Source organism: Armigeres subalbatus, chromosome 3, assembly GCF_024139115.2.
Source record: "Armigeres subalbatus isolate Guangzhou_Male chromosome 3, GZ_Asu_2, whole genome shotgun sequence".
Lineage (NCBI taxonomy): Eukaryota > Metazoa > Arthropoda > Insecta > Diptera > Culicidae > Armigeres > Armigeres subalbatus.
In genome coordinates, this window is record NC_085141.1 from 268,163,351 (window position 1) to 268,235,439 (window position 72,089).

The window sequence follows — 72,089 nt, forward strand, 5'->3', positions numbered from 1 at the left end:
CGGCTATTTTATACCGGACAGGAGACTCAAATATATTACTCCATCGCACCTACCTTTTGGTCCTGCCGAACCGGCCATAAAGTTCGATACCTGTGTAACCCCAGCGGCCAGCAGACACTTTAATCAAATTTTGACCAGCATCGGTGTCATATAACAGTATCCTATTGAAAATAACCCCTCAGGATCTTGTACAGATAGTAATGGTGGGGCACCAGCATTTTTGGCGTAATTGGTTCATTTATAATTTGGCTCCTATTGTTAACATCTCGTGGATAAAGGGCGGGCTCTTCTCCCCATCTATTGGGTCAATCTGGGAAACGAGGGCTGGGTTATATTATTGTCTGTACTAACATTCTTCTGGAAGGAGATTCTCTATTCATCCCGTGGATTCGCATAAGTGTATCTGCTTATGGATATGGAACCACCCCACCCATTTTTGGCCCTTCATACAGGAGTTTGATGAAATACAAACAATAATATAATCATGATCAAATCGTTTGTCAGATATGGCCAGTGCTATCGGCAGGTGCCTTGCTACAATAGATGGTAGTATCATCATCATCATCATCATCATCATCATCATCATCAATTGGTTCATTTATAATTTGGCATTCGTAATAAAAACTATAATTGGAGGCGTATTTTTTTTTCACTTTCCTGTGATAAATCAATTTAAAAAAATATCAGACACCTTCGACTTTTTTCGTAAATATATTAATTTTTTTAGGAAATACCTCCAGGATTTTTCCAAAAAAATACGAATACTACCAGAATTCTTTCGAAAATTATTTCAATAATTCCTTCGGATACCATCGGAAATTCCATTCCCTCGATTTTTTTTCCAATAACTCCTCCTGAATTTCCATTTCCAAAGAAATTTCTTAAGGCATTTCCGATAATCTTAAAAAAATCAAGAATTTCTTTGTGCATTAATCCAAGTACTCTTTCGGAATTTCATCTATGGATTTCCCCAGAAAATCCTCCGAAAATAACTTCGGAGATATATCCAGAAATTCCTTTGGAAATTCAAAGAAGGAATTCCAAGAAAATTTCGAATTTTTTAGACTTTTTTATTTTTTAAAATTTCTTAATGAATTCTTTAAAAATTTCTTCAAATACCTAAGGTAAATCCTTCAGATATTCCTTCAGGAATATCTACAGAAATTGTTTTAGGAATACTTTCGGTTAGTTCCTTTAGGAGAAATCCTTCGGAAATTTCTTAAGAAATTTCTTTGGAAATTCCTTTGGAAATTTGTTCGGAAATTGAGTTTGGAATTTCCTCGGGATACGTTTTAGGAAACCCTTCAGAAATTCTTTTGAGAACTCCTCCAGGAATAATTAAGAAAAATACCTCTTGACATTCGTCCAGGAATTCCTTTTAAAAATTCTCTGGGAAGGCTTTTGAAAATTTATTCGGAATTTCCTTAGAAACTACCTCCAGGAAAACCTTCCGAAATTCCTTGCAGTAATTATTCCGGAAATTTTGTTTGTTTTTCAGGAAATTTTGTAATAAAAATGAAATAGGGAATACTAAAGGAATTTTCGGAATTCAATTTCCAGATTAAATGTCCATACGAACTCTTTTAGAAATTTACGAATGATTCTTGAAAGAATATCTGAATCAGTATTGGGAAAAACTCAATCGTGAGTTGAAATGCACCCAACTCAGCACCTAAAAAAATCATGGCTGAGTTGAATCATCCGTTTGAATCATCGTAGGTTTTCGTTTGTTCTCCTACGTAAATTAACAGTGAGTTAACTTTCTGAATGATGAAATTTCCGATTTTTTCAAAGGAATATCCGATGGTTTGAGACTAATTAAATTTCCGGAGAAATTTTCGAAAGAATTCCTAAAAAAATCATAAGAATTCCTGGATGATGTTCTAAAGAAATGTAGAAGGGATTTCGTAAGGTATTACTGGAAGAAATTCCTGAAATAATTGCTGAGGGCATTTCTTTAAAAAGTCTGAAGAAAGTCCTAAACCAATTTCCGCAGAAATTTCTAGCGTAATTTTTAATAGAAATTTCTGAAGGAATTCTCCTAAGGGAATTTCGGATAGTTTCACTGATACAATTCCCGAAGGTATTGCCGAAGAATTTCCCTAAGGAATTCGGACCAAGAAATTCTTTTAATAATTCTTTAAGGATATTTCGAGGAAGTTTTTAAGACGCAAGCATTCCTTAAAGATTTTTTGAGGTTATCCTAAAGGAATTTTTGAAGGAAAATCTCGATGCGTTTCCAAAAGAATTTCTTGATCTATCATCTGAGAATTTGTCGGACGAATCTCTGGAGGAAACTCCGAAGGAATACTTAGTGGAATGTACAAAGACATTATAGAATTTCGGAAATTCCTTCAGGAGTTCCTTCGGAAATTTCTTAAGAAATTCGTTCGAAAATTCCTTGGCGTATATAATTAAATCAGTGTTGAGAAATGAGTGAGCATCGCTTGGAACCTGCTCACTCACTCGCGAGTATGAGTATTCCAATTCAAACTCACTGTGAGTATACTCACACGTGAGTTTGAACTGTAATACTCATACTCGCGAGTGAGTATGAAGAAATTATTTACTCACTCACGAGTAACTTTTACTCACAAAATATTTCAACTCAAAATAATTGTACCAATTTTCTTTTGAATTTGTACTGTAATAAATATTGCGCATGATGTAGATCGTTTACCTAGTTGCTATATCCCGACTGGATACACAGGATCAATTTTGAGGCAAATGGGACATGGGACAAAATTGATTAACAAAATATTCTGCTTCTTTATGTTATAGAGCGAGTACAAATAATAAAACTTCAAGATAGCTGTATTTCTTAGATTATTAATAAGTTTTTATGTGGTACTTGAGGTGCCTAACTACTTGACGCACATGTGTGTTATTTGACGCTGACTTACTTATTTGACACGGTCATTCCTAATTTGACGCACTTTAAAATTATGTTTAAACTCAATCAGTTAAAAGTGTTTATAATTTTTTTTCATCCAATAACACTAGTTGCGCAATGATGCGCCATAAGTTGAACGCGAATAAAATCGGTTTTTGCGAGTTCGATATTCGACTTTCAACTGGAACCATAATAGGGGCTGTCCATATACTACGTGGACAGTTTAGGGAAGATGGGTGTATAGCGAATGTCCACGACTCACACACATTTTTGAAAATTTATATGAGCAGTTGTTAACGCTGGGTAAGAGGGGTATATTAAACTAATTAAAACCTGCCCTCGTGGTATATGAACAGCCCCATAGAAGAATACTGCAAAAACAGGTATTCATGTTAGAATTATCTGTTGGCATGTTGTATATGGTCTGGTCATGGTCTATTGTATTTGCATGCTAAACGAAACACACAATTTTCTCTGGTTTACTTTATAAACTATATAGGATGCATACAAAGCAACCTGTAGATGAAAATGTATAGTATAACGTTGAAGCTACTGATTGGCAAAAGTGACAAGACTGATTGATAGCTTAAAAAATAAGAGCTACGCGATCACATTGTATTAATAAAGATGACTCAAAACTATTAATACACACTGAACCACACTGTAGCTTAAATAATAAATCCATGCCCGACGCATGATGCTTACTCAAAATACTGAATGTAGGTGAAAAACTTATCACAAAAGTAGGTAATTTGGCGCGAAAAATTGACGCATAATGTGTATGACGTCCATATACTCAATCAATGGTGGACTCGAACTTGGATTTTTCTCGCGATCCGTATGTTAAAGTTTACATCGCTAGTGATGAGCTAGTCTAATTAGCGTACTAGCGTAGTTAGGTTTACAAAAGATATTTTAGTTACTAGATAAAGATTGTCGCTCCGGTTCCCTTTGTTTTGCTGTCCGGAACTTGTTGGGTACCAAGCTGTCAAATCGTATGGATTTTCCTTCTTTGACATTTAGCTCCCCTATCCTCGCCAGCAAAAGATGTTACGGACAGCGACGACAGCGACAATCTTTATCTAGTAACTAAAATATCTTTTGGTTTAACATACGGATTGCGAGAAAAATCCAACTTCGCTAGTCCTCTATTTCGGTTTTCAACTATTGAGTATATTTTATTCGGCAAGAGGGTAAATTTAGACCAACATTTAAAAAAGGCGTAAATGTAAAACATATTCTTCCCGTTCTTTGTCTACGTATACATCTATGTAAATATGTGGACGAGGAATATAAAGCAGCAAATTTTGGCTGTTACGCCCTTTTCAATGTTGGTCTAGAAATAAAGCAATCTATAGCTTGATTTTTTTTATATATTTTTGGAGAAAATACTATTAATCAATAGATATGAAAGTGCGTTAAGTTTGGGCCTGCGTCAAATATTTGCTTTCACAGAAGATAATATTTTGTCAGTTTACGTTTATTTCGATGCACATATTTGGAGCATGAAAATAAACGCAAAAATAAACGAACACGCTGCAATTTTAAATCTAAATCTAATTAATTTTACACGAACGTTTGAAATTATACAATGGATATACAATGGAAATTTAAATAAATCTCGGATACTTATTCAACAGGACGTATGTGATTTTGTAAATAATGAATCAAAAGTTGATTTCTCCAATCTGATAACATTTCCACGTAAGGAGGCTTCGGCTACCTGTTGGTGGTGTTGGTTTGCGTGGGCGTACCGTCCGACAAATCGACGTAAGAATCTTTGTTTACAAAATCACATAGACCCTTTTGAATAAGTACCCGAGAAATATAAATTTATTTTACATAACGTTTACCGCAAGTCCCTCCTGGCGCAACAGCAGAATCTCCCTCCACCGGTGGGTTTGGTGGCAATGGTTTCGAGAGGGTACTGCTACAAATCCTTGATTTACGTTTCGGATCAGAAAGGCGGCAATCGAATGTGATCGAATTTGGGCGAGCCCAAACATCCATTCTCACAACGGATGCTTTCTTTGTCGAATTCAGTGAAACCGTCTTCATCACAATCACTCGATACTTGCGTTTTTCACTACCGTGACCTATTCATCCTGCGATTCTGCTGTTAGTACTAGTTGTTCGTTCAAACGATTTCGGCTGGCACTGGTCCCAATCCCATAAGTGCAGATTGTTGTGCTTTTGTCGAAACGGTTGTAACCCTTCGTAGCTTTAGCTCGAGGTTTATTTATAACCGGTGGCTTAAGCGCCACTTCCGGAATCCGGAAGACCACCGGTCGAGTCGTTTTGCCCGACTGCTTCTCGACTTATTTCCTCAGGGGTCACCCGAACGGTCGCTGGCTGAAACCTAAAATTACGCTTTGCGCCAAGTGTTTTCCCAACTTGGCCACCTCCCAGGTACGCTACTCAAACTCTCAAACTGTTCCAACCCGCTAACAAATCCCGGCAGAAATTGTGCAAGGTGAATAATCGAAGTATGTGACGGAACGGAACGGAAAACAAACGGAGTGAGCTTACAGCGATTGCTTCAACTAAAAGGAACTAAAACGGAACTACTCGATCTTCTTTCTTAAAAATTCATGGGATTTATTTGTTTCGGGTTGAACACATTTGGGGTTGGTACGGAAATGGAAACGTTTATCTAGATCATGGCCATGTCTACACACTAGTCACATACCTGCGCAGGTTTTCTTCTTCGTCGACTTGCTGGGTTTCGCCGGCGCGATGGCGGCGAACCGGTTCGGAACGATGGCGTCGAACCTGTTCGTGGCGATGGCGGCGACAGAAGAATCGCCTAGCTGCAGGATGGCGCGCAGCTGATGAGCCCGTGCAAGTATGGCCGAATTAAAGTTGCGAAGTGGGTGGCGGCTGGACGGAAGGCCTCCGATTTTCTCGAGAGAGCTGCGTCGACGGATGTCGCGCTTCCCGGGTTGATCTTCCCTCCGGACAAGGGCCAACGTACCTCCGCACGGCTTCGCTTTTAACGGCTATGACCGCCCGTGATGAAATGAACTCTTGCCTTCGGTTCCAATCCGGCACTGTGGTACGCAATTGGCGACGTATTCCACGCGCCGAGCTGTCTGAACGGTCCGTAGGGTATAAGAACGGTTTGGACCACCGTCGATTAATTGGCGATCGGCGGTTCACTTTTCGCTTCACTATTCTTACGAAACTTCACCACACGTCGTTTCGCTACCCCGAAGGGCGGGCCTTGATGAGTGCACGGACTCCACAAAAACTCCTTCAACGATCAAACGGCGGAAATGCCGTAAACCCTTTTCGCCGACTCCGGGTCGACCTCGAAAATTCCAGCCCGTACCAAAAAAGCGCCACGCGCTTTTTTTAGTACACTACACTTTTAAAATAGAAATTTGCGAAAGTCGGCTACACCGACAACAGAATTAAATCTCGACAAACTGAACTTTACTCAAACTCTGTAATACAAATTCTTAAAACTCGCAAAACTTCTAAATGCCAGCCGTTATGGAAGCGAAAAATGACCGAGTTTGAGTTTGTTCTTGAACAAGAAACCTTCTGCAACAATTAACCCATTATTTAGCAATTGCACCAATTTAAATTTCAAATGGCGACATAGAGTTCGTGCCTTCGGAGACATCGAGCTAATTTTACTACATAGAACATTACAAAGTTTTGTTGCCATATTGAGTATGGCTGTCGTCAAAGTACTCAATCATCACAACATTTAGCCGAGATACAAATCATGTCGACGAATTGCTTTCTCGATGACACGTTCCGAATTTGATTTGAACTTGAACATTATTTTACTTAAACAGAAAAAAAAAGGTCAAAAGCAACAAATATTAAATTAAACTAAAACAGACGACACGTAAAAACCATTAAACTCAATAACAATGATAAAAATTAACTTCAAAAATTTATTTACACTTGATTTTGCTTAAAAAAATAAAAACGTCTGAAGCTTCGAATATTTACGTAATTCAAAACGGTAAAAAACGTAAAACGTTACACGGTTCTGTTTTTGTCTGCTGTATGGTGATGTCTCAATCCGCCCACAAGGGGCTAAATCAAAATCACTGTAAGCGCTGGTGAGTACTAGCAGGATTGCACTATTATGAATAAAATTGTGGAACTGATCAGGGATCCTTGAATATATTCGAAATTATTCTTCTATAGATTGATCACCAGATCGGAAACCGCTTTCACGACTTTTGGATTATTATTTTGCTGAGATTATTTTGGTTTCTCGCTTCACTTTTTATTTTTCGCCCCTTTGCTTTGAATAGCCCTTTTTATATGACACTGCCGACGAGACAGGCTGAACAGGCCGCGTAAACCCGAAGCTGTCGTTTTCATATGCCTTTTCATGTGACACTGCCGAGAATGCACTTGTTTACAACCGCTGAACAGGCTCACAACCCCGAAGCTGTCACTTTCATAGTAGAACTGTCTTTCATAGTACAACTGTCAGTAAAATCAGCTGTTTATAAACGTCTCGTGAAAAGGCCTATTTATAACTTTTCCTGATTTTTCGGCAAAACACTGTCTTGAAAATGACAGAAGTTATAAAAAGTTAAGAATCTCTCCGACTTATTTATTTTTAAATCGCAACTACGGGTAAGTAATTTGTCCTATTTTCTAATCTCCAAAATACTATTCCGGAAATTATGCCTCACTTTCCAGCTCAAAAAATCTGGCGATCTGTCGAGTTCAAGTCGGGTTCTCATTTGCGACATACTTGATATATGCTGCCCTGTACAACATGAGGGATAGATTCCGAGATAATAGGTACGACTGCTTCTAGGTGGATTTATGGAAGTTGTTTGAGGATCTGACGCCGTTGGATCACGTTTCCCTTTTTTTTTTAAGGAAAAAATGCAATGAACAAATTTATATTCAGTTGAATAAGAAAATAGCAGAAGAAAGAATATTAAGAGGTACATGCTAGTAATGGAGCATAGGATATGATATTAGAAAGCGAGATATGAATATTGAAGAGATGTGGTTTGTGAAACAATGATTAATATTCTTTCCGTAAGTAAGCAGTATTTTCCCCCATGTACAAGATTCAAAATATAAATATATTTTCACCGGATGGTGCTGCGGATAGAGCCGCTTTTCTGCACTCAAGAGAGTAGAGGAATATTTTGAAATCACTCCCATAAACAAAATTATTTTGCAGTTACTTGGCTGTCAAACATGTCTCGCAGAAGCTCGTAAAACTTCGTAACGAGCGCTTTTTAGTAGCATTCACACTAATTTTCCATTCGAAATATAATGTGAAAATTTTTGTTACAAAGAATCCAAAAGTCAAACAAAGTTTATTTTTATTTCTGCCCCAAATATAATAACAATACTTCTCAATATTCATCATATATATAATAGCCCTGTTGACAGACAGACGTTGACTAGCCAAACAGACGCAGCACGCAGGGAAATTCTCACAAAAAATAAAATATTTGACACTTCAATTCTTTTTTACTATGAGATGCAGAAAACAAAACAGTGACAACCTTTGACAACCAGACACAGCATTTGATGAAACAAATCACAGGCAACAGACGTTGAAAATTTTGATTGAAAAAAAAACACTTGCCTACTGCGTCCACAAATATAAACTAGTTATATCAGAAACGAACATAACCACAATCTTCAATATTTGGCTCCGGCACAATCAGTGTTGGGAAAAACTCAAAATCTCAAAACTCATGAACGACTCAAATCAATCATGAGTTGAAACGCACCCAACTCAGCACCTAAAAATCATGGTTGAGTTAAATCATCCATTTGAATCATCGTAGGTTTTCTTTTGTTCTCCTTCGTAAACTAACAGTAAATTAACCTTCAATACATAGAACAATGAATACTCTTGCGTGTGTAAACAATGAATTGCCCCCAAATTGATTTTAAACACTTTTTGGAGCGAAATGATTTTTTGGGAAATGAGTGAAATGATCCGTTTTAGCATGAAAAACTCAGACGCGATGCATTCCTTTAAACTCGCAAACGAGTTAATTCACGCGGGAGCGCTCAGTGATTGAGATTTATGAATGATTTTACCAACACTGGGCACAATAGAAGTTTTTGGCTTCAGTATGACAACCAAATCGATTCTATTCGCACCACCCAGCTCAAAACTACCGTACAACTATCTTGACGGTAATCGCACTAACCCTTTGTACCTACTTCAGAATTTACTATGCAGCTAGTTAAGACCCCCGCACATAGGATACGTTTGCGTTGCGTTTGACACATTTCCCATTGGAAAACTGTCAAACGCAACGCATGCTATGTGCGGGGCTCTTTACAATTTGATTTCACTTCCATCATTGGGTAACACATAGTTCATTTTTGTGTAAGATTGTTAAAAAAATCCAAAATGCGTTTTACCAACTTTACTCACAATTCTTTGACGAGAAATTATGCTCACTCACATGTGAGTATTGGTATCCAAACTCACCTGCGAGTTACTCACTGCGTGAGTAATACTCGCTGTGAGTTTGGTATCCTACTCACTACGTGAGTATGAGTATTCAGTGAGTAGCTCACGGCCTGAGTACTACTCACAAAGTGAGTAAAGAGTGAGTATTTTTTTACTCACGAGTAAGAGTTTCGCAACACTGAATTAAATTGCCCCAGCGTAACTCCGCCAGTGCAGATAGTCCGAAACATTTAAATAGTGATGAGAGTCAGCTATAGATACGCAGCTGACATTGTTGATAACATTTTTTATTTCTAGTTTAATAAATGCACAGCACCGGATGCCACACCTAATAAATTTAATCTAAATAATATAACTTTTAGCCTATTGAGGATTACCCTCTCCAGCAACTTACCAGTTGTACCGAGTAAGCACGTTGGTCTGTACGCTGAAGGGTCAAGGGTCATTCGAGCGCAAGGTAATCCATTCTGTATCTACAGAGCTAGTATGCCTTGTAGTTCCACGAGTAGTATAATCGATACAGATGCGGGCCTCTTGATGCTCGCTAGACGTGTACCCCTCCTCAACCGGATCCAGAGTCGGACGTCCAACCTGTATTGCAGAATGTTACGTCGATATACGACTCGCCTCATGATCCTCTGTACGTCGGTGATTGGCCATCGTTCAGGGTATATTTATTTATTTGAACACCGTCTTCAATTTATAGATTGCACTAACACAGATAGACTGATTGTTTAACTTAATTCTATTTTTAAAAACTAATTTACTGACATTAAGGTCGAAAAAACAACATACTTCATCAAATAGTCTACAGAATAAATATAATGGATTATTTTGGCCGTAATGGGTGCGATGGCCACGGATCCATAGCAGTTGGCGATTTCTGTGTTGACGAGAGGGTGCATGAAATATAGGATATCACCCCTGTTTGTGAGACGACAGCCTCTGTCAACCGCCCAGGCTACAACATCCGGTTAAAGGCCGGTTACCTTTGCCGCGATAGTATCTGAGATACTCATATACTGTTTTATCGTTCATCTTGGATGAACATAACAGCTACAGAAATATACACAATTGGATGACAATTGACACAATCGCTATAACGAAGATAACGTCATTAGGAGATGATATTATCTCCTGGATAGGATAGCTCCCGCACGTCCAGATGGACATTATGCTGGACTAATCCGCAATTCAGGGGCCGTTGCTAGCAGAGATGTGGTATGGATCGGACAGTAAGACAACATCAGTTCAATTCTCAGTTACCGACTGTTGTAGCAGCATTTGAACTACCTCCCAGAGGTTTCAGTTCTATTGTGTGAGTTGCATACTGGGTTTATTTGTTGTATTTGTCATTGGTGCAAATCAGTCAGGCGCTGCAGGAGATTTGCTGGATAGGACAGAAAGTGTGGAAAAGCGGGCATCAAGCGGCTACCTTCTACCAAAGCTGTGACACCGCCAACGAGCTGGGAACCGGCTTCATAGTGCTGAGTAAGATGCACCGACGTGTGATTGGGTGGCAGCAAATCAACGCAAGGATGTGCAAGCTGAGGATAAAAGGCCGATTCTTCAACTATAGCATCATCAACGTGCACTGCCCACACGAAGCCAAATCGACCACGTTCTAATCGACAGTAAATTCTTCTCCGATATCACGAACGTCCGCACTTACCGCAGTTCGAATATTGAATCTGACCACTACCTCGTTGCAGTATGCCTGCGTTCAAAACTCTCGACGGTGTACAACACGCGTCGAAGTCGGACGCCGCGGCTACAAGACGGTAGACTAGCCCAAGGATACGCGCAGCAGCTGGAAGTGGCACTCCCAACGGATGAGTAGCTAGGCGCAGCGTCTCTTGAAGATGGCTGGAGAGATATTCGATCCGCCATTGGTAGCACCGCAACAGCTGCACTTGGCACGGTGCCCCCGGATCAGAGAAACGACTGGTATGACGGCGAATGTGAGGTTACAGAGGGTAACGGCAAGGTGATGGTATTTCGTGTCTGCTATTCAACATCGCTTTGGAAGGGGTAATACGAAGAGCAGGGATTAAAACGGGTGGTTCAATTTTCAATAAGTCAGTCCAGCTATTTGGCTTCGCCGACGACATAGATATTATGGCACGTAACTTTTAGAAGATGGAGGAAGCCTACATCAGATTGAGACAGACAGACAGACTGATCAGCTAAGCGGATCGGACTAGTCATCAACACGTCGAAGACGAAGTACATGGTAGGAAGATGTTCAAGAGAAGACAATGTGAGCCACCCACCGCGAGTTTGCATCGGTGGTGACGAAATCGAGGTGGTAGAAGAATGTGTATACTTGGGCTCACTGGTGACTGCCGAAAATGATACCAGCAGAGGAATTCGGAGACGCATAGTGACTGGAAATCGTACGTACTTTGGACTCCGCAAGACTCTCCAATCGAATAGAGTTCGCCGCCGTACCAAACTGCCAATCTACAAAACGCTCATTAGACCGGTAGTCTTCTACGAACACGAGATCTGGACGATGCTCGTGGAGGACCAACGCGCACTTGGAGTTTTCGAAAGGAAAGTGCTGCATACCATCTACGGCGGGGTGCAGATGGCGCACGGTACGTGGAGGAGGCGAATGAACCACGAGTTGCATGAGCTGCTGGGACAACCATCCATCATTCACATCGCAAAAATAGGACGACAGCGGTGGGCCGGACACGTAGCCAGAATGTCGGACAGTAACCCGATGAAAATGGACCTCGCTAACGATCCGACGGGCACAAGAAGGCAAGATGCGCCGCAGGTGGATCGATCAGGTGAAAGATGACTTGCGGACCCTCCGTAGACTGCGTGGTTGGCGACGTGTAGCTATGGACCGAGTCGAATAGAGTAGACTCTTATATACCACACAGGCCACTTCGGTCTTAGTCTGAATAAATAATAATAGCAGATCAGTCACCTCACTGCGGTCTGGCATGTGCGGGCTTTATGTCCCACAGCTCCACTTCTCTGACATAGCTCGCTGCGGCCCGGTCGCTGACAGGGAAAAAACTTATGCCTGTGGCCGTAGCCCTTCTAATAAGCTTGTAGCGACTAATCTACGCTTACTGGGCATACTGACCACCTTATTCAACACCTTCTTGGCATCCACCAGCAGGGGAAATTGGATTGAGGCAATCTGCGCTCCAACGAAATTCCTTTGTACTCGAATCGCATTTTTCTGGCAATCTGCTCCGCATAGATATCCCAGACGATTTGCGGAAGAAAATTTGCGGAACCTCTACAGACTGCGTGGTTGACGACGTGAATCTATGGACCAAGCATAATGGAGAAGACTTTTATGCACTGTACAGGCCAGGTTTTATGAGACTGTCAATGGCGCATGGAGAATGACAACGCCACCTCCCGCCATGTGCAATAACCAAGAAGGGAATTTCCTGACAGATAAGACCGATGTAGCTGCCATGTGGAAGCAACACTTCGAGACTTTGTTAAACGGTGGAAGTGATGGTGCATCGGTGAACAGAACGAACATTAGCGACGATGGACAAGCTGTGGAGTCGCCTGCACTAGATGAGGTTAGAAAAGCCATTAGTGGGGAAGGCATTGAGCAGCTTTATGAAGTACTACACCATACTATGTCGAGAATATGGGAGACGGCCTCATTTACCCACTCTTTAAGAAAGGGCGCAGACTGGATACCAAGAAATAACCCTCCTTAACTCGGCGTACAAAATTATGTCCCCTATTTTGTTCAACAGATTGAGAGTCCTTCGTCGGCGAATAACAGGCATATTTTTATGAGGACCGACCAACGACGGGTCAAATGTTTACTCTGAGACAAATCGTTGATAAATTTCGGGAGTACAACTTGCAGACACATCATCTTATTGATTTGATTGATATCATCTGTTAAATGAATTATAGAAAATTATGCTAGAACATGGTTTTCCGGCAAAACTGACACGGCTGACGTTACATAAGACTAATCGAAAGGCTTTTGGAGGATTGGAGCGTAAGGTGCTGCGGACAATACTCGGTGGTTAACAGAAGAATGGCATCTGGCGGTGTCGCATGAATTACGAGTTATACCAGGCTTCGTGGAAGGCCGCGCACACGATGGCTTTTTGCAGTTGAAGAGGACCTGAAGGCGCTCAATGTTCAGGGCGAGGCGACTGGAAGCGATTGGCCCAGGATCGAGTCCAGTGGAGGAGGATACTCGATTCGGCGTAGGTTCATCGAGGAGCTGTAGCCCATCAAGTATTAAGTTTTATCTGGTATGTAATTGAGCCCCCGCTTTTTATAATCTCATTAGTAAGTGTCCACTACCAGTGGGCTCTCTGTGTGAGCTCTTTTTGGTATTAGGGTCAGTGTAGGATAAAAAAAATCATGTGTTAGAATCAGAGCCGCAGCGTGGGCGTTCTGTGCCCTTGGCAAAATTTCTATTTGGCGCCCCGTAGATCTAAGTAAATTTAGACATGGAGTAATTTACATACAAAATAATTAAAATCGAGGACTTTTGCTGAAAAATGCTTCAATATTCAGCGGAGGATTGCCAAATATTCATAAAATTCATAGAAAACTATTGAAATTTCAAGGAATTTCTGGAAAAAATATTAAACTTGCAAAAATCGAAAAATCAAGAGGAAATCCACAGCTGGAGGAAGGAGAATCCAGCTCTAAAGTGGGTTTGTTAGTGCCGAAATCGCCATTAGACCTATTTGGGTCAAGAAAAATTCAACTCTGTAATGGACCTGTCTGTAGCTTGGAGACGCTTTATGAGACATGAGAGTTGGGTAATTGAAATTCACCTCTGACGTAGGGGCAAGGAGAATCATCTAATACCAATCATGATTTGATTATTATTTAGAGAAATTAGAAAAAAATCCGCTTTGAACACTGATTATTCTTACGTAATGAGCTTATAACCTATAAAAAATCACAAAAATAGCGTCAAAAAAATAGACTATTCTCCCTACATTACCTTCTCATTAAGGACATCAATTATTGCCCAGTTACAAATTTTAACAATACAAATATTTAGTTGCAGATAATTTGCAAAACCGGCATATGGGTACCATTTTTTCAAATAGGCGTACTTGTTTTAGAAGTTTCCGAGAATCCGGAATAGTTGTCGAAATTCAGACCAATTTATATGACAGTTTAATGTGGAAATGTAGAAATATTTTCGTTTGCTTCAGATTACTCAAAAATATCTCTACCATAGATCTTTACACTTGTCGGTTTGTTGATAATTGGCCCCTAATCTGATACAAAACATTGTTACGTTTCTCATCACGTAATTCTTGATTTCGGCGCCCCTCCAAAGACTGGCACCTGTGCTAACCGTATAACTAGAATCTAAAATGATGATAATTTTATGTTTATTTATCCAAATATTTTTTTATTTCACAGTTTTTGTTAGTTTTTGGCCTTACCGCTGTTAAAATTTGTTTTTATCAAATTTTCTAGTTTTAAACTGAGTTAAGCTTAATTAAAGCGTTCATCTCTAGAGAGTTTCGGTTTGTTTAAAAAATCTATCGTATTAAATCGTGGACTAGTCTATAGTGAACTATTAAATCGTGCGCTGGTCGTACCACACACGCCTAACCCGGTTTTAGAAACGATCCGCATCAAAAAGGCGTAATCGTATAATTTTATAGTCATGAACGAGGCTGCTAATATATAACAGGCACTGCATAGAAAGCGGAGAATTTGCGATTGAATCAGAGTAAATCTATGTCACTAGCAAATCCAACAGGAAAGCGCAAAACAGCCAGCCGTACAATGCACATGGTCGATATCTTTGTTTACACCTTTTCAAGTCGTGTTTCATATTGCCCAAAAATGAATTAAAGCGATCAAGAGTGCCAAACATTGTTAGTTTTCGAAAATTCTACCCTATAAGTGAGTAAATTGTCAGCTTTACATGTATATGCCTAAAAGGTTACTAGAAACGTTACTTTTAGAAATAGCGCTTAATCAAACGATAGTAATGCAATTCAAGACGATTCAAATTCATAGTGACACATACAATTATATTTTTGAGGCCATCTGTCTTGTCACCAAAAAAAATCTTTCCAAGTTATTGTTCAATTTTGCCACAAAGCAGTCGAAAGCAATTCCCATTACAGAAGCCCCACCATCCGATTCGCGCTGTTGTGCGTGAGTTGATGCAATTTTCATCATCGTCTTTCTTCAGAAAACGGGTCCGATCGTAACCAGCTGATTCAGCTGTAACTGGCTGATTGTAACATCGTGAGAATTTGAATAGAAGCTATGAAGACCTCCAGAAATAAATTGTTTGAAGTGTGGCATAGCGTGTTTCAAACAGTATACGTTTGATGAATGTAGTTGGATTAAATTCTCAGCAAGAATTAGCATTGCCTAATGAGCAGCCATGTGCGGCTAGGAAGAAAATGGTAATTTTTAAGTTGGATAAATTGGAAGCTTTTAGCGTCCAAGGACTATTCAGAATTCGGCAGTAGCAGTCATCAATAACAAAAATGCCAATTGCATATATTTACAATATCGTTCATAGATTATGCATGGATGAACACATCTAATAATTTGAAATTTATTTTTAGTATTAGCATTAGCATTAGCATTGAGCAATTCGCACAAATTTGTAGGTGGTACAAGCCAACACTATTGTACGAGAGTAGCATCACTTTCATCCGTTACCACAGATCATAATTTGGGACTAATTACTACCTCTTGGATGGAAGCAATGCACTCTCCAATAGTCGAGATCCGTCCTGGTCACGTCCTTGCGAATGCTGAGGAAGGGAAAGGATGGTTAGCTGGGCAGCTACTTAGGAAAGATGCAGAGAACTCTACGACCTCTTATATGTACCACGGGAGGTTTTGGGATTGCGTTGAAGGTTATAACAGTAGGAATCGTTTTGGTAAAACATAGAAAGAGCTAAGATAGAAATACAAAGTAGGAGATGGACAAGCCTGGAATTGAACCCAAGACTTCCTGCTTATAAGGCTCATTCTGATAATTTGAAGTTTATTTTTAACGCATATTTGGAGCATCTTAATAAATTCAAAAGGTCTCGTCAAATCGAACTTAAGTGTGTTTTCTGTAGTGTAAATATAAGTATTGGGACTTGAAATTTGGTTACTCATTCGCTGGTTGGGTTGGAGGTGTAGTTCTGCATTTGCATTCAACTATTTTAGTTTAAAACAACATTTTAGTAACAAGAGTTTATTCTACATTTTTACTTCGTTTGGTTTATCAGCATTAAATATCTCGTGCATGTCAATAATGTTATTATGATTGAATAGAAGATAAAAAACAATATTACTCGTAAGTTCTATAAATTCCAAAGCAAATTGAAGTAGAGGTATCATGCAAAAACAGTCTATCTCCACACAACCACTTGATAAGTTGCCGGTTTGTGCGCGTTAATGTTCTCGACGACCGACCGGTTTTGCATACGACGAATAACAACTCTTGTGCACTCTAAACCATACGATAACACCCATTCCAAAAAAGGAACGAACCACTGCTAATTTATCATACTCTGCGGTCACTTCCCTCTCGTGTACAACTAAGTTATTGGTGTGTATAACTTCGATGATGGTGATTATGCTACTTTCCATATAAGGCAGCAGCTAGAGGCGTGAAATTAAAACGTTTGATTCTTGAGATCTTCAGATACAGGAAGTAATCAGTGTCTAAAGCGTGTATCAATGGCCAAGAGGATGAAGTGTGCAGAAATCGTGATTGGTATACTCACTGACACTGGGTCAATTGGCCAGATTAACGCCAATTGAAATTCCCTTCAGAAGTGCGCCGCGCGTTACTTACAGCAGTGACAACGTGGTAAATTGTAATCAAGTGCATGTCGCGTGCTTTGATTCATTGTATTAGCAAATTAGATCCACCGAGGCGTGAATCTATTTGATAAGTCGGATGCATTTAGAATCCTCATTCTAGTTGCATCTTTGCCATCGAACGGACACACAGTCTCCAGGATGGTCAGTCTTAGTAATTTTCTATGGTGAGTAGATATGTGATGTGTGTTTTTAGTGGTTTCGAGAAAAAATGTGTTACATTACAGGATATGCACTGTTTTCACCGTTTCGACTGCATCACAAATGCATTTCAACTGCACAACTGCTCGTCAGAAAGTCTGTGAAATAACGAACATAATTATAACTGAGTATACCGATGTTTCGGAATGGGATTTCCCAGATAATCCTGATATTGCGTTTGGGAGTCACCCTCTGCCAGACGAATCAACTATCATAACAATGATTACGAGAGAAGTGTCGGAAAAACTAACTAATGCTCAGAACATCGAGATGCAAAACGTTTCACTGATGTCATTCTTCCTCTGGGAACACCTTATCAGTCTCGATGTATCTTACAATTATCTCTCGGAACTAATTGTTGATCCAACAGCGATGTACAACTTGAAATCTCTCAACATGAAGCATAATCGTCTTCAGAGCATCGACTTTCTGAAAGGCCTCTACAAATTACGAGATCTGGACCTCAGCAACAACTATCTGGAGAAAATCGACTTATCGATACTGGACCCAGCGAAAGACTTGGCCACCCTGAAGCTCTCCAATAACCGTATCCGAACGATTACAACGTCCTTTGGAGATATGCTGCATTTGCCACGACTGACGGTGCTAATGTTAGACCATAACCAACTTACCATCCTGGACGCCAGTCGGTGGCAGTTTAACGTACTTCAGGACTTCTTCCTTTCGAGTAACCGCCTATCCTATATAAGCATGTGTGAAATCCAGAATTCGTTCCCACGATTGCAGTCGCTCTACTTGGATGGTAACAACTGGGAGTGCTCTCATCTGAACAGCACCGTAGCCCAGCTTCACGAGTTGGGTGTGAAGTTGGTTAATCACAATTCTCACACCTGCATGGAGGCCATCGATGGAATTTGTTGCTCTTAATCATGATCAATCCTCACGTATCAAAACTATAGTAAGCTTAAAAGTAAGTTCCAACAGCTTATTTCTCGTTCAAACAAAACCTGTCTAATATAATTTGTCAAAGCCAACGGAATCCCAAATAAAGAAGTTAATATACGGCGCCGTGCTTCAGTCTTTATTCGACTAATTATGAACTTCCTTGCTGCTTGGATTGTCTGCTCCGTCTTATCTCACCTGCTTAATCGCATTACTTAGCGTCACATACCGTGCCAATTTGGTGCAATAAAAGGAATGGAATGCTGTTTTGTGCGACAAAAAAAGGGATTGTGCGAAGTTATTTTTGAAGTGCGGTTGCAAAAGAAGAAAATTTGCTAGTGGTTTACAGTGTTCAATGGAAAATAGCCAATAGGCCCGTAAAAGCTTCGACAAAAATTAATTTGAGAAACTTTAACAACATTCTATTTTTCACACGGGAGAAGCCATGAAAAAAGTTTATCAATTCAAATTTCTAAAATTCATTAAAAAAATAATGTTTTTAAATAAAGTAAATTTTTACTGAACAACCTAGTTAAAAATAAGAATATTTGTAAAAAATGGCGGTGTAAAAAAATCCATGTACCATTTTCGACTGTGATCCACCTTCTTTATTCTTTCTTTGTTGGCATTTACGAATGCAAAAATGGTAACTTGGTTTAGAAACCACGCGGTTAATAACTGTGGAAGTGCTGAATAAACACCATTGGGGGTTAAATGCGCCTATCTGCGCCAAAACTGGAAATTGACTTCTTAGATGTTAGAATGAGGACGCTGTTACCGTTTAAGATTCTATGGTTTGGGTTTCCGGGGGTACTTGAGTAGCATAGCATATGTCAGATGACAATTCTAGCTTCAAAATGAATTTAGCGATCCAAAATTACTATTTGGTGAAAAATTCGAGCAACATATTAGGTTTTGTCCGGGATTTGTATGCAGGGCCGCCACTGTGCGGCAGCATTTTCGATGTAGTCTCTCTAAAAACCATGATAACCATAATAATAACCGATCTAATTTATTTCAAACGACAAATTCCATTAGGATTTTGATTGAATATATTCAACCGTTGGGCTTGCACCAGAAATTCTTTTGAATTTCTTTTGGGATCCCACGTAACATTATTATGAATGACTCGCTAAGTTTTCTGAGGATTTTTTTTTTTCGAGAATAAATTTTAAAGAACTCTGAATTTACCAAAGAATTTTGAAAAAGTTTCCATTGAAGATTAAAAAAAATTTCATGTAGAATAAGAAGAATTTGCAATGATATTATTGAACAATTTCTCGAGAAAATTTAAGATAACTTAAGTAGAAAAATCTATACAAATTCATAATATTTTTTCATGGAGATATGAATGAACACTCTCCAACATTAAAACGGATTTTTTTTCTGAATTCCTACAACATTAATTTTTAAATTCTCACAAGAAAATCTTTTGAACTCTCTTTGAATTTTCACAAGGAATTTTGTCTCTCGTGGGATTTTCTCCTCAATTGATATGAGAATGGATTGGATTCGAACAATCTGAATGTACAACTTCATAGATACGTATTTCAACTTCAACAGTAAGGCCGTCTCATACTTCGAGTCAATTACGAGAATAGAGGTCATAAATTATAGAGAACGATTTTCGCTCCCGTCACTGACGAAACACCTTTTGGTTACAAGGATAAGAATTAAATGACATTGGAAAACCACCCGTTTTGACAATTAAGGCTCCCCCAGACCTAAGTGATTTTATCACCGCGACGGCGACAACTATAGCTGCCGCTATTCTTTCGTTGGGCCGCTGTAGGCTATGTTCCATTCACGCTTCCTTATCAACGGCGACAGAATCGCAGTCACCAAGTGATCGCATCGCGTGTGTTTGGGGGAACCTTTATGTAATTAACATGATGACAATCTCTATTACTTTTCAAGTACGATACACTAAAAACGGCCTTACTGTTGAGGTCGAAATGAGTATCTGTATCATCCCTTACTATAAAATTGTTAAAGTATTCGACCGTGACCTCACATTTTTGTCTTATTTCTGTTCCTTAACGGAGTCAACTGCCGTACCAGAGTCAACCTAATCAACATCCTTTCAAATCCCCACAGGATCAGCATCAGTGATATTCGCGTCACATTGGAGAATCCATTATGGACAGTCAGGTCTCCAACCCTTCACACCTGCATAGTCTGCCTACGCCAAGGCAGACATCTTGCCACTTCACCACCGCCTTCGCCGCTTCTATTTCCGGAAATCACAGGATCCTTAACCTTATTGAAGGGGACCGGATCCTGCGCGCGGTGGCCGGCGTCGGTCTCCCCAGAATCCACTAGCATGTAGCGAGGAGCTGGCACTCCTCTATAGCCATTATAAACCGCTCCATTGCGTGACGCTTCAAAACAAGAGACAGTACGGAGGTTTATCGTAGGTACGGTGTCTAAGTTGCTACACACGGATTACAAGAACCACGAATATCTCTACCCCGACGGTTCCGTTTCGTGGCAAGGGGCTGACTTAGGAGTCACAGGTAGTAAGATAACAGTGACAAATAGTCTTCCCAAGTAACGCAGCATTTTTAAGGCCCAAACCACGGCCTTGCTCATCCTCCGTCAAGGCGACTAAACTCCGGCAGTGCAATCACTGTGCTTCAAAGCGATCACCCAAGACACCCATGGATTCAGGCCATTCCCGTCAATGTACAACAATCGACAACCTTCGCGTGGAACCCGGGATATTGTGGGGTGCCAGGGAATGTTACAGATGATAATCTGGCTGGTGTTGGTCACCAAGGCCGGTGATTTATCGCTTTAGTTCGCTTGACCTGAATTAAAAGAATCCTCAGTCAGGATTGGGAGAGCCAATAATGGGTGGCCTCCAATTCCACGCAGCTACGGAAGGTTTAAAGGATCAACGGCTCCCTGGAACGATATGCCCAACCACAGCGATTAACAAATCATCTCCCTTCTTCGCACCGACTACACCCGTTTTTGCATAACTTCGGTGGGCTGTTTGCGAAACATGTGGGGTGTCGCAAAATGTGGTGGTGTTCGAAGTTCAATATTCCCCGATCCATCTACAGAATCCCCTCGAGTATCCGAGAGGCATTGGCTGATGATATCGCCATCCTATCATCCCTCGTCTCTTTTCTCAAAGACAGAGGGCCATATCAGCCAAATTAATCGCCATCTTGGGCCACCTGGGCAGACCCACCCCTCTCAGTGATTGAACAGAAATAAACTACAGCTCTATGGTCAGCTGAAGGGGGCTTCAACCTCCTTTAACTTGCTCGTTTTGCCTTTCCACATAAATCTTTTGGTTTGACTCACACTTTCGCAATGGCGATTTATAGATTTCCATTTTCCGAAGAATGCATCTTTTGATCGCAAGATGCCATCTAATCTTCCCTATTATCCGGAGATGCTTTGCGTTTTTCTAGTAAATGTTAATGGTAAACCAAACACAGGGGGAAGAATAAAGAAGTTTTAGGATAGGTCTCACTTCTATTTTTGCGGTTATTTACATCCGAAGTTCAGCGCATAATTTGTCTCAAACTTCAGTCATTGTTCCAGCCATAGAAAAGCAACCAATCAGGACTTAGGAAGCCTCTCAACATTCATTTATTTAGTCTACATCTAAACAGATAACACTGAATCAACAATTTGACGCCACAATACACGGTTCGAGGCCGCATCTCTCCATCCTCGAATACGCCCCACGCTCGCCAAGTCGTTCTGCACCTGGTCTGCCTATCTCGCTCGCTGCGCTCCACGTCGTCTCGTACCTGCCGGATCGGAAGCGAACACCATCTTTGCAGGGTTGCTGTCCGGCATTCTTGCAACATGCCCTGCCCATCGTACCCGTCCGGCTTTATCTACCTTCTGGATACTGGGTTCGCCGTAGAGTTGAGCTAGCTGGTTTATTCTTCGCCGCCAAACACCGTCTTCTTGCACACCGACAAAGATGGTCCAAAGCACCCGTCTCTCGAATACTCCGAGTGCTTGCAAGTCCTCCTCGAGCATTGTCCAGGTTTCATGTCCGTAGAGGACTACCGGTCTTATTAGCGTCTTGTACATGACACATTTGGTGCGGTGGCGAATCTTTTTTGACTGCAGTTTCTTCTGGAGCCCGTAGTAGGCCCGACTTCCACAGATGATGCGCCTTCGTATTGGGCCGAACACAATTGGTACGTTTGCGTGCGTTTTGACAGTTTTTCCATGGGAAAACTGTCAAAACGCACGCAAACGTATCAATTGTGTTTGGCCCATATTTCACGACTAACGTTGTTGTCAGCCGTTAGCAAAGAATCCGAGGTAGACGAATTCCTCGACAACCTCGAAGGTATCCCCGTCTATCGTAACACTGCTTCCCAGGCGGGCCCTGTCGCGCTCTGTTCCGCCCACAAGCATGTACTTTGTCTTTGACGCATTCACCACCAGTCCAACTTTTGTTGCTTCACATTTCAGGCGAGTGTACAGTTCTGCCACCTTTGCAAATGTTCGGCCGACAATGTCCATGTCATCCACGAAACAAATAAATTGACTGGATCTGTTGAAAATCGTACCTCGGCTGTTACACCCGGCTCTCCGCATGACACCTTCTAGCGCAATGTTGAACAACAGGCACGAAAGTCCATCACCTTGTCTTAGTCCCCGGCGCGATTCGAACGAACTGGAGTGTTCGCCCGAAATCTTCACACAGTTTTGCACACCATCCACCGTTGCTTTGATCAGTCTGGTAAGCTTCCCAGGGAAGCTGTTCTCGTCCATAATTTTCTATAGCTCTACGCGGTCTATACTGTCGTATGCCGCCTTGAAATCAACGAACAGATGATGCGTTGGGACCTGGTATTCACGGCATTTTTGAAGGATTTGCCGTACAGTAAAGATCTGGTCCGTTGTCGAGCGGCCGTCAACGAAGCCGGCTTGATAACTTCCCACGAACTCGTTCACTAATGGTGACAGACGACGGAAGATGATCTGGGATATTACTTTGTAGGCGGCATTAAGGATGGTGATCGCTCGAAAGTTCTCACACTCCAGCTTGTCGCCTTTCTTGTAGATGGGGCATATAACCCCTTCCTTCCACTCCTCCAGTAGCTGTTCAGTTTCCCAGATTCTGACTATCAATTTGTGCAGGCAAGTGGCTAGCTTTTCCGGGCCCATCTTGATGAGCTCAGCTCCGATACCATCCTTACCAGCTGCTTTATTGGTCTTTAGCTGTTGGATGGCATCCTTAACTTCCCTCAAGGTGGGGGCTGGTTGGCTTCCATCGTCCACTGAACTGACGTAGTCATCTCCTCCGCTGCCTTGACTTTCACTGCCTGTACTCTCAGCTAGAGTTTCCATCCCGGGACATCCCGGGACAAAAAATCCCGGGATTTCTGAAAATTCGGGATTTCCCGATTCCCGGGATATTATTTTTGAAATCCCGAAAATCCCGGGATACCCGGGACAAAAAATACTGTTTCATTTCCGGTTCGCAAACAGTGTAATTTTACTTCTTACAAAAGTTATTTTGTTAGGAAAATTATTTTGAGCTTTTTAGTGGAATGTCTTCACTTGCCATAAGACGAGTTTGTACAATCTCATTTAATTCCACCACTTAATTGTACCTTGACAGATACGTATTTCGACCTCAACAGTAAGGTCGTCTTCAGTGTCTCGTACTTGACTCGACTTAAATCATAAAAACCTCCCATCAGACATGATTTTTTTTCCAAGTTCGTTTATTTAGTGGGCTCAGGCATGTATACGAGCCAAGGTTCTTTGTGATGCACAATCGATATCATCTTATTATTAAATTAGTAAGAGAGGAACAGACATGGAAATATCGAAGAGAGTTAATAGAATACCTTCACAAAAAATATTAGAATACCTATACCAATCAATGGAGGGCTACTGACTGATACTTTTCCAGCAGCTACAGCTCTCTATTGATTAAATGACAAGTATCTACAGCTACATCTATTTGGCGCTTGCTTCCTACCCATCTCCCGTCTACAGAAAAGTTATGTAATTGTGTACAGTGTACAGTGTACACTAGCTGATATTTATTCGCCTTGCTAATCTCCTCGCGCCGCCCAACATTGAGTCAGTCTTCCTGAGCTTCTTGCCTTCAGAACAATTCTTAATCCAATTCATGTCCTTCCAATCGACGTTCGTACAACAAACTTTCCATCACATGCGCAAGTACAAGTGGTCCGATCCCGATGCTCTGCCTATTTTTTTGGTGTATCGCTTCGATCAAAATCAACTCTGGTCAACAGGCTGCAATCAATTTGTCCAATTCTCGGCTTCTGTCAAAATTATATACCAACTTTAATCGCGTAATCTATTAACCCCATTATCGTTAAATTATCGAGTTAACTTACGTTAAATTATCGAACTCCGATAATAATTTCACACAAAATTTCTTTGTGAGGGGGTTCCCATATCTCCAATAAGTTATGGGCTCAGTACGATTCTACTGCAGTGTACTGCACTGTACTGTATTGAATGCAATTTCTGAAACTGTCTAAATCCAATGCATATTCAAAACAATGCAAACAGTCAAGCCGACTTCAAACGCCAGCGAACCCTTCTTCTCGGACTCGGCAATCATATATTCCAAAAGGGTACTCTACCTTCCGAGAAAAACGTGTAGGGTAAATCACTACTTGGGCCTATGGACCCGGTTCCCGGCTCACTACACAGAAAATTAATGATTTATACTGTTTGGAAGCCGCAGGTTTATGATTGATAATTTTTAAAAAGTCTCACATTTATTTTTCACAATATTCAATATCTTTCAATCCCTTGTTTTACTCCTAATTGATCCAATTGTAGAAAATAAAAATGTAGATTTCAAAATCTCGCTCTCCGATGCCACACCACTGAGCCGGAGTGATTCTTTCCACTTTTACAAAACGGTATCATCAAATAAACACCTACCTGAAAATCGTCCTAGTGCTCGTTACAATCATTGCTTCAAGCTTTTAATCACCACACCATGATGCTTCACACACGCACTTCAATCTAATCACTAGAACGTATCACTAGAACTTATATAAACATAATTAGAATACATTTAAAAATGTATTCTCAAACCGAACAAAAAATCACCTCGGCCCAAAAACTTCTAGCCGCACCGTGCTGCCAAAAGGCCAGGAGAATGAAAATGATCCTTCATCGTTGATAGGAAAACTGTTTAATACGTTGACGCTATCATGTTATTTATAATTTTCTCGATTTCAAAAGGTGAAAAAAATATTGTTTTTAAGTATTTGGAAAAAATTTGGATGAGTAAATATATCTTCTCAACCAAATAAAAATGATTATGAATGATACCATCTGGCATCTTGTTGTCGTGGAACGTGCATATTTTTGTTTACGTTGCATTTTCTACCGTCCCGAGAGAGAATGAGAGAGAAATGTTGAGAGATTGAGTGAAATTTTGCTTAGGCCGGGAACTGGTTTTATGATATGCCGAATGGAAATCGCTATGACTGAAATGAGTGCTGCACCTCGTTAATTTAAATCAAATAAAAGCTTTTTTGAACGATATTTAGCACGAATAGCTATTTTTTAAGCAGAAGTGAACCCCAATGCAGTATTATACAGCCCACAAAATTCAGGAAAAGTTGCTTCCTGTCATAAATATCAATTGAATAATGCAGTCGTACGCATGTTAGGCCGGGAATGGGGTAAGAAACCCTATATTTTTTGCTTTTTGAAGTCGTTTTTTTCCAAAGGATCGAAAGAATTGAATTGAGTTCCAATTTGAAATCTGTATTATCTGGTCTTTCTAGAATATGAACTTTATCCCTGAACATTGCACAAAATCGTTTTTAAACAAAAAAATAAGTTTTTTAAGGAAATATAGAAAAATCCCGGGATCCCGGGATTTCCCGGGATATACGAACAAGTTCATCCCGAATCCCGGGACAACGAAAATGGCCGGGAAATGGAAACTCTACTCTCAGCGCCATTCAAATGTTCCTCGTAGTGCTGCTTCCACCTTTCGATCACCACACGTTCGTCCGTCATCCTTATCCCTGCATATTTCGGCTCGCGGCACGAAGCCTTTGCGGGATGCGTTGAGCTTCTGATAGAACTTGCGTGTTTCTTGAGAACGGCACAGCTGTTCCATCTCCTCGCACTCCGCTTCTTCCAGGCGGCGTTTCTTCTCCTGAAAAGGCGGGTCTGCTGTCTCCGCTTCCGTCTATAACGTTCCACGTTCTGCCGGGTACCTTGCTGCAGCGCGACCGCTCGCGCTGCGTCCTTCTCCTCCAGAATCTGTCTGCACTCTTCGTCGAACCAATCGTTCCGTCGACTTCGTCCCATATACCCGACGTGGTTCTCCGCTGCGTCGTTAATGGCTGCTTTAACTGTATTCCAGCAGTCCTCAAGAGGGGCCCCATCGAGCTCACCCTCTTCCGGCAACGCTGCCTCGAGATGCTGCGCGTATGCAGTGGCGACATCAGGTTGCTTCAGTCGCTCTAGGTCGTACCGCGGCGGTCGTCGGTACCGAACATTGTTGATGACGGATAGTTTTGGGCGCAGTTTAACCATCACCAGGTAGTGGTCAGAGTCGATGTTAGCGCCACGATATGTCCTGACGTCGATAATGTCGGAGAAGTGCCTCTCAACATACCTTGATCAATAGATCTTGTGTTTACATACCAAGTAGGCTAGCTGGATTTTATTCAGAAGAATTTAACTGGGTTGTGGATAGATGATAACCCTGTCACTGTCACACTTTATCCAGCGTTTTACTCTTATTTGAACAATATTGTCACCGAACAATATTTTATTGGATTATGTTGTGGTTGTTTTAAGTATTCTGTTCTATTTAATGTTAATATGATATCATACTACAATAAACCTTGCTTTTGGAAGGTCCCTAGGTTAGAGCTGAGGAAAGCTCCGTTTCAAGCCCCTTATTTTCTCTATAGACAAGTAAAGAACTGATTAGAAATAAAGATCTAAAAAATGAATGTACGTTATGTACGATTAAGTGGTGCAATTAAATGGGATAGTACTAACGTCTTATGACAAGACATTCCACTTAAAAGCTTTAAATATTTTTTCTTTATCAGAATTTTAATTTTGAAGACATTTTAATTAGAATGCGAAGACATTTGAAAATATCACCTGGCATCCCTGGCAGGCGCGACCACGTTGCCAGACGTTGGTAAAATAAAAAAAAATCATAAAGACAAATGACAAAGTTGGCGGACACAACATACGTATTTGTGTATTGCACTGCCACAGATCGAAAATAAATTTTTAGACCGAAATAATATTTTGTAACGTTGACACTTAACCTAACGACATAAAGAAAATATAAAATTTGAACTAAAGATCTAAATGGCATTATTCAATAGCTTGCGAAGCTACACAAATTCTATCTATTACACGATTATCAAATCTATAGAATTCGTTTAGGGAATTTCATGGACTCTTTTTTCAAGATATTTGTTCGGATAGTTCTGGGAGTCTCTACGATTATTCAGGCAACCAATGTCCTGGAGTTTGAGTCAAATAGTCTACCGAATCAACCGCTTCCATGTTATCCCCAGCCACAGTATCAACATCAGCATGTCCTCTAAGTATTTGTCTTTCATTTGCATTTCAAACACATGCATATGAGATGATGTAAGATATTCTCCAAATTGTCCTGGAGTTTAAACCAAATGGTCTACCGAGTCAACCACGACTTCCATGATGTCTCGAGTCACTTTCTGGGCTTTTTGGTTGGTTCAGGTCCTATCTGTGTGATAGAAAACTAGCTGCTAAAATAGGCTCCTCTGTTTCGGAATTGTTCACAAACGGGTATGTTTTTCTGTAGAGAATCAATTTCGAACCGTTGCTATTTTTGCCCTTCTTAAGCGATGTAGTCCTCAATGTTGTTGAAGGCTACTTCATGTTATATGCAGACGACATAAAAATATATGTTGTTCTCGATAAATCGTGACTTCGAGCGTGTTTAGGTGTTCCGTCATAAGTTTTGATCGGAAGAAGTGTCCGCTTAATCACAACTACGAAATCGGCGATGATCCGCTAAACCATGTTTATTCTGTTCAAGATCCTGATACCACGACTAGGCATATTATGGAAGTCGTGGTTGATTCGGTAGACAATTTGGTTCCAACTCCAAGAAAATTTGAAGATCTTACAATATTTCATTTGAATGGATTTGAGACTCAAATAAATGACAAATGCTCCGAGCACATGATTAGGTTGATACCGCGGTTGGGGACATCATGGAAGTCGTAGTTGATTCGGTAGAACATTTGATTTAAACTCCAGGACAATTTGGAGAACATCTCATGCCTGGATTTAAGATGGAAATGAATGAAAAATACTCGGATGACATAATTCATACCGTGGCTGGGGAAATTATCGAAGTCGTGGTTGATTCGGGCCTTTTGATAAGAACTCCAGGACAATTTGGAGATCTTACAACATCTTATATTCTATACATATTGAAACGCAAATAAATGTAAAATGCCCGGAGAAGATGATTGGGTTGATACTGCGGCTAGGGACATCATGGAGCAGAACATTTGAAAAGAACTCCAGCACAATTTGGAGATCCTGCAACGTCCCACATACCTGGATTTGAGACGCAAATGAAAGATAAATATTCGGAGGACATAATGAGGTTGATACTGTGACTAGGGAAATCATGGAAGTCTTGTTTGAATTGGTAGACCATTTGATAAAAACTCCAGGACAATTTATCCTATAATATCTCACATACCTGGATTTCAGACGCAAATGGAAAACAAATGGAGGGCATAATGAGGTTGATACTGCAGCTAGCGACATCATGGAGGTTCTGATTCGGTAGACCATTTGATTCAAATTCCAGGACAATTCGGTGATCCTAGATCGTCGTAGTTTATTATCATACATGTTTCCTTTACAGTTTACATTCAATTTATCAAGTTCACAGAAGATAACATATATTTGTTTCATATGTTTTGTTAATGTTTCTATCATCACTAAATGAACAGATATCTTTTTCGGTAATCAAGTATGAGGATATTATCACCAAAATTGCATTTTTCTAAATCCTTTGCTTTCACAGCTCTAGCGAAAAATTGAACAACACTAGACTCAATATTTTGTAACGTCCAGAAACTTGAAGAGATGGCTAAGAGATTGGTAAAAAAACTGAGAAAGTCGGTTATAAAATGACTGAGATATACCCGAGCAAAGTCTGAAAACATAATGAGAACCTATAGAAAACACATTTTGATTTTGAAATCAAATTGAAATCATATTTCATTTTCAAATATGAATCGTCATGATGATTACATGTTTCGATCTCAATATGCTGTAGATTTCTAAATTGTATGATATGACATCAAACTGTGAACTTATTTTGTTATCGGAACTAGTATCAAATTTAATTTTCGATTTGTTCAGAAATAGTTTCCGATTTGAGGTCAAAGCAAGATTTTTCTGCTATATTGTTATTTTAACCGTTAAAACGACCAAAAGGGTAGCAAATTAAGTAATCTTATTCGGCGATTTCACAACATCAAAACAAGTTATCGTTTTGCTCTCAACCTTTGCTCGGGTAGCCATTTGAACATTTGGTTACAACGATTTTCTGATCGAATGAATTCTAGTGTTAATCGATTTCTTTTCGTCGATGTTTGTAGTTCGGTAGTTCGCCGAAAATTTTATGGACTGGTGTGATAAAAGATGATTACAGCTGTAGCTTTTGAAATAGGGAGCTTGAGCTTTGTGCGGTCAATAAGTAAAGGCTTTTTGTGAATGAGTTTCGAATGTTTGCTTGAATGAGTTTCATTAGACAACTAAGGAAAAAACTGACTGACTTCGCCTAAAATATTGAAAAAATCGATCCAGGATATTATTTCATGTGTTTCAAACGAATTTCGGGCAGGAATTCTTAGGGATATTTTCGGCTGAATGCCTGGAGTAATTTCTGAGAAGATTTCTTAAAAAACGTATTAAGGAAATTGACCTTTTCTGTCAACATTTTTATCTCTTTTTATTAGCTCAGTCAATTATTTGACATAGTTGAGGTCAACTGTTCCGTAGGTCCCATATTTAATAAAGCCTTTAACTATTTAAATTTTTAAAAATATTAAAAACAAAACTTGAATCAACCCGATCTTCTTCTTCAATGACTGTACATTACAACTGGAACTTAGTATTCTATCAACATTTCCTCAGCTATTAGTTGAAAGCTTTTCAATGCTCGCCAATGAGTATGTAGTGTGGCAAGTACAATGGATACACTATGTCTAGGGAATGTTTTCCACCCTGATGTTGGATCGAAATCAAGAGAATATTGGACCAAGCTTGAAACGTAGTACATTTTTCGATTTTTTGTTTTCAATTTTGGAAATTTTGGTTCTATGGGACAGTTGACGTTTACATTTTTGACGGGGAGGATCAAACTGCTGCTTCCATTTCTGATGGAACTTTCAGAAGAATTTTTAGGAGATTTCCGGAAGAATACATGAAGAGTTTCTTTGAATAATTCTTGGAGGAATTTCTGTGGAGAGGTTTTCAAGCGAATAATGGGAAGTTTTCGGTAGAATTCTTGAAGGCAATTCTGGCAACCGCAATGTTTTTGGACTGATTTGCATAAATTTCTGGAAAAGTTTCTTAAAGAATTTCATCAGGTTTTCCGCTGAATTTCTAAAGGAATTTCCTAGAGAATTTCTTGAGAAATTATTCAGGGAATACCCGGAAGAATTAAAAGGGAAATCCTGAAAGAGTTTCATGGAAACTTTTTGGGGCAATTTCTGGAGGAGCTCACGAAGGAATTCTTGGAATTAATTTCAGGAGGAATTCCTGGTGAAACTTCTTATGCCTTTGATAATTTTGATCGGCGCACAGGTCTAGTTTGACTGTGCACACGGTATTTGAAATTTAAGTTAGTAGTTTGCTATGGAAATATGTAGTCACTGTTGCAAAATTACATTCTACAAAATCGTTCTGCAAATTTAAAATTAAATAGCAGCTTCACCGTTATGAACTGATCTGATGCTTGTAAGGGAAGTTATTGATGATACAAAAATCCGTAACATTGTTATTGATATTATTCTTTATTTAATCATAGGGGAGCAGAAAAAATCAAAATTAAGCAAAAATAAGGCAAAGTAGCACTTGATTTAGTTGATAAAAGTAAATACTTACAAGTTTTTCTAAACCATAATAAAGATCACATTCAACAAACGATTGCTTTGACCATTAGTGACAGTTGTGAAATTCTTCGTATGATTCTGGAACTTACCTGTAAAGAGAGAAAAATAGTGAATTAGGTTTTTTACTAGTAGGAATGACATTTTATCAGCATTTTACTTCAAATCTTATACTAATTCGAGTAAAACATTTATCATAATCGAATAAATGTGACTTATGTCCGACTAAATTGAATTTAACTCTCCAGCTCTAAAATACAACCATGTCTCACGCTCAGTATCATAGGGGCTAACAGGATGTTACTTTTATGCCAAGGGAAGTTGAGAAAATTCCAAGCCCGGTTCGGGAATTGAACCCAGCCACCTTCAGCATGGTTTTGCTTTGTAGCCGGGCATCTTACCGCATGACTATGGAAGCCCTCCTTACAACATATAATCATACAAAATTCGGAAGGATTGCTGAATTCAAAAGTGTTCTTGCTCCTTTGTTTTATTTTTTCTCTGTGTTACTTAACCGATACTGAGCCGAGATCCACTGTGGTATTCTGCTCAACAGAATCCACACAGAATCTATTTTCAGATTTCCATTACCATTATTGTTGTCGTTGCCAGTCCATCTCATCGTGAGTCCATTGTGTCCGTTTGTCCATGTCGTGTATCCAATGATCGTTGCATTATTTCGGTTGCCATTGATCCAGGTAACGTTGGAGGAATGCCTCCGAGAAGAACAAGTTGTCAGTCGTCATCAGGCAGCCGTGACGGTAAAGCGCGTACCCCCAACGCCACCGTATGGGCTGCGGATCCGGCGACTGACGAGGGTTTGGTGGAGGGGCTGGGAATCGAACCCATGACCATTCGCTTGTAAGGCGAACGTGTAGCCAACTACGCTACGGGACCCCCCTGCTCCTTTGTTTTGCAGAAACTTTAATTATTAATAAATACGGGTAGGAAAATAAAAAAATAAAGCTTTAAAATGTATCAAATTTAGCTTGTGTAATATGATGCACTTGTTTATGTCGTAACACTTGAGATTTAGAAATTTACGCTGAAATGGTCCTCTTCCTAACAAGTTTGCTTAAAACTTGCATGCAACATTGACGATTCACGTCAGATATTATGTCTTTTAGGCTACATCTCATGTAAAATTACGCTAATTACGCGTTCTATTTATATGTATGATTTTTAGCATAAATTTCAATGAATTTTTCTATCTGTGTATATTAACATAACATCTGTATGTAACGATTCGTACCCATTAAATACTATCAATTCCAAATCTTCCCACGCTGTTACCTCTCTCTTCGTTTAATATGTTACTACGCCCGATTGCTTAATATATGACGTGCATCCAACATCATAGTGCATATTAACAAAAAAATGCAAAGGTACACATACACCATATTTTGTACCGTGCCCATTTGCACAGCATACGAGAGACGAGCTTGCGATTGTGCATCCCACTGAATTCTCCGCAACATATGCGGACGTTTTATGCATATAAGTCATATAACTGCCGCCGACAAACCTACATATACTTAGGATTGGTTATAAAAGTTTCCCGGTTGCGACTCATCTCGGCGGTAATAAATGCACCCTTTGCTCTCCGAACCGGCCGGCTTGCAGTTCAAAACCGACAAAGAGGCATGGCTAAATGAACACACCGAGTTGGAACAACGAGCAATGTTTTAAACAGCAGTTTCCCACAAACTTTCACTAATATACAAGGTTGTGCTGCATTGAAATTGATTGTTGATTTTTGATATTGTGCGCTTCTAGAAAAATAACCAACAAACACACATAGTAAAAGCGATAAAAGCAACGACATCATTCTGAAATTGATTCCCAAGGCAAAATTATATTTATTGTGGATATAGCCTGACGTTTGTTTAACATGTAGGTGTCCATCGTGTCGACTGTCGACAGTTGAAGTGAAAGGCGAAATTTCGTTTAGTTCTTTTCATGTGCTTCCACAAACCTTATTCTGAAGGATATGGGATCGGGGTATTCGAAAAATATACAATAAGAAGGAAATAAATCGGTTCTGCTGCCGAACTCTGGAGCTGCCGTACCGGTCGTCGCAGACGGTAGGTATCTATTCGCGCTCGGTTCGATTCATTCAGCCGCAGCAAACCTGGAAAGAGTGCTCCATCATGCAATTTCCGGTGACCGAAAGCAAGTGCTCAAAAACGACGATTGGCTCACGTGTGCCACGCCGTGTTGCGAATCGTGAAAGGGGTTTCTAATTGGAATTGGTTTATTTGGACACAGTTTTGTGATGGTGCTATAATGACGTTCCGTAACTAATAGGGTTAAACGGGATGTTTTATGGGTTTTGATAGATGCAATGTTTGATTGCCTGCCTGGAAACGGGAATGGATCAAAGCGTAATGGAATAGCATGTTGATGGATTTCTTTTTTCGTATGTCACGAAATGTAAGTTTATTTTTTTAAACATATCAAACGAACAAATTGATTTACCAATCAAACATTTCCTGGATTAGAAGAATAACTTTCTTAGTAGAACTGAAACCAATTTTATATCTTTGAGCATGTGCGTGCACGTGTGTCTCGATTGGTTTTAGATGTCTTCTAGACCAAAATGATTTTGTCTCTGAAAATAAATAAAATGATTAAGATGTATGTGCCTGAAAACAAACTAAATTTTAAATGCTTTCTAAGTCGATACTTTGGTTTGCGTAAAAACGAGTGAAATGTTGTCATACCCTTCAAAATATAATTGTCCTAATAACCGTTTACCGTGCATCGTTGTCGTTTCCCGTTTCCCATGATAAAGAGACCTAAATTTATTAAATACCTAGTTCTCAAGAGTAGAGCTCACATACAAATTTTAAACATTAGAGCACTGCAAATCGTTTTATTATAAATAATATTCACACTCATGTGTTTTTCATTTGTACATTCTCATATGTACTTTATTTCCATCAAAATAGCCCAAAAACACTAAATCGATTTGAGCCACCTCAAAATTTTATCCGAATTAGCTGAAAATTTGACAGGAGACTTATTTTAGCATGAGAATTGTGATTCTGGGCTGACCGGTTGAATTTTTGATACTTTTTGAAAACATGAAGTGGTCTAAATACATGCATGGTTACAAATGACATGATTTTACTTATATGTATAAGAATTACATAATGAGTAAAAGTATTGTTAGCATTATGTTTTCCCTGCCCGACGATGTCCAGTAAGCCGAAGATCAATATGTTTCGTAATAAAAGAACCATTATCTCGCTCGCATATGGTAGCACAGTTCCCACCCACCACATCACTATGGGGAAAAGTGTGGCCATTAATCGAATAATTAAATATCTCCAATTTGTCTAATGTATGTATCATATGAAAGCACACACCCTAGATAAGAGAGTCGGAAAATATTAGGCGATATGTGTATTTAGGCAAAAGATATGGGCTGGCGAAGTGAAGTAAGCTGATAAAAATTCATTCTTTGCTTTGATTTGTATGTTATGAGGTCAATTGTTCTCCAATTATAGGGTTTTCATATACCATTTCAAAGCTTGAAACCTCAGCTTTTCGATAGTTTTAACTGCACTGTTACTAGAATATTGCACTCAAAGTTTTCTGGAAAATTGTGGATTTTATTCTCTATACCAACGGTTATCAACCTGGTGTACATGTACCCCTGGGGGTACCTTTGCTGGCCCCACAATTCAAAAAAAAAAATTACTTTGCATTGTACACAATATGCATGGCGATCAGTAAATCAAAGTCTAGTGACCAGCATAGTAACAAAAGATCAAAAAAAGGTCTTATGAATAAAGTTTTGAAATCTTCAATGTAATCTACCTGATTGAGACAAAATGTTAAATAATAAGTTAGGAATATGCTTTTGAACTACAATCTAGAATCTTAAGATTAGAAAGCCTTCGAGAAGTTTAGTAGCTTCATTGCAAGAGTCTTGAAATGCTCCTTCTATGTATATCGCAAGCTTTCTTCTAAGTAGCTCGTAAGCCTCCTTCCAAGAGGACTTTTTCTATTCAAGTGTTCGTTCGGTTCAGACGCCTTTACACGGTATCGGTAAACCACGTGGAATCCGTACCGCTCGGAAGCACATCCGTCACCGCCGTGGCCAGCGATGGGCCGACAAGGACTACACGAAGGCTTATATGAGCACCCGCTGGAAGTCAAACTCGTTCGCCAGAGCCTTTCACGCCAAGGGAATCGTGCTCGGAAAGGTTGGCGTCGAAGGCAAGCAGCCGAACTTCGCCATCCGTAAATGTGTCCGACTGCAGGTCATCAAGAACGGCAAGAAAATTACCGCATTCGTACCACGGCGCCCGTCGGTGATATTCCCGGAGTTCGCTTCAAGGTAGAGTAGATGGCCAACGTTTCGCTGCTGGCCCAGTACAAGGAGAAGAAGGAACGTTCACGATCGTAAAAGAGGAAAAAACAAATCCGCTGGAGGAATTCTCAGATTCGCTTTGGATTATATTACTTTAGAATATAGTGTTTTAAGTATTGTGTCTGTAAAAAAGTGAAGAAAAATCCAAATACAGTTTTATGTGATGATTAGAATCACTGGAAAAAAAGATTCCAAAGCAATCTTCCAAGAGCCGTTTTTTAAAAGGCTCCGAAGCCCCTTTTAATAAGGCTTCGTAGGGTCAAAAGGCTGAAAAGCATATTTCAAGACGCTCAGAGGCCTCCTTTTAAGAAGCTTGGTGACCTACTTTCAAGAGGCTCAAAAGCCTTCTTTCAAGAGGCTCGGAAACCTCCTTTCGAGAGGCTCGAGAACTCGCTCAAAGAGGCTTGGAAGCCTCCTTTTAAGAGGCTGAAATGCGTTTTTTCAGGACGCTCAGAATCCTTTTTAAGAGGCTTGGAATCCTCCTCCTAAGAGGATCGGAAGCCTTTCTTTAAGAGGCTCGGAATTCGTATTTCAAGAGGCTGAGAAGCATCATTCAAGAGGCCGAAATGCGTCTTTCTAAGACGTTCAAAAGCCTTCCTTACACGAAGTTCGGAAGTCTCCTTACATGAGGCTCGGAAGCCTACTCTTAAGATGATCAAAAGCCTCCCTCCAAAAAGCTTGGAATTCGTCTTTGAAGGCTGAGAAGCGTTCTTTCAAAAGGCAAAAAGAGGCCTGCATTTAGCCTCCTTTAAAAACGCTCGGAAGCTTCTTTTCAAGAGACTCGGGAGATCGTTTCAAAAGGCTTAGGAGCCCCCTTTCCAAATGCTGAGAAACATCTTTTCAAGATGCTGAAATGCGTCCTTTCAAGACGCTCAGAAGCCTCCTTCTAAAAGACTCGGAAGTTTCCTTTCAAGAGGCTAGAAAGCCTCATCAGAAGCCGCCTTTCGGGAGCTTCCTTTTACAAGGCTGAGGAACGCCCTTTTAAGAAGTTAAAAGCGTTCTTTTGAGTCGCTCAGATTCTTTCTTCAAACAGGTTAGGAATTCTTTTTAGGAGGCTTGAAAGCCTCCTTTCATTGGGCTGAGAAGCGTTATATCTAGATGTTCAGAAGCCACCTTTTACGAGGCTCGGAAGCCTCATTTCGAAAAGGCTATCGGAAGGCTCCAAAAGTCCGCAAAGTCTTGTAAACATAATTTGAATTGGAAAGTTTCACGGAAATGAAAATTTCAGACTAGCTCCCCGGTCCGTTTTTGTATTTACATCGAAAAAATAGGGGGTACCTTAATAAATGCAAAAGTTCGAAGAGGTACCTTCCCAGAAAAAGGTTGAGAACCGATGAACAACATTATTACAAAATGAACAACATTATTACAAAAAATATGTTGTTTTGCCATTTTATGCATTCTGTATTAGGAACAAAAAAAATGTTTCGCTGATGAAGGGCTAAAAAGATTTCTTAAATATTCCTACACGTGATATATGTTGCATAGAAACAGTTTTTATTGGAAAAATATTTTTGTCCACCCATTTGTATGAGAATTCCCCATAGTGCACCGATGGGCCCAGATGGTGGCGATGAAAACAAAGATACATCTCATTACGTAACAGCTCCCACGAGATGCAGTCACACCCCACGGAAGAGAGAATGATATCGAACAATGTGCATTTTTCGTAAACAAAACCGCACGCACAGACCGGCAGCATTTTTTTTCCTGGTGGTAATCAACTTTTGGTTTGTTTTTCAATATGCTTGGCTGCTTATCTGTTACGGCTGCTGCGCTGCGGCAACTTACTGCGGCTTCTGGCACAGCATTAGGAAGCACATTGCAGGCCTTCAACTCACTACACCATAGAGCAGAAGAAAAGCGAAGCGATGCATAAAAATGTAAACAAAGCATAAACGAACACATAGCCCCCCAAAATTGGAACAGCTGTTTCGTATCAAAATCGGAACCATTAAATAGGTTTTTATAGCCGGCTAGTGCGTGCTGTCTAAGCTGGAAAATGGACCGAGCGCGAACTCGCGTGCACGATTATGCAAACGGGTTACATGTAGGTTTTTTTCTTTTGGATTTTTTTTTAATTTTTAATATTTGAACTTCATTTGTTTTGTCTCCCTGCATAATTGGGAATCAGTCAAATATTTCCAATAAGCATGATATATTTGTACAAATATAAGTTTGACAGGTTTGCAATTAGACATCATTGACATTCCTTACACTAAAATAAAGACTACGTATTTGTCCAAAGTAATGTATGATTAACTCTCTACAACCCAAATCATTGGTTTAGTATAAAATCTCTATTTGGCTTCCTAAAATCAATCTGATCACTTTTTGGGCGTTCACCTTTTTGTTTTTTTAAGATTTTTGTTTTTTTTTCATCCAATGAAATATTGTTTTTGAATGTATTCATCTTTTTTGATTTTTCAACATACCGCCATCGGGGGTGACAATGGGTCTAGGGGTGAGAATGGGTCATCGCTCAATTTAGTTTGCTTGCTCTCAGATACATTCAATTTATTCTACAACAACTAGTTGAAATAGTGAGCCATTTTAACTCTCATTTGATCTATTGTTACCCCCGACGACGGTATTAAGAGTTTGAAAATTCTAATTCAATGCTGCAAAATACTAAGCTACAAATATTTCATTTTACAACGGTATACGAGCGAAAACACAAAGATACAAAACTACTCAATTTTCAATATTTTTTTTATAAATCTCTAGAATTTTGAATCTTAACTTAAACCATATTTAAACATGCATTTTATAATATATAGTTTATATTAATGATCGACATCAAACACTTTTCGTAATCTGAACGTAAAAAAATCAAAGTACAACGTCTAAAGGCGGTCTTGATGGGCGTTAGAGGGTTAAATGACTAAACTGAAAATGATAAATTCTTTGGAAAAGATTAACTTTCAGCCTGTTGAGATCACCGTGCACCCCACATGCACCAACCAAGCAAACAATTTCCAAACACAAACGCCATGCTTATCGCATCGATCTGTTTCTCTCTCGAATTGGCCCACATTCAATCTTTCTTTACTATGGAAGGCACCCAGAACGCACACTGAAGGGAGTAAATTCACTCCGTTTGCACGTCCCCAAACGCTTCTGGAATCGTCGAGGTCGAGTATGCTCTTAACCTTTTCGGGGGCCCCTCATACAGTTCTAGAATCCACGACGACGACGGCGGTGCTGTTGCTGAAACTATTGCACACCCAATCTCCTACCGAGATGATGATAGTGAAGCAATGCAACGAGGGTTTTTTCGTCTACGTTTCTAGGAGTGTATCTTGTGAATTCTATCACACCCCTCGCAAGAAAAGCCGTGATCGATCATGCCCTTTCTTGCTGCAATGTTGTTGGGTGGGTGGGTTATGTACCTTAGGAACGACTTTGCTGAGTGCTTCTAATGCAATCTGCAGTCGGTTGGAACTTTAGCAGCACCAGTTGGTGGTTAGTTAACTGGTGATGAATAAAGGAAGATTGATAAACTCTTGGGACCTTATTAAATTTGTGCCTTATTAGTGATGGCTTTTGATATTTTGACCAATAACATATGCATCGGTTTTACGCTGAAAATGTGACGAAATATTTAGAAAACCTAACATCATGTTAAAGTGTTAGTACTATAGACACATTTAATCCCTCTTTCTCTTCTCAATAAACATTTGGCTTCCCTTAGGAACTTCTTCCAATTATGTATAAATAATCTTTGAAATAAATTCCAAACATCAATAACCAATTATTGTTTCTTAATTATTAACGAAATCAGAACAGAAAGTGATGAATCAGAATAAGAATGTTTTAATTGTAAAATTTCTGGGTAGTCGGAATTTCTGAATCTGTCGATAGTGTAGTTTTGGTTACCCCTTGTTCAAATCCCATATTCCAGTTCAAAATTTAAGCAACGGTTTATCTGGTAACTACTGACCGATATATTGTATCTTGATGTCTTATGCTCTAAAATCAATAGTACGGATTAGATGCATAACTTAATTATATCATAAAATTTATTTTCAATTCAAATTCACTCAGGCATATATTTGTCGAAGTACCAATGATCACAATGTTCTAGAAAGAAAGATGAAGCAGAATTATCAACTCAAAAAAATTTGGCATCCATACCATTTGAGGCACCATACTAATGCTATTTCTTGATCATGACTTTAAACTACCTGGAAAAGCTATTACTTATATTTCAATTCAATGGCTTTCCACCAAAATAGTCGTTTCTAAATTGATTATTGATGTGGAAAGTGAATATTTTGAGCAAATCAATAATTGTGTGATATCGAAAACGATTTGAAAGTTTTACTTAAAGCCAAAATCTGCAATTTTCACTTTCATTTGAGTTTCAACGTACATAGGACAAGTGGGACATATCCAAACAACATTGTGACAGAGCCATTTTAACTGTTCTTAGGTTGTTGTCTATTGAAAACATAACATCGACACATATTATTCGAGATTATTATGGGTAATGAGTTCATTCCATTTTCAATACTAAAACTGAAATATGATTGGATAACATTCCCCAGAAAACCATTTCCCAGAATGCGTCATATACTGAAACTTCCCAAAAATAGAAAGAGATTCTACAATCAAACCAAACGAATGCTAGAAAAAGGCTCTTTCGTTTATGTTTGAGAAAATGTTTCCTTCTCTAGAAGCATCTATTTGTGCTTCGCCTTATCCCGAGCATTTTTCCATAGAAGTAGTCATCAGTGATTTGCATTATTCCCGGATTATGAGAAATAGTCCAGACAAATGCATGTTTCAAAAGAATTGCGTGATTTGAAAGAAAGAATCATCTTAACTGTCGCCTGATTCTGGGCAATGCCACTTACCACTCATTTAGCCTTTTCCGAGTAAATGCGTATTTCAAATGGAGGAGTCACCTGCAGTCGAAGGAATCATTCACTTATTTTATCTTTATCGAATCGATTGTATCAGCTTTTTAACAAACCCGCGAAAATGAAAGTCTTCGATTAATCAGTACGGTGCAGTATCCCACGTAAACAAATCTTTTATCGTGCTTTTTGGGCCTACCCGAGCAGGAGTGACGACCTCAATAACAGATATTGGTATGAACTAGCCTTGCATAAGAGGTAAAATACCAAAAAATAATACCAAAAATAATATGCAAAATACTTTAGGCATTACATGCTTAAGTATTTCAATACCTCTGAATCAGTTGCAGTTGGTTTCGTTGTTAAAAAGAATTGTACAGTTGATTACCAAATGTATATTTTACAATCTGAAAATTATCTTTCGCGAGAAAAAAAAACAATGATTATAACTATGCTATATATTTTTTTCCGTTTACAGTGTCTGTTGCCGCGACAGACTCGACTGATCACCCTATGGTCGTCGAAATTGTAATGTCAATATAAAACTGTCTACAAGAGGGAAAAAGATGAGAATTTGGTGAATTGTATTAGTATTGTAATAGCGCTTGAAGCATAATCTTATATAAAGTTGCTAGTTTAAGGCCCGAATATTAGTGCGGATTGATTTACTGGATATTGTGAGTAATTATATTGTATTTATTTTGAATTTATATGAAATAAATCAATTGTAGTTTAAGCTGATCCACAAAACAACGAGTTTTTGATCTGCTCTAAGAACCAGTTTCGAACGCCGCAACAGTGTCAATAATCTATTTATTCTACAATAGGTCAACAGCTTTTGTCCTGTGTTTTGTTATTTTCGAGCTTTGCATCGAAAATAATTGTCATAAATTGTCAATTTCGACAAAAAATACTACGGCTCAGAAATAATATTATATCTACATTCCTCAAATTAGTTTCGTTCGAAAGCATGAAACAGAATAGGTCCCACTTGCCCCGTTTGAAGGGGTAAGTAGGTCCTACAGGTGAGTTTATTTCTGTCACTACCAATATTTTGTTTGTGATTGAATAAACTGGCTTCCAACGCGTCTACACTTTAACAACGGAAGCATATAATGATGTATCCGTAGTTAATGTTCTGAAATACCATGTTTTCTAAGCATGGAGTTCAGTGCGAGATTTCTCGCGGCCGGTAATAAAAATCAGTTCAGTGCGAGATTTCTTTTGTTTCGGACAGCAGAACGATCGCACGATCGGCCGAAATATTGTGTTCTGCATTGCGCGGCCGGTAATAAGAGTAGCCATCGGACAAGTAAATGCAGTGCGTGTTTTAGTCGTCGGGAAAGAAATCAAATATCTATCTTGTGTTCGATGGCTCATGCGCATGTCGCGTGCGGTCGAAAAAAGCGCGTTCTTCAATAGTTTGCTGTAGCCATCGAGCAAGTGAGTACAGAATACTGCGCTTCCGTGCGGTCGTCCAAAACGCGAATCTCCTCAGTTTTCATATGCCACCGGGCGTGCATGTTTCAACTTTTAACTCGAATAAATGTTATTTCCCCTCAAATAGATCGTATCGCTTACCAAAGTGAATCCAGATAAATTATCCTTTTTAACTAAAACGATATCCTATCCCAAGACAATCGTGGAGATGCAGAGGTATACTCGGTCTCTAGTAGCAACGAGAGTCGAACTAACTAAAACTAACCGTAAGGACGTGGCTGGCGCCGTTATTGACTTTAAATATTTGAGCTCCCGAAACGTGTACATTGAGAATGGGTAGCTAATCCCAGGCCCCATTCATTGTGTTCTCTGTACCGCAAGTTCAGTCAATCACGGAGTAGCAACTACGAATTGTGCGGTCATAATGCTCATGCTCATGCTCATGAAATACCATGTTTTCTAAGCATGCGATAACAATTTTGCTGAACTAGCGTTTTTTTAAGGTCCCACTTGCCCAGGGTACGGCATGTTTCGTTTACAATTATCTTTTCAATGACTTCCGTCAGGAATTTTCGGGAAATTTCTCAGGAAATACCTTCACAATTTCCTCTGGACATTACTCCAGGAGTTTCATAATAGAATTTATCCAGATATTGCTAATGAACTTCTTTCAGGAATTGCCTAAGGAATTCCTCAAAAAAATCTTTTAGATATACCTCTAATTCTTCTGGAGAACTCCCTACGAATACACGCAGAAACTGCTCTCTGAATTTTTGAAGGAATTCCCCTCCGATTTTTTGGAAGAAACCCCTTCCGAATTCTCGGAGGAATTTCCCTCTGAATTCCCAGAGGATTTTTTTCCAAACCCCCGAAGGAATTTTCTCCCGGATTCTCGAAGAAATTCCTCTCCATTTTCTCGAAGAAATGCATTACGCATTCCCGGAACTGTGCCCATCTGAAACCGTGAAGGAATGCCCTTCTAAATTTCCTTATCGAATTCCTCTCCGAGTTCCCGGAGAAATTTTTCATTACATTCTTGAAGAAATTAACTTTCGAATTCCCGGAGGAACTCCTCACTGGATTCCTGAGAGAGTTTCCCACCGAAATCCTGAAGAAATTCTTTTCTGAACTCCCCCTTAACATTCGAGTTACCGGAGAAACTCCTCTCCGAATTCACAGTGGAATTTCCCTCCGAATTTCTGGAAGAATTCCCTTCCGAATTCCCGCAGAATTCCCATCCGATTTTCTTTGGGGAATTGATCTCTGAATTCCACGAGGAATTCTCCTCCGATTTCCCGGAGCAATTCTATTTCGAATTCTTGAAAGTATCGCTCTCCGAATTCCCGGAAAGGGCAAGGTAAAATTGTCTGAAGAAATTCCCGAATGGTTTGCCCTTCCATGAATTCGTTTGGAAATATCTGATAATCTCAAAATTTATTTAGGAACTATATCCGTAAATTGCTTCAAGGAATTTCTTAGAAAATTCCTGTGGGAACTCCAGGAGTAATCCATTGGTGGAATATTCTGAGGAATTTGTTTAAGGGTTTCCAATGAAATTCTTGAAGAAATGTGTAAAGGAATTTCCCTTGGAACTCCCAGAAAAAAATTCAATGAAACTTCTTTAAAAAAATCCAAAAGTTCTCCCAGGGGGATTTTATAAGGATAATATTTCGAGAATTTCTTTGAACATTCATCAGGAAGAAATTTTAATAAAAATTCCCGAGCTATTTTAAAGAAACTCCGGGAGGAATTTCAAAAGAATCCGAAGGAATTCCAAAGCAATACCTGGAAGAATTGTTCAAGAAGTACCATAAGCAATTTTTTTTCGGAATTTGTAGAGCAATTGCAAAAAAAAAATCTGAAGGAATTTTCGAATGAATTTTGAAGAAATTTCTTAAGTAACTCCTACAGGAACTTCTGAAGGAATTCCTTTTTTTTTATGCAATTCTTGGAGGACATTTAATGAAACACAACTTATTAGTTTGATCGTGTATTTCAGAATGATCTTCAAGTCACTGTCAACGTCTAGTTCATGTCTAGGTATACTATGATCAAGTGTATTATTACAACATTTTGGCCATCCTTGGTTTGTCAGAATATAAATAATGTCTTTTCAAAATTTCGTAAAACATTGCAGATTGATCACTACTTACATTACCAATAATATTCTTTATTTTGGATTCGTTGAACAATTCTTCAAGGTTTGCATCTGAAAGATATCCAGCCATAACATTTTCAATCAGAGGGTCTCGAGAAATTTGGATGTGGTTTCTCTCGATAATTGTTCGAACATCTGGTTTCATGATAATATCTCTTCCAATAATACCTAGCATCGTATGAAGACATCGTCAAATCAGGAACGACCAGAAAATTAATCCTAAAGCAAACGATTTGAATAACAACATTAGCACGAAATATACCTAAAATAGTAAGCCGTATTCCTCCGATACCCTTATAGATTTTTTTGTGATCATAATGTTCAATTTTCGATTGTACCGTAAAAGTTAAGTGTATTAGAGAAACAGGGCTTCCAGTATCAAATAAAGCTTTCAAGTATTGATCAGTATCAGTCAATGTTATATCTACCAATCCGTTGTTGTTGTCGGTCTGTTTGTCTAATTCAGCATCCACAATTCCTATTGAATTCGATCGCATCTTTGGGATAGGCTTGTGAGTAGATTGTTCTTTCCTTCCAAACATTTGGTGAGCATGGTAACATCTTGCGGCAACATGTCCTGGCTGCTTACAGTTGTAACACACGATTGTAGTTGAAATTGAAGGTCCTCGAATCTTGATCATCGAAAAAGCTCTTGCAATATCTGCTACTAAATCGTTGATAAATTCTGCATTCTGGCTTGATTTTTCAGGTGCTGATCTGGAATTCCTTCAACGAGATATTCGACAAACTCATTTTCTTGTAGATGTAATGTCATTGCTAGCATTATTTTCTCGTTACAATACTGACCAAATGTTTCAATGACGTTCCACTTCCTTAACTCCAAATGTTTACGCGCTTCGAATAGACTTATTTTTGAGGAGAAAGTTTTTTCATGGCTTAGCTTAGACTGACTGTACATATCAATGGTTGCTACTCCGTGATTGATCAGAACTGGTGCAAATTGCACTACGATCCAAGTGAATAGTGGTAGGGATTTACCAACTATTCTCGAAGTGCACGTTTCAGCAGCTCGAAAATGTTGATCAATAACGGCGCCGGCCAAGTCCTTACAGTCAGTTGTTAAAGGGAGGGAATGTGAGTGTGTGGTAATTGTTGCTACTAGAGACCGATAATACATCTGCATTCCCACAATTACCACGGGAAGGAAGTAGTGTTAGTTGGGTGGGGTAATCAGTAACATAGATCGGGATTCACCATGGACAGTGATGTGACCTATGCAACCTACACAGCAGTATTAGCATTTCCTTAACTTGTTCAATTGTTCATTTGAATTTCGGATTAGGCGCCCGCGTCATCATTTTTTTAACGTAAGAAAAATAAAAAAGAAACGGGATTAAGATTGAAAATAATTGATAGTAATCGGAAAGCTAATGTCATTCAGCAACCCTTATTATATCTCTATTTGAGGTTAAATAAGAATGTAAATTTACGTTCATTTTACATGCCGTTTATTTTGCATTACTTTCGCGCGCGTATGTGTGTCGCTTGTTGTGACCAGTATACCGTAATCAGGATCTCACTGGTATTAATCCTGATGTGCCGGTTGGCACTCGTGTTGGGCTTGTGCGCTTTGAGCGGCACACGGTCGCTTCCCAGTCTACATAAAATCGCACATGGTGCAATACAGGATGCTAAATTGGAGACGATATATAAATGTGGAGAAGTACTCCTATTGCCTGCACTTCAGCATCCTACACGACACCATATACGTTCATGTGTTGACTGGGTTTGATAGGGCCTGCTTATAGACACATGCAGCTTTTTGTAGAGGTTTAACAGAGCACACTGTCAAACCCCACCACATCCTAGGCAGGCCCCGTAACTCGCAGTGGCCATGGGGAGGGGTCGTCAAGCCCTTGGACATAGTCCCTGCTGCCCCTTTTGAGGAGAAAGTTTTTTCATGGCACAGAAAAAGTTGTGAAGATCCATAGACAACAGCTCCGGTGACGATGAGAGCCAAACTTGAGCATTTCCTTTTAAGTGTTTCAAAACTAGCAGCTTCATGATATCGTCGTTTATCTTGAAAATTTGCTTCGTATGCTCAACGACGCTAACGAAATGTTCGACATTCTCCGCATAGGATCCAGAGTAGTCCGGCAACAGTGAAGAAATTTCTTCCAACTTGAATATCTGATTTGAAATTGCCGCTGTTCCAACATTACGTTGCTCTTCTTCTGATTTCCTTTAGATGGTATTCCAGTAACTTGGCGACCGTCTACAGCGCGTGAACTTTCTTCTTGACACGTATTTTGGCCAGAATTTCTTGCCCCTTCGGATTGATTTTCTTGATTCAGAAAAGGAAGACTTCTTCCGAGATTTTCCGAATCTTCGATTTCCAAGGGCTTCTGGCTTCTCAAAAACATCTTGGGCGATCTGTTGTATACCACTTCTGAATTTTAATGAATCACAACTTATTAGTTTGATCGTGTATTTCTCGCTTAACTTTTCAAAAGGACCTAAGTAACATTTTTTTCATGAATTAATTTGAATACTGCAATCAATAGCTTTCATGTAGTTCTGTTGATTGCGCTATTCAAATTAATTTATGGAAAAAATGTTACTTAGGACCTTTTGAAAAGTGAAGCGAGATTTCAGAATGATCTTCGAGTCACTGTCAACGTCTAGTTCATGTCTAGGTCTACTATGATCAAGTATATTATTACTACAGACATCTGGAGGAATTTTTGATAATTTTTTTGGGAAAATTTCCGAAGGAGATTATGGAGGGATTTCTGAAGTAACTCCCTGAGGAACTTCCGATAGCAATTTCTGAATTCGTGAAAGAATTTTCGAAGGAATTCTGGAAAAGAAATTCAGGAAATATTTTTGAAGGAGTTCCTAGAGAAATTTCCAAAACAATCTTACGAGAAATTTTAGAAGTAACTGCTTGAGTTACCTACTCCTGAAAGAATTTGTTCGGTCTCTCGCCGAATGCAACCGAGTCAAGTTCAGTCACGACAATATTCAACCAATCATCGACAAGCAGTCAACTATAAAACCGCATGCGAAGACATGCTGGAGTCATTCCAAGTTCAACCGCCAGCCTGTACACCTCGCAGAAGTAGCAGCTGCAGTTTTATCTTAAATTGGAAAGAATAAATAATTAGTTTGTAGCGATCAGTGTTTTTCATTCGGATCCCACTCCAGCGTGTGGCTTGGAGTAGCGTCAGCCTCCAGCTCTTTTCAGAGCTTCCAAGAGGTAATTAAAAGGCGCTTGCCTTCACCACCCGCCGAATACAGTCCACCCCGTCGTTGTTCTCGAGTAGAGGATTTTTCGTAGCAATTCCTAAGGGAAGTAAATAATAACTATTTGAAGAAAATTCCGATGAAGTTATTGAAGAAATTTGCAAAGAAATGCCTAGGGTAATGTCCAAAGGAATCTTCAAAGGAATTCCTGGAAGACGTTAGGATGGAACCCATGGATAAGTTTCCTAAGGAATTCTAGTGGGTATTTCCAAAGGAGTGCCTTAAGGAATTTCCGAAAGATTTTTTTGTAGAATTTTGATGCCGTTCCCGAAGTAATTCCATGAGGAATTTTCGAAACAATTCCTGAAGGAATTTACGAGGAAACTCCTGGAGGAACTTCATAAGCAAAATCTGAAAAAAAAAATCCGAAGATATTCCCGTAAGAAAATGCAAAGCAATTTTTGGAGAAATGTCCTACGTAACTTCCTGAGAACCTTCCAAAAGGAATCATGGATGAATTACAGAGGCAATCCCTGAGGTATGTCAATAAGGAACATCTGAGGGAGTTTGTAAAGGAATTACCGAAGGAATTCCTGAAGAGGTATTCCAAAATGAATATTTGAAACTATTTTTGAAGGAGTTTCTGTGAGTGTTTCTGATAGAATTTTTAGAGGATTTTAGGAAGCAACTATTTGAGGAACTTTGAGGAACTGATGAAAGAATTCATAGAGGAATTTCTTCCCTAGTAATTCTTGTGGGAAAAAATAAACACCATCTGGAGATATTTCTGATGAGGTTATTAAAAAAAATCCGTAGAAATACTAATTAAATAAAATCCGTAGAAATAAATAAAAAAATCCGTAGAAATTTCTGAAGTGACTTTTCAGGATCTTCCTAAAGGATTCCTGGAGAATTTTCTGAGAAAACCTACACATTTAGTTTTTTTACCGGGATCTCAGCAATTTGTTGAACTTTTACCGAGATTCGCACAGCCGAGCCTCGGCAAATGTGTTTTTTGCTGAGATTTCTGTCAAAATTGCTGAAAATCAGCAAATTATTTGCCGAAAACCAGCTAATAAACGGCTGTGCGGATTTTGCCGAGCTGCAGAAATAAAAACTGAGTATGTATGAAGTAAGTTCATAAGCAACAACTGGGGGGAATCCCAAGAATCTTTATCTTAATCTTTCACAAATACTGTAAGCTTTCGAAAAGATAGAATTACAAAATCCCGAGAATTGCCTTAAGGTCACTCCTGACAGAATCCAAGTTTCAAAGTGCTCGCGTTTTCGGGGGCACACCACTCGATACGGAGGAGGCGGACAACTGTCATTTTTGTTGATTCAGCTTTGCTGCGTCGCAGCATGCGTGAAAAAATAAAAATGACAGTTGTGTGTTGCTTCCGTTTGGAGTGGTTTGCCCCCGAAAACGCGAGCACTTTAAAACTTGGATTCTGTCAGGAGTGACCTTAAGGATACCAGAAACGAATCAAACGAATGACGTCGCGAACGAGAGGCCTTAACGATAATCACATGTCTTACACGTTTTGTTATGCAACGAACAAAATGTGCGCGATGCATGGTGCTCTTTTTCTATCACACCTTCATTGAAATTTGATCGAATTTCTCTAAGTCCAAATCGTAAACAACAAGGCCAAGAAAACGTCAAAATTTATGAAGAACGAAAGAGAAAGAGATTTTTCCGTGCAGTGCCCTATTGGTAAAAAAGAATCATAGCCTGCTTCTTCTTTTACTAAAATGCTTTTGATCGCAGAATAGTTATTCTCCTTAAAAAATATTGAATTTGAATTGTATTATATTGTGAAAACGATGCAATAAAAATTCCGCGGAGAAAACTATGCTGTTATGTTTTTATTCAAAGACAACTAATCAACTAACAAGTTCAACTTATCAAAGCAGCAAAATAAAATTTCCATGAAGAATTAGAAATTTTTCATAAAAATTAAGAAATTGCTAATAAAGAAATCAGGGTATGAGCGGTAAATAAATATAAAATCTCCACAACACTTAGAAAATAAATTAGCACTTTTAAAAGCAAAAATTGCAATTATAAAAGAAAAAAATCAAAATGATCCACGAAAAAAATTACAAAATATCCATAAATAAATCAATATAAGCGGTTCTCAACCTTTTTCTTGAGAGGTGCCCCTTCAAACTTATGCTTTCATTGAGGTACCCCCTATTTTATTTTCGCTGTAAATGAAAATAAGCGTATTTGATAAGATATATTAAAAACAAACCACAAAACTAAAAATTGTCTGAAGGTTTCATTAATCCGTGAAACTTTCTGATTCATACTGGTTTTATACGTCAAGCTTCCCACATGACTTTTGGCGGCTTCCGAGACTCTTGGAAGGAAGCTTCCAAGTCTTTTGAAACTAGGATAACGACTTACAAGCCTCTTGATAGAAAGATTCCGAGTCTCCGATGGATCATTGTGGCTTCCGAGCCTCTTGGAAGGAGGCTTCCGAGCCTCTTGGAAGGAGGCTTCCGAGCCTCTTGGAAGGAGGCTTCCGAGCCTCTTGGAAGGAGGCTTCCGAGCCTCTTGGAAGGAGGCTTCCGAGCCTCTTGGAAGGAGGCTTCCGAGCCGCTTGGAAGGAGGCTTCCGAGCCTCTTGGAAGGAGGCTTCCGAGCCTCTTGGAAGGAGGCTTCCGAGCCTCTTGGAAGGAGGCTTCCGAGCCTCTTGGAAGGAGGCTTCCGAGCCTCTTGGAAGGAGGCTTCCGAGCCTCTTGGAAGGAGGCTTCCGAGCCTCTGGAAAGACGTATTCCGAAGTATTCTTTAAACGAGGCTTCAGAGCAGGAGATTTCTGAGCTTATTGGTAGGTGCTTTCCGAGCTTCATGAAAGGAGGCTTACGAGTTGCTTCGGAAGGAGCCTTTTGAAAGGAGGTCTCTCAACTGGATGCTTCAAAATCTTTAGATTTTTTATTTTAGTTCGGAAGCATATTATTCAATATTTTGCCTCAATCACTTAGATTACATTAAAGATTTTCAAAATTTGTTCATTCGACGTTTGTCCTTATAATTTTTTGTCCCACAATATAATATTATATGCTATTATATAGCTAGGTAGACAGGATTCAAAAGTCTGAATTACTGACCGCCATGCATATTATATATATACAATGTTTTGAAAAAGGAAATTTTAAATTTTTTGAATAAGTTTTTCTTAGAATTGTAATACATCCGCCATTACGCATTTTTGTTCGAGGTACCCCCTGGGGCCAGCGAAGGTACCCCCAGGGGTACATGTACCCCAGGTTGAGAACCGCTGATATAAGCAATAAACAATTAAAAAATTTCCACGAATAAAATGTTTTTTTTTACATAAGAAAAATAAAATTTTCCACTAAATAATCAATAAAAATAGCAACGAAAATATAAGAAAATTTCCATAAAAAAAATTCAAAAAAGCTATAAGATTGATAAAATTTCCCATGAGCATTAATCGTTTTTGAATTAGGGGTCATCTATTAAAAAATGTTCAGTTTTATTACTTTTTTATTTTTCTGTATGGAAATTTTCATATTTTTCATTGCTCTTTATTGATTTTTTTTTGAAAAGTTTTTGATTTTTTGTGTCTACTGCTAATACAGTAATATCTTGATTTTATCACTCCCTTGGTGAATTTTGGGGTGATAAAATAGGGCATGTGACAAAATCGTGAAAAAAATTATTTTCAGTTTTTTAATTTGTTTTACAAATATGAATTAGTTTATGTCTAGGAAAGGCAAACTGCGTGAACGGAACTCGTTATTTCTAGGTGAAAATGCTTACAAAATCCTTCGCCGGTACTGAACAGTTATTCATAGAAAATTCCATGCGGTAAAATTTATTTCATGAAAATCATTATTGTTTGCAGTTTTATTTACGAAAATAAAAAGAACGACTAAAATTTTTGGGGTGACAAAATCGGGTCGAAAACGTGACAAAATCGAGACGTGATAAAATCGGGTCGAAAACGTGATAAAATCGGGGGTAGACAAAATCGGGGAGTGACAAAATCGGGTCGACACTGTATTGATTTATTTATGGAAATTTTTTCTTTTATAATTGCAGTTTTTGCTTTTGAAAGTGCTGATTTGTTTTTGTTTTGTGGAAAATTCTCAATTGTTTATGGAAATTTTGCATTATTTGTGGAAAATTTATTTTTATTCATTGTTGATTTTTTATTGGAAATTTCTTAATTTTAAATGAAAAAAATCTTTTTTTAGGGGGAGTTTGTTTTTTAGTCACCAATCAGCTATCGATGAAACATTCAGATTGGAACAGAATTTAAAACCAGTTGGAGGAAGATTAGCATTGACTACAATCGTCCGAGTTGATTTTAATTCAATAACTAATAAAAATAAAAATAGGGATTGTAAAATTGAAACCAACCAGCACGCAACCTCAACTTTACTCGCCAACATCATTCAGAAGACTGAATGGCGGAGCACAATCACAAATTTCATTTTCTCGCGCACTAAAGCATAAAATCTGCTGAATGAACCACGCACATGAACCACCAAGGGAGAACATTTCAATCGAGCTCTCCTCTCTCGTGGGAGAAGCTATAAGCACGGTTAGATAGACGAACACAACGAACTTATTTCATTTGATTCGATGATTGTTCAGAAGTTTCGATGATGTACATGTACTTTAAAATTTATCAAATTCCGTGACACAGGGAAATTTTATTATTTATATTACATTAAATTCAAGTTGTTGCGAAATATCTGATAAGCCTTCTTTTTCTGGAGTAAGATAACATAAGTAATGTTGAAGAGTGCATGATAAGCATTCGTGATGTAAATGTGCCCCTTGATCTGAAATCCTTGTTTAAATTAACGTAGGGCATATACTAAGAGTCACTACCCCTCAATAACAGCCGCAAACAAAAAAAGCAAAATATTTAAAGTCGTTAAAAGAATTACATAAATTCACATTTCGTAGTTAGTTGGACATATGCTGAGGTGAAAAAATATGTGAAATATTTCAAATGCATTCCAAAGTGATTTTTTATGATTCTTAGCAATACTGATAGGGGATGTGTACCGATTTTGGCCACCTTAGTGCTTAATTTGGTCAACCCTGATAAATGCATATTTTCCAAAAAGTATCGATTAGTATCAATAGTATCAAGTATAAAACTGGTACAATTACCCTACTCTCGTATCATATTTTCAGCCTTATAAGAAAAAGGTTTAACAAGAACTATGTATATGTAACGTTCGTTCATATTATGTTCTGTAATAAATAAAACAATAAATGCAGTGACGTAAAATAGTCCACAGTAATCTTCTACCACGGTAAAGATATGAATGGGATATGGGAGCAAACGCTCTTTCGAGAGAGTAAAACGGTCAAAACGATAACATCTGTAGATGCGTTCCTTCACCTTAACCATATGGGAGACACCATTGACTGTCCGAAACATTCGATTGGTATCTCTGGCACTTCTTTGACGAATCTTAAACCATAAACATAAATAATACGCCCGTTGTCGGGACGTGCCTCGTCCCGGGCGGCATCCATGAATCAGTCAGCTCCAATTTTCGGCTCGCGAACTGATTTATTGAACCATCCACCGCACGCTGTTGGTGGGATTTATGACATTCGATCGGATGAAGCTGAGCCGAAAACATGGTTTAATCGTAGGTTAGTCTCGAATAAAGCACATTCAGTGGTAGAATAAAAAATATTTCGCGATTCATGTTTTTTCGCCAAAATATGTTCCACAGTTGTGCTGCTGGAATGTTTGATTTTGATGGAGTGGATTTTGGTGGAATCATTTTATAAACAATAAAAACCGGATACCGACTGTTCTTTCGGTTACTTCGAGTTCTTTGATTGAATTCCGATATGGCTCATAAACATATATAAATAGAAGACAGTCTAGAGTGGGCCTGTTTTCCATGGCATTGATTTTCTTTGTGCGACAGGCGCGTCAATACTTAATTAGATCCAGAGTATGGCGCGGATGAGGAGGTTGTCGGATGAGCCAGCGTGACGTTAGTTGGCGGGATCGTCGCATCGAATGCGGAGTTCAATGTTGATAGGGGATCATTAGAAAATGTTATTATTAGCGCATAGCAAACTGTTTACATATTTAACGGCGATGTTGTTTGCATTTCGAACGGGACAGCTTTATTTGTACATGATTCTGTTAACCCACATTTTCGAGTTGAACTACCGCAGAGTTCGGTCGGATGATTCGAAGCGTGGACGGTTTGGTACCTAATTGGATTCAATTTCGGGCGTAGAAAGGTTAGTGCTGGAAAGACGGCACGTGGCGTTGAAAGATTATAATTTCATTGGGTGTCTTGTTTCAATCGGGGACACGCAGGAGACAGGAAATTATTTTCTTTGTTTGAAAATGATTGCATTAGACTTTCCTTAATCCAACTTGACGGTGAATGTATGAATTAAATTAAGCTTATATTACCTTAGCAAAATGGATTGATCAATCATGTTTTTTCGCTTTTTAGTCTTTGCTAAAACGTGTATTTAATATGCTGTTTTACTGCACAAAATAAAATTCTTGAAATAAAGTAAATCAGCAATCAAAACAATAATGTGACGTGGCAAACATTATGGAGACTAAATAATAATGTGTATTATGGAAATGGTCCTCAACGTCGGGAAACGAATAAAAACAAAAACAGAATTATCGATTCTGCCGACCACTATTATAACACATTATTCAAATAGGTTCGTTGTTTCAAATATCTAACTTTTTATAGTTATCATGATACCAGGATCTTCTGTGTGTTTATTCAAAAAATGAACAAATATTTAAACCAGCTCCAAATAATATCAATGACATACTCACGTTTCTAGATACTGGAAATACTGGTAAACTGGTTTCCGGAATAAAAATCCTTCCGCTTTCTCCACCATCATAATCAGTTATCATGAAACTGCACCACCAGAAAATTTATCCCACACTTTCACTTATCCTTCGTTTACACCACAAAATCAATTTTAGTCTCATCAGATTACACGTCTATTATATCGCATTCCGCCTCTTTTATCGCTCAGCTTGGCACACTTTATCAACTAGTAGATTAAACATTTAACACGATGCACAAATCCGAAATTTTAATGCGCTTTTTCTCGTCTTTTTCTGCCTTCGCAGCTAATTATGAAACCCAGCACAATCGACGACAATGGCAACTTTCAAAAGATTAATTAAAAATCACTTTTCTTCGTCTTAAGCAGTTGTACCTTCTCTACCGATCTAAAGCTCCAACCGGCTACCGACGACAGATGATTGGATCGAATTATCCCACCTCTTTTCACTCAAGCAATTGGATAACTTGTTATAATCTAGCACACCACTTCCGGGGAAAAACTCTCGTCACAAGGATTTTCTTTGGCCGGTCGTTCGTTCGTTCGTTCGCTCGTTCGTTAGCCAACGGAAAGTCCTTCAAAGCGGAGCACACGCCGGGATACGTGACTGGGTTGATCCTAGTTTTGCATAATATCACAGCAGCTTTTGCTCCGGATTTGCTCCTAGCACCTTTGTTACGTGTTATTGGATCAGTCACGCAATAAACTTTGCTTATTGGGAAATCCTCACCAGGTCCGGTAGAATGGTTTGATCGATATGGAACTGATGATGTGATACGATTGCAGTGCGTATAAAGTATGTTCGATGGAAGGCACCTTAGGCTTTAAGTTTCGGGCTGTTTGTTTGTTTGTTCGTTTTGTATCGAAGATTATCAACTGTATGCGGTTGATTTTTTTTCCCCGAAAAGGACAATCTGAAAGATAAAAATGGGATTTTGTTGATGCGGAAGAGGTAACGGATGTAGCGGAACATGATCCGTTTACCTACTCTCGAGCGTTGAATTGTTGTTTGGAAAGGAGCATGACAGCTTGTTGCGTTGGGAATCCAAAAGTCACAAAACAGAAAAATGTTTAGGTTAAGGTAAATAAAACGTGTGTTATCTCTTATATAGTGTAACATGATTTTGAAGTACGGGACGCTGTAACTTTACAGTTGAAATACTCAACGGAATGAAAAAGTAATCTGCCATCCGCTGGTTAGGCGTATTCATGAAATAAATGCGATGAAATATTGAAAAGACCCAAAATGCTTAAATTGCTATTAAATTGTTGTTAGGGAAATAAGAAAAAGTAAGTAAGAAATAGAAAAGGTTTGCTTTGAGCTTCCGAGCTTTTGAGATTACGTGCGTGTTGTCAAAAATAAATTGTGGTGTTCTGATGAATTTAAACCATAGATGCCCAATAGAAATTTATGAATTGTGGAATTAATTCAGACGAAATCATTCATAATGCATTTATGATATAAATAAAAATAATATATTAAGAGGAGTGTTATATTCGTTTAATGAAGAGATCGCCAATCAACAGACGATGGTTCGCGGCGCTCGAAGTATGTACATTGTCAATTGTGACCAGGGTGCCGGATTGAAATCGGAGATTCATTCCATCACGGGTGGTCATAGTTGAAACAAAGTACGCGAAACAGAAAGCGCGACAATTCGTCGAGGCAGCTCTTTCTTAGAAATTAGAGGCCTTCTGTCCAAGCTACATATACACGAAATCACAAAGCTGCGAATCTTCGAAAGGATAGCCCTGCACCGATACGTTTGATGTTTATAGACATGGTAATGAAATAAATTAATTCCGTCAAAACCAAACTCAGACATAATAAGCCTCAGGAATTGCTTCGTAAAAGAAGATTGAGTAGTTCCGCTTAGATTTATTAATTTTTTGCGAGCACTGGACAGTCCAGACTTTATGGTCTTCCGTTCCGTTCTTAATTATTTATTATTGGGATTTTTGAGGTATATATCCCAGTTCTTCACTTCGTTCCGCCTTTTTGACGTAGGACTACGTCTGTCTTTTCTATATTGGGGTACACTTCACGATTGCGAAAATCGGGGACCGTCACGAAAATATGATAGACTTTAAACTTTAATATCTCAGCCGTTTCTCGATGGATTTTCAATTTTTTGGACCATTCGATCAAAGATGAGTCAACACTTCTTTGCATTTATATGAAAATACTGATTTTTAAGTATTTATTATCGATAATTCATAAAAATTTTAGAAATAAGTAAACTAACCAATTGCGTACATGCATCACTAGCACAGATATCAAAATCAAGCAACTTGAGGGCTTGGATCTAATCCTCAGTTTGAACACGATTTCACGCAGAGCGGACGCATCTAGGCGATCGCAGCGGAGCGGACACAGCATCACGGAGGCGCTGGTAACATTTTCAACCAGCGATGGGCTTTGGTGGTGGTCCTCGGTGTGTTGCTGCAGATCAATCAACCTCAATGAACCAGCATTTTATATGAAGAAAGTGTTGACTACAAAAGTAGCACTGTTGCGATCCCGTGCCACCATTGGCGAGGCTGAAAATTTATTACAAATTGTGGTAGCAGTTAGTTATTGGGGTGCAATGGGGTAAGAAAATTGGTTCTTCTCAGGACCAGCATTTTCTGAAAAGAAAGGTTCAATTGCGAAAATGGACTGTTTCGGTGGCATCGGCGTTTGGCGTGGAAGTTTGGTTTTTGTTAGTGATTCCATCCATTCAAATTTACGGGCATAATTTATTGAATACAAGAAAGCGCGCGAGCCATTTTGATCGGGATTCCGCAAAGAGCGGTTTAATTATTTATAAGGCAGTGGCAACTATACTGCTACCAACAAATTATATGTTTTTCTGTTTATTAACAAGAACTCCACTTATTATTTTCCATGTAGTGGCTTTATTTGCTACCTAGTAACCCCCCAGATGAATTTGAGCCATAAAAAATTGAAATGTCAATTTGAGAACAGTTTCGAGTGGAAGAAAGATGTTCAGTTATAATTCGTTGAAAAAAGACGACAAAGATATACGTTTTCCTATTGGTAATAATTATTTTGAATCTCATGTGTTAGATTATGGCGTGATTAGCTCGAAAAATGCTTTGCCTTTCTTGTATATTTGGTTTTCAGATTTTTGACGAAATTACGTGGGAAAAAATGTGCAAAACAAGAAAAAATCACTTATAATGCGATTTCCAACTTGAACTCTTCGCTAAAAAATGTAACGTGTCTTGTTTTGATTTGTCTTACGATACACCTAATTTTTTAAAATGATTTATTTATTTTTGTGGTTGCCTTTTCTCCCGCTTGCTAGGAGAATTAGGAGAATTTGATGTCATGCTTATAACGTGACACAGAGAATACACTATTTGAGCACTCACCTAAGCTAATTGAGCTAAATGTGGTCATGTAACTATTCTTTTGATGCTGGTTTTCCATCAAAGCACCCAAATGAGTGCTATACTGCCACTAACCGCAAGTCGAGCACATCTGTATATGGACGCCCATACACAGATGTGCTCGACTTGCGGTTAGCGGCAGTATAATAGATTTTATGCAACCCATTTGAGTTGCATAATGTTCATTGAAGCACCCGATTCATTGGTATGGAAAAGTAGGCCGTTTTATCACTCAAACATCAACTATAAACCAGGTATTATGATCAGGAATTGCAAAAAAAGATTTTTTTTAGATATGGGTCCTTTTAAGTTGTTAATGTTACAATGTTGAGTTATGAATTGATATCGCAGATACAACTTTACAACTTTGCAGGTACAACGTGTGGATCATGTTAAAGATCTAGGCGTCGTGTTGGATGACAGGCTAACTTTCAGACGCCATTTCTCAACTACGATCGACAAAGCGAATCGCCAGCTTGGTTTTATTTTTAAAATTTCAAATGAATTCCGCGATCCTTTATGCTACAAAGCCTTATACTGCTCATTGGTACGCTCTCAATTCGAATTTGCTTCTGCTGTCTGGAATCCATATCAAGCTGTTTGGACTGCTCGGTTCGAAGCTGTGCAACGCAAGTTCGTACGATATGCCCTGTGCCATCTCCCATGGACGGACCCGCTGAATTTACCACCGTATGCTGATCGCTGTAGTCTGCTGGGGCTAGATACTCTTGATAAGCGGAGAAACGTGGCGCAAGCCGTTTTCATCGCCAAACTTCTGTTATCAGAGTACGACGTGCCAGATTTGTTGGCAAAAATTCCATTGTATGCACCCTCACGATCCCTTCGACCTCGAGATTTGCTCTTCGAAGAAAGGCATAACACTAATTATGCTGCCAATAGCTGCTTTGTCGCTATGATCCGCCATTACAACGAGGTGTCGGACCAATTCGACTTCAACATCAGTTCATCCGCGTTTCGTCAACGGCTAAACAGATATTTTTTCAACTGACCTTTAGTTTTAAGTTTTCATGCAGACGACACAGTCAGATGAAATAAGCAAAATAAATAAAGAAATAAATAAATAAATACGAAGTAATAAAAAACGATAAATATAGTTATAAACGAAGTTACATAAAGGATCTTTTTACTTCATATGAGATCTTATAAACAAGAAAATTTAATCCGCATTTTATATGATCTTTTTTTTTACCGAATAAGAATCCACTCAACTGGATAGCAAATGAGCTATATGAACTGAATTGTTGGTTCGGTCGTCAAATGTCTGGTTATTCTTCACAACAATACGCATCTTAGATAACCAACAGCTCATAACCAAATTCAGAATCTTGCGAAAAATTTCATAGGATTCTAAGAATTTTTCATTCTCCGAACGGTCCGTTGTCTGCGGAATCCCGATCAAAATGGCTCGAGCGCGCCGGAAAGCAGCTTTCTTATATCTAATGAAGTAATTCCATTAGTCCCGCCACTTCATTAATCGTTATGAGTGCATATTATATATACACCCATGTCAGATCACAAAGGGGCGGGGCTATTGAATACAGGAAAGTTGCTTTCCGGCGCACGCGAGCGGACACAGCAGCACACCGCTACAGCCGCACAAGCGACTGGCAGCGGCAGCTGCATCGGTCCAAGCTCCAGCATCGTCGGCACCATCCACCAGCGAATGGCCCCCGCTTCCTCCTCCTGGGTTCCGTCGGCAGTCGGAGAACGAAGCCGTCCCACCGGAAGAATCTGCCCCGCTGTACACTCCGGAGCAACTGATGCCGATCTTCGCGCAGCTCGCCACTCGACTGCGCGGCTGCAAAACCCGATTCGACCAGATCTTCACACTTGGCATGTTCATCATTGAAAATGGCTGCTAGGGTGGGCCTGGTCAACTGGAACGCTTGCTCGCTAAAGAGCAAAACAATCGAGCTGAAGGATTTCCTTGAGGAGAAGGAAATAGACGTGGCGTTCATCACCGAAACGCACCTAAAACCGGAGGTGAACATAAACATCCCGGACTTCCGCATCGTGCGACTCGACCGGCTGACCAGGGGAGGTGGTGTGGCCATCGCTCTTCGCTACAACATCAACTGTCGTCTGCTTCCAAGCTTCCAGCTCATTGTCATCGAGGCCATCGGTGTCGAAATCACCACTTCGGTCGGCACAATCGCGCTCATCGCGGCGTACTGTCCAACGCAAGCCAAAGCCGGCGATGGATCATCGGCTGCCCTTCGGAGGGACATCGTCAAGCTGACGCGGAGGCAAGGCCAGTATATCATTGCCGGCGACTTGAATGCCAAACATCAAGCCTGGGGCAACAGTCGCGGCAATCGAAACGGCACCATCTGGAGCAACGACATGGAGGAAGGCCACTACACGATCCTGAGCCCGGATTCCCCCACTCGGCTGAGTCGGTCCGGTGCCCACGCAACGCTCGACCTCTACGTCACAAACCTGAGTGACCACGTCTCGCAGCCGGTTGTATACCAGGAGCTCAGTTCGGATCACTATCCGGTGGTGGCGGAACTGGGCTCCTCGGTCAATCGGCACCAGCAGTTACGGCGGAACTACCACCGAGTGAACTGGCAGCGTTTCCAGCAGTGCGTCGATAACACCGTCGACTACGAGGTGCGTCCGGAGACGCCGGAAAGTATCGATCGCCAGCTGTGCGCTATCGAGGAGGCGATCACGGCGGCCGAGAGCAACACGTACCGACGGCTCGGCAGGTAAGCAACTCCTTAAACATCGATACACTCACCAAAGATTTGATTCGATTGCGGAATGTCACTCGCAGGCAGTTTCAGCGTACTGGACTGCCTGAGCTTAAGGCACGCTGCAATCGAATCACAAAAATTATAAAGGCCAGAATGGTGGACCTCAAAAATAACGACTTCTCGAATAAGATCCGCACTCTCCCAGATTATGCTAAGCCGTTCTGGAAAATGACCAAAATTCTAAAATCCAAGCCTCGGCCCATTCCACCTTTGATCCCACTAGACAATAATGGCTCTAAGGATCGCTTGATAACTCCTGCAGAGAAGGTCGCTGAAATAGGTCGTCACTTCGTCAGCTCACACAATCTTGGGCAGAACATCGTCAGTCCACACAAAGCAGCCGTCAACGAGCATGCTAACAACATCCATTTGATTCCCAACGACTTCTCGGAGGAGTTGGAGATCTCAGCTGACGAATTGACGGCCTATATCAAATCGTCGAAGAACATGAAGGCCCCAGGCTTCGACAGCATCCTGAATCTCGAGCTCAAACACATGAGTGCTCCGTTCTTTAAGCATCTCTCGCTGATCTTTAATCAGTGTCTCCGGCTTAGCTACTTCCCATCGTCCTGGAAATCAGCGAAAGTCATCCCCATCCGGAAGCCTGGGAAGGATCCTTCCTCTCCCAAAAGTTATCGACCCATCAGCCTTCTCTCAGGGTTATCCAAGCTATTCGAAAAAGCTATTCATCATCGGTTACTTGAGTCTGCCGAAAATCTCAACATCTTGCTCGAGGAACAGTTTGGTTTCCGACGCGGTCGGTCAACTGTACACCAACTGACCTGAGTTACCAACGTCCTCAGACGGAACAAGTTTGTCTCGAAAACATCCGCCATGGCCTTACTCGATGTCGAGAAGGCATTTGACAATGTATGGCATGATGGCCTGGTGTACAAACTACAACGCTACAATCTTCCCAGCTACCTGGTGAAAATCATCAACAATTACCTGTCGGCAAGGACATTCCGGGTCTCAATCAGCGGAGCGAGTTCCAATGCGCACAACATCGTCGCAGGCGTTCCCCAGGGCAGTATCCTCGGGCCCCTGCTTTTCAATCTGTTCACCTCCGACATGCCAGAACCTCCAGAAGGCGGCATTCTGTCTCTGTTCGCAGATGACACATCCATCGTCTACAACGGTAGAGTGATCAGAGCGCTAGTGGCAAAACTCCAACGAGGCCTGGATGCCCTGACAGAGTACCTCACCAGCTGGAAGATCTGTATCAACGCGGCGAAGACTCAGGTCATCATTTTCCCCCACTCCAAATCCCCTAAACTTGTTCCGCCTGGGGACTGTAAAATCATCCTCAATGGCACGACTGTGGAATGGGCCAATGAGGCCGGCTACCTTGGCTTGACCCTCGACAGCAAGCTTATTTTCAGGCAACAGGTTGACAAAACGGTGACAAAGTGTAACGTCTTGTTGAAACTACTGTACCCTTTGATCAACCGCCGGTCGTCATTGTCCCTGAAAAATAAGCTTGCTGTCTACAAGCAAATCATCCTCCCTGTGATAGAATATGGCATGCCGGTCTGGGAGAGCTGCGCTAAAACCCACCACCTCAAACTTCAACGGGTCCAAAACAAATTCCTGGGGATGATCCTCAACACCCTCCCAGGACAAGAACATCCGAGGTCCACCGTCTGGCCGGAATAAAAACCTTACATGAACGCTTTGGTGAGTGTAAAGAAAGTTTAAAGTCCGTTGCTTGCACTTGGACCAACAAGCGCTTAGGGCGCTAGTTCCAATCTAGGTTATCAAATTTTATTGTAAATATTAGTGTACATAGTAGTTAGGTTATCAAATTTCTGAAATAATCAATTCCTCCTAAAGGATGATATGGTAAATCAAGCTAGATAATCTTTTGAAAATTTTATTGAAAATAACCTTAAAAAAGAGACTAAAGTTGAAGGGCCTTGTGGCCAACCACTTGAATTGTTTTTAAAATACTGTACTATACAAAAATTGAAAAATAAACGAATTTAAGTAAAAAAAAAACACAGCAGCACAAAGGCCTGGGTAGCAGCAGGTATGGGAAAATCGGTCCATTTAGCGCTATTTTTTCACTCCTACACACAGTCGCAAATTAGCCAACTGTACACGAGTCCTTCCAAAATTTTTAACTCCGATTGTCTGCCGTTTGGATTCAGTAAGTAACGAATCATGCCAAAAACAAACAGACAAAATTAATCACCGAATCTTTCCCACAGGTAGCAAACGATGCCTAGCCGAGTATTTGTTTACATTCGGTTCGCTAACGAATGAAATCGCAATTGTGTGGTGAGTGAGGATTCGGCAGAAAGATTCAGGCCTCAAAATGAATCATTGAGTCGAAATTGAATCAATCTTCTGAGTCCAGCTCAGTGTTTTCTGCTGCACTCACTACTCATCGGTTCATTCTCATCTCTAGATTTATTTTCGCACTATCTGTGGTTTCGCTTATTCTTGCTGCGGGGCACTCAGTAGATATGAATCGTTTGTTGGTTCGCTGTTGGGTTGAGTAGCAGTTCGCCTCACTTTGCCACGTATGCTCTAGGGCGGTCTAACCGGTAGTACCGAAACCGGTAATACCGGTATTATCGGTCAATTTTGGGTACCGAAAATACCGGTTTTAGAGACGGAAAATACCGGTATTTTCGGTATTTCAAATGCTGTAGTCAGTACAAAAATCTGGAATAATTTTCACCTACATGTATCAGCTCAACTGCTTATAATCGCATACCTGTCCCATAAGAAATCCAGCATAGATGGGACAAATATTCGATTACAAGCAGTAAAGATTTATTGTGCAAAAAATACAACAATTTAATGCACGCATGAGTAACTTTGCCCAAGTAAGCATTAATGACGACATTCACGCTACAACAAAAATCAATCAACATCGTCATTAATCATACCTGTTGCTTCATTCTCTTAGCCATCTGTTAAACTGCCAATGACCCTTTTTCTTCAATGAACATTGTTGACATGATCGAGAATTTTCCCGCAATGTATGAAATTATGAAAAAGGTTCGAGCCGTAATAGTTCTTTCCCGGAGATCACCTATGAAAAACAATTGTCTGCAAAAATATGTCCGTTCTGAATTCGGAAAGGAATTTGAGTTAGCGGCTGATGCCAAGGTACGCTGGAATATCATGTTATCTATGCTCAAAGGGATTCATGAGTTGAAAGCTTTAATACAAATTCAACTTTAGTGGTGATTGGTTGGTGAAGTAATTCAAGCCCTCGAACATGTCCAAGCTGCTGTGGAAAACTACTCCTCAGATTCTGCACTCCATATGAAGCAGACGTGCCGCTCCAATTTATGTTGGATCAATTATCAAATCAAACTACAGAAATTTTCGCCACTTATTCGATGCTTTTAAGGAACGAATCCAAGAGAGACGATCCAAACACGCCGATCTATTTGATTTATTGAATAGTTCTGCCGTGAAGCAATTAATCAGAAACGATTTTGGCATTTTCTTTGAGGCATCCAGAGCTACTTTGATCAAGCCAGCGGACGGGATCTTGAAGCGTCCAATCATTCCTGATGCGATCGTTGAAACTGAGACAACGACCCTACCTGATGATCGATGATGAAAAAGATACCTGTATGGATAATTTTTCTGATTTATCGCTTAAAAACGACTTATGAAGAGACTATAGAGAGCAAAATATTTGCGTTGCTGGTGGCAAATACGTTGACGTCAGGATCCTCGCATGCAATCCGTAAGGAATTCACCTACTATGAATTTGAAGGGATGAAGCATTTGATGCTGATTTTTGACCGTCTTGGGACTATTCGTCCAACTTCGGTTGAACCAGTTGGCAACATTGCCAACAAAATCCAATGCAGATTGGAAGACGAGTCGCTTAGTATGTAATGTCTACTTTAGTTTCGCTTTGCCCAGCTTAACACGCAATGGTTTTAACATCTGAAGTTTGTCAAAAAAAAATTTGTTTCATCCAAAAGTCAAAATCAAAAGTTTTTCTTTTAGTGCCTGAAATTTTCACAAAAACCGGTATTCTACCGGTTTTACCGGTATTGACTCCAGCAAATACCGAATACCGGTATTTGTCGAAAGTGGCCAATACCGACCACCCTAGTACGCTCCCATATCGCTGGCGAAAATCAAACGTTTCAGATAAATATATTTGCGTTTGGTTTCACGCTACTTTTGATTCTGCTTATTTCTCCTTTATTCCGGACATTTTTGAGGATGGTGTATTCTAGGTTGGAGACTCAAAGTCAATCTAACTGGGAGCAACTATTCGACATTTTGGTTCAGTTGTCCTTCGAGCAGTTTGCTCAATGTTAATAAAGAGACACAAATAATAATTTCGAATTGCTAAGTAGTCCTACGTCACCTTTGCGTACAACCCGATTGGGCTGCATCTTTGACTTTTTTCGATTGAATGCTCATACTGCCAATCAGGATACATCCAATAGAAGGTCCGCCTATCTGGATAGGAATAGTCAAGATAAAGCTGAGAGACTTGGGAACGAGAAAAGGAATCGAATAAAGGAAACGATGCAAACCATAACTAATTTTCGTTGACCTTGAATTTCACAAGGTATTTTAATATTTCAGTAAATGGCCGAATTTTGGAGACAATTTTTATGTGTGCCATTATCCACGAATACAATCTTCAGAACAAGGTGGTGGTGGTCTGCTTCCATCTGTTTCTATCGAATTGAAAAAACGCCATCTGGGATGGGATTTCGTCAACGATGGTCAAATTTGATAGTGCTGAAAAGAACTAATTGTGATATGAAAGATGATTATCCACAGGGAGACTATATTCTTTTTTCACAGCGAAGGGTTGCCTAGAAGATGTCTCAATTTCCGCTTGTTTTCTCCAGATTATTATTATTTCTCCGACTAAGACCGGAGTCGCCTGTGCAGCAAATAAAAGTCTTCTCCGTTCAACTCGGTCCATGGCTGCACGATGCCAGCCACGCAGTCTGCGGAGGGTCCGCAAATCGTCTTCCACTTGATCGATCCACCATGCATGCTGCGCACCTCGCCTTCTTGTACCCGACGGATCGTTGTCGAGAACCTTTTTCACCGGGTAATTGTCCGAAAATCTGGCTACGTGCCCGGCCCACCCAAATCTTTCGATTATCGCGGTGTGAACGATGGATGGTTCTCCCAACAGATGTTGCAACTCGTGGTTCATTCCCCTCCTCCATGTACCGTCACTTTCCTCTTGAAAACTCTAAGTGCGTGTTGGACCTCCACGAGCATCGTCCAGGTCACGTGTCCGTAGAGAACTACCGATCTAATGAGTGTTTTTGTAGATAGTCGGTTTGGTACAGCGGTGAACTCTATTCGATCGGAGCGTTTTGCGGAGTCAAAGTACGTACGATTTCCTGCCATGATGCGTATCCGAATTTCTCTGCTGGTATCTACCACTTCGATTTCGCCATCGTGCTGGGTGGCTTACAATGTCCTCTCTTGAGCCTCTTCCTAACATGTACTTCGCCTCCGACGTGTTGATGACTAGTCCAATCCGTGTAGCTTCCTTTTTCAGTCTGATGTAGTCCTCGATCTGCTCAGAATTCTTCTTCTTTTTATTGGCATGACATCCCCACACTGGGACATAGCCGCCTCGCAGCTTAGTGTTCATTAAGCACATCCACAGTTATTAACTGTGATGTTTCTAAGCCAAGTTACCATTTTTGCCATTCGAAGGGACTCGGGAATGCATCTGAAACTCGAACTACGCACATCACCCGATCTATCGTCGCATTGTCCAACCATATCAGTTTATCTGGAAATCCGTGTTCGTGCATTAGCTGCCATAGCTGGTTCCGATCGATTGTATCCACGGGGATGACAAGCTACGGCATCTTTGTCACATCTTTTCTGAGTCACCAATACGAGTGCACTGCGAATGCAACACAAACAACTTCCAGGGTGAAAATGATATAAAACGAACGAAGGCATAGACAGTGCCTTACGCAAGTAACATTCTTAAGAATTGAGCAAACAAGTTGAACATTCTTAAGTTTAAAGTATGGAATCGAGTCTAAAATAGTTTTAATTTATAGTTCGTTCTTTTTTTCTCTATTTTCTCATGATTGTATCATGTTGCATTATTGAGTGAAATGGGCGTTTTGCATCATAGTCTCCTGTAAAAACGTAAACATTCAAAATTCGCGCACATACTATTGCAAAATAAATCAGTATTGGGGTGATTTGACACTGGGGGATAAATTTATCACCCAAAAAAGCACGAACAGGCGAACCTGTCAAAATCCATAGTGAAAAAATTGGGTGTCGTTCCCCTGATTGTATCATAAGCGGCTTTACAGTCGATGAATAAATGATGTGCACTCGCGGCATTTCTGCAATATCTGGCGTACGGGGAATCGTTCTCCCATGAATCCCGCCTGGTTCTGCCCCACGAACTCTCTTGCATTTGGTTTCCACTAGAAGTTTGACGACAATAATAAAATTTGAAAAAAGGCTAGGCGGGTTTCTGCTTGACGGCAACTTTTCACATACGACCATTTTTGTCGCCTTCGATTCTTCTCGGCCTTTTCTCGACGAGTTTCTCGGCGGGAACTCCTACTTTGTTGCGAGGCTGCGGTAGTGAGTGGTGACATCGGCTCAAGTGGTAGCATCCGCTCTCCGTGGAATCTCGAACGAAACGGAGCGAATTTTGGATGACAATAGTCACTCGATGGCTTACCACTAAAGAACAAAATACGCCTTCGTTACGTAAACTAATAATTGTGATAAATATCTTTCTATTCTATAAAACTTTTAACACATGAATTGCACCATTTCAGGCCCAGAGAGAGATAGTTATGAATACAACTATGTAGTCCTACGTCAAATTATTTTTTTACGTTTTTGTCAGAATACGAGTTTTTGGACGAGGTTCTTTTTGTCCACATGTCTCAAATAGTGTTTCTCGTGCTAAACGATTGGAAAATATTGCTGTTCCATAGAAAACTTTCCTATTTCCGGTTTAATGTTTAAACTACCGCAGCTGTCATTTCATACATTTTCTCTGCTGTTTGGCATGGCATTCTACGATGACAACGCCAAATATCAGGTTTTTGTTTCAGTGTATTCAAGATTTTCAGGCTTGTGGTAGAATTTTGACTGCTGCGGAGGAACTTCACAGAATCCGCAATTTTTTTTAAGGATCGGTAATATAACATCGGAACCGAACATTGAATCATGCTTCATTGTTATAAAAAGGATAACAATCTATTTGGAAGGAGCGTATAAGCGAAAGTCATTCGGCTGAATGGAACGTTTGGCCGGAACGACTAATAGGCCAAGAGTGTCATACAGTCGAAAAAGTTGTTTATCCGAATAGGCCATTTGGCCTAAAATGCCGTTTGGCCGAAATGGTCATTTGGCAGAGAGGGTAATTTGGCTGAAAATGTCATTTGGCCGAAAATGTCGTTTATCCGACTCGGTCATTCGACTGAATAAGTCGCTTTGCTGAAATAACAGAAATGACCATTTGACCGAACAGGTTATATGACAAAAAATGTCGTTTGACTGAACAGATGATTTGACTGGAAATGTCTTTTGGCTGAATGGGTCTAAAAGGGTCATATATCCGAAAATGTTGTTTGGTCGAACAGGTCTTGTGACCGAAACCGTCATTTGATCGAACAGATCATTTGGCTGAAAATGTCTTCTGGCCGAAAAAGTCTAAAAGGGTCATTTGGCTGAACGGGCCGAGAACACCGTAAATTATGATGATGATACTACCATCTATTGTAGCAAGGCATCTACCGATAGCACTGACCATATCTGACAAACGATTTGATCATGATTATACTATTGTTTGTATTTTATCAAACTCCTGTATGAAGGGCCAGAAATGGGTGGGGTGGTTCCATAAGCAGAAACGAATACGGCCGAGAACACCGTAAATGGCCAAAAATGTAAGAAACCTGATTTTTTTTCGCAAATTGAGTATCAATTTGTTCATTCCGGAAACATGTACTGTGTATATGCGCAGCCAAGTTATTTAGCACTAAAAACATGTTAAATTTTTTTGCTTCACTTTGTCATCGAGATCGATATCGCACGGCTCGCCACATCCACATTTGTGATGAGCAAACTGCTGGCAATCTCAATTTCACCAATTGACTTATCCGATTTGATATTCATTTGCTATTCTTTCTAGCAATACCAGCACTAACCTACTCACTTCTCCGCTTCGTTTGTGGTTTGCGTGCCGGAACTAACCGGAAGCCGGGAGCTTCCCACCAGAATAGTGATTGAAAGCAAATTTAACTCGCCATAATCGTATATGCACACCGACTTCTATGCCCACAAAGACTCTCTACATATAAATACCAAAAGGATTTTGTTCCGATCCTTCCGAAAACAAATAAATTATTATAACGTATGTCCTTAATATATGATTATTTTTGTATTCAAAAGTCACGAATAAGAATGCTTATATTCCTCATGTTACTGTGAACAATTAAAATAACAAACTGGTACACCGATAGTAGGGTGGCTCAAATTAGTATGGGAAAAACTTTTTTCAATTTTTGATGGGCCCTCTTATTCAATTCTGATTTGATGCTCTGGACAAAATTTCAGCCAAATCGGTCAACGTTTGGGCGGTGCTAAACTCGTTGAAAGTTTATATGAAAAATTTTTGCAGAAACATCCAAAAACAGTGAATTGCAGTTGGACGGCGCAACTTACGATGAAGAACTATGATACTCATTCAGATCTTGAAGAATTTAATACAGAATGTTATGCAGAAAACCGCGAGAAGATTAGAGTTTACCTGGCTAAGTTATTAGCATTCCTCTGAAGTGGGGTTTGAGCATATTTCGTTTCTTTTTCCTTTGAAAGAAATAAATTCACCCTACAACACTCCATTAAAATGCTAATATCTTTGTCTAAAAAACTCTAATCTTCTCGCGGTTTTCAGCATAACATTCTGTATTTAATTCTACAAGAACTGAATGAGTATCATGGTTCTTGATTGTAAATTGTACCGTCTAACTGCAAATCACTGTTTTTGGATATTTCTGCATACATTTTTCCATATAAACTTCCAACGAGTTTAGCACCGCCCAAACGTTGACCGATTTGGCTGAAATTTTGTCCAGAGCATCAGGGCATCAAATAGAATCGAATAAGATGGCGGCCCATCAAAAAATTTGAAAAAGTGTTTTTTGAGCCACCCTAACCGATAGCTTAAAGATCATCCATCATGTCTTCAACGAGAGTAGTGTTTTTCTAAAAATAAAAAAAACATACAATAACAACATCATTCATAAACGACATGGCGGGGCTGTCTGATACCCTCAACTTCCTACTGTCCTAATTTGGTAAAACCTTTAATAACCATCATAAACAACAGCATCCAACTACATGAAACGGTCAAATAGCAAATACACGATCGAGACAAAAAAAAATCTTCGAACTCCAGTGTACAACCAGGAACAGTCTCGTTTCATGGCTGAATCACACACGACCACGACGATTCGTTTGCTCCGCTATGTCTGGGCTCGCCGTCTGAGTACGGGGTGAGGCCTCCGGTACGGTTATGAAGCACAAGGGTCAGCTGCAGTTTGTCTGCCACATCGCGAGCTCGCTGCTTGTTGCAGAAAGCTATAATTAAAATTTTGCTCCTATAGATTACCCTCCGAGCCGGGCAGCAGCCCTTCAGTCGATAGTCCTTAAGGCTGAGGGCGCTCATTTTCCTATCAACCCTACAATCAGACAATCAATGGCGCACGTTCAGCGTGCGAATCCGAAGCGCTGCTGCAGCCGTGTGCCTTCGTTTCATCCGGAGAGCTATGCTTTCGCCATCGTGGTGCCTCATGTTTAACAGCATCGAAACGAGCGAGCGAACGAACGAACGAACGAAAGGTGGCGCCTCAATCTCTCTATCTCACAGTGAAGTTCATAAGGATTGGATACGGTGACCATGAATCAAAGTTGCACCACGACTGCTGCTACCGCGCGCCATCTCCACACCGTTAGCGATCCGGATGGAAATGGGTGGCTTCTGGTGCAAGGTACCAATCTAGTTGGTCGAAAAAGGCTATCTAGCGTTTCTGGTTCGAACGTGGAAATGCCAAGATTAAGATATTAACGTTGATGGATTGCGCTCCAGTATTGGCTTGATTAACGGGGTGGATCAAGTAGTTGCATCGGGAAGTGAAGAAAACAGCTATTCTGCTGTCTTGAAAATACTACATACACTGATTTACCGGGATAAGAAGGTAATAAGGTTTTGTCGCATTTTTAGAAATGTCCTTAGTATTTTTAAATTTGTCATACGTCATAAGATTCTGAAGTCTTTTTTTTACTTTTGGATCTACAGACTGGCATTTTTTCTCCTAATTTTTGTAATGGCATATTCATAGACCCGTGCACTTTCGCATCACGTCGCCACCACCATCAAAAATGAATCGGCGCGCCGCCGAATAATAATTGTCCACGCCGCCGATTGTTTTAACCTGTGGCTATGAAAGACTATTGCTAGAGTACTTTAAGGCTCTACAAACCATAATCAATCCGATAATGACGATGATTTTATTCGTATCCGCACTAATACTAATGCAGTTTTGAATTAATTTTGATATTTTGGGATTGTTTACAAACTTACCTCCATCATTACATATTCATGGCATTTTCATATTAATTTTTCCACTTTTCAAAAAGGCAGCCCGAGATTGTACCGTTAAATGTGCATAAACGATCCATAAAAAATAAAAAACGGTCTGTAAATGTTCCATACATCGCTACTTATGGATTTATGCATAAAATAGTTCAAGAGTATCCATAAAGAATAACTTTAAGGGAAATGGGAAAATAGCAGCAACGTGATTGTTTTTATTGATCATGTCCAATGGAACATATTAGTGCTAAATTCTAGCTTTATTATGGATCTTATATTTATTCTTAATGGGGGTTCTCAAACTATTCTATGGATTTTTGGTAACGTTTTACGAAACAATCAGGTAGAGGAAATAACGGGTTCGGCAGGTTTTGTTCTATTATTGTCAGGGGGTTTTCTATAACTAATTATGCTCAAATTTGGCCTAAACATTATTTGCAAAGTATATTGTGGCCAAGTTTCATAAAATTTTGTCAACAAAAACCCCCTCACAATAATAAAACAAAAACTGCCGAAGCCGTCATTTCGCTTATTATTTGCGGATCGTTTTTCATTTTGTTTATGGATCATTCTTTATTGTTAATATGCAACAGTATGTTTTGCCTATTTTGAAAAGATTTTTTTTATCTTGCGTTTATTTAGAATTTTGCGTTATTTGGTTGCTCATTTTCTATTTGGCGTTACGAGGCCAAATACCTTTGTTTTTTTTTTCTGTGCAATTCATTTTACAATTTTTGTGATTCTTCTTTTTACAACTACAGTGCTCACACGACGTGCTCGATAGCTACCACTGACACAGAGATTGTTTAACCTGTTGAATCATGGGTTCTTCGACACCTGAGGGAGAATAGAATGCAGTCATCTATCCATATCTCCATTTTTCCATTTTCGTCGCCATCTGATTACAGTTTCCTGACGAGCTATTGCAAAAAAAATCAAACACAATTTGTCTCTCGTAAATATCCTTAGCCAACGAGTCCACTTTCTCAT

At 39.7% G+C, this 72,089-nt stretch overlaps 2 protein-coding genes across 2 annotated transcripts; both read left to right on the forward strand.

Annotated features, from left to right (window-relative positions):
* The first annotated feature begins 12,036 nt into the window (after window positions 1-12,036).
* Window positions 12,037-18,548, forward strand: LOC134222453 (protein flightless-1-like). The gene is made up of 4 exons (XM_062701597.1): window positions 12,037-12,124; window positions 12,550-12,655; window positions 17,243-17,320; window positions 17,381-18,548. Exons 1-4 carry the CDS (start codon window positions 12,037-12,039, stop codon window positions 18,240-18,242), a joined length of 1,134 nt encoding a protein of 377 aa, XP_062557581.1. The 3' UTR covers window positions 18,243-18,548.
* A 3,537-nt stretch (window positions 18,549-22,085) lies between these two features.
* Window positions 22,086-35,831, forward strand: LOC134222454 (small ribosomal subunit protein uS12). The gene is given in 3 exon segments (XM_062701599.1): window positions 22,086-22,142; window positions 35,452-35,725; window positions 35,728-35,831. Coding segments are annotated over 3 exon segments (435 nt in total).
* The last annotated feature ends 36,258 nt before the right edge of the window (window positions 35,832-72,089 follow it).

Coding starts and splice junctions, on each gene's coding strand:
- LOC134222453 (XM_062701597.1), top strand. CDS start 12,037: ATGTCGGACAGTAACCCGATGAAAATGGACCTCGCTAACGATCCGACG. Junction 12,125..12,549: donor GCCGCAGGTGGATCGATCAG/GTGAAAGATGAC, acceptor TGCTCCGCATAG/ATATCCCAGACGATTTGCGG. Junction 17,321..17,380: donor AGTCTTAGTAATTTTCTATG/GTGAGTAGATAT, acceptor GTTACATTACAG/GATATGCACTGTTTTCACCG.